This window comes from Falco biarmicus, chromosome W (assembly GCF_023638135.1).
Source record: "Falco biarmicus isolate bFalBia1 chromosome W, bFalBia1.pri, whole genome shotgun sequence".
Taxonomy (NCBI): domain Eukaryota; kingdom Metazoa; phylum Chordata; class Aves; order Falconiformes; family Falconidae; genus Falco; species Falco biarmicus.
Window position 1 is genome coordinate 24,412,073 of NC_079310.1, and position 72,089 is coordinate 24,484,161.

Consider the following 72,089-nt stretch of genomic DNA (forward strand, 5'->3'; position numbering starts at 1 on the left):
AATCAAAATTCATTCTCTTATTTCCTTTATCCTCAGCCATGAGTAAAGGCTTAATTAAGAGAGAGGAACAAAGATATCTAATTTGGAACAGAATATTTGATAGCAGATTTGTAGTTAATATATGGTCTGTTCCAAAGGTATTACTGCAATAGAACAAAGCTATAGGAAAGCAAAAGAAAGATAAATCCTTAAAATACTCATGTATTTCATACAATTTCAATAAAATAATTTCTTAGCCTTTATTACCACAGTAACACAGAAACTAAAACAAGAATGCAAATGGTGTGATAATATATTATGAAAAGATATTGGGAAAAATTACAGAACAAATCTGTATTGACAGAGACACAAATGGGACAACTTAATTTTTTTTTTAAATAATGCAATTGTATCAAATATATAACAATATATGCAGTAATCCCAATTATCCTCCTCTATACATATGCACAGATGAGATGAACAGCCTTTTAAGAAAAGCTCATTCACTAATGCAGGTTGGGGGTTTGGGGTTTTTTAAAAGTTTGCTAGATGCCTCACAGTGTGTATTAATACTTGAACAAGGGACTTTAGCCTACATTAACTTTAAAAAGGCCTACACACAAATATTGAGGTTTTCGTTTTAAGTCAGTATTTCTAACCCTTGCAACTCTGCATCTAAGTGGAATTTGAATAATCAAAGATAGCAAAGAACATCAGAAAAGTAAAGATGTTGAGAAATTGCATGTGCACATTGCCATGGATTATTCCATGTACTGTTAATACTCTATTCTTCTAAACAGTAGGAAAAAAACAATTTTAAGAATGACCTGGGCAATTATGAATACTACGTTAAAACATTTTCAAGTGATATGGAGAAATAGTGTGAAATAGGGACAATGGACATCGATTGTGATTGTATATATCTGCTCAAGGAATGTGGGTATGATGACTAGTCATGGGTGCGGTGTCTGGTCACATAGGCACACAGCTCTGAGGAGACACCTACCCTTCTTCCTCTAACAAAGGGGCTATTTATAAAAAGGATGAGAAAAGGATGAGAGACATTCCAATGCTATCTAGAGGGAGGGAGTGCTAAGTCTCCTTCCTGGAGAAGATCAGATGGTCACAAGGACGTGAATCACCTACAAACCTGCAAGACCACCACATTCCAGGCAAAGGACTGATAAGCTGATTAACACAGGAAGCGAGAGTAAGCTGGTTTAGGTAACGAATATGTATAGGCGTTAATTGAATATTCAATTGTTTTATTGTATAAATGTGAGATGGTTCCTCACTTCGGGCATGCACAATTGTGAGAAACCATGGACTAGGGTATTGTTTATTAAGATTTATGTTAAGCCCAATGTAAAGATTAGGCAACAAAAGATAAGATAACCGCCAGGTGTCCAGGATGCCGCTTGTGAAAGATAAGATCACCGCCAGGTGTCCAGGATGCCGCTTGTGCATATGAATGAAGGGTCAACACCTCCACTACTTCATGAACACGAAAGTAAAAAAAAGGTATAAAAAGGGACTGTTTGAACTGCTCAGGACGGCAGTTGGCGGAGCGCAGACTCCCCTGCCGTCCAGCGCTGTTTTTGCTCATAATCTGCTTGCTATAATTAATAAAAATTTTAATTGGATTATGATCTATTGTGGTCTCAATTTATAACAATTCTGGTGCCGTGACTCGGATAAGGAACGGTGGGCTTTGGTCCTCCGGGGAGGCGCCCCGCGACATTTCGCGGCCCCGCGACCAACAGCTTACTCCAACCTTACCGACGAACCTAAATTCTAGAATAATGAGCAAAGGAGAAACCGGTAAAATCCCATAAAAATTCTGTGCACGGGAGTCCGGACGAAGACGCAGGACGCGTAAGTATATTGCGAATTTGTTCGCGGGTTTGCCGTTCGGGCGGGATTGGGTTTCCTGGGATATAACGAGTGAGAGGTTCGATATACTGAACCAAGCGAGTGTGGACTCTTAAGTACTGCGTTTCCCAACTCCCGTGAGGGACTGGGCCAGGAACAAGGGGAGCGAGTGAGTGTATGTTTGTGGATATTCCAGAAGATGGGGGCGAAGGGCAGCAAGCCTTCGACTCCCATGGGAAGGGTACCCATTGTACCTAAGAATACCCCTCTGGCATATATCTTAGACAATTGGAGATATTTCCCTGGAACCCTAGGGAAAGATAAGCAGAAGATGATAGAATATTGTACTAAGATATGGGGAGGGAAGAAGATTTCTAAAAATGTCTTTTGGCCAGTCTATGGGTCAGAAGAAGATTGGGTAAGACAGCAATTAAACCTCTGGGTTAATAATAAAAAACCCCTTAACCCGGAGGAGAGTCGATATGCGGAAGTGTGGCTAGAAAGACCGGGAGCTAGACTTTACCCACTGAATGAAATAAAAACTAAACAAAAGAAAAAGCAGGAAGAGTTGGATGAAACCCTTCTAACCCCCCCTCCTTACATTCCTCCTCCTGCTCCCGCAGCCCCTCCAGAGGTCCCCAGAGTGCCCACTCCCCCACCAGAGTCGGAACAAGGGTCTCCCCCTCTTCCTAGACGCGTAACTAGAAGTCAAAAAGGGGCAGCTCAGATGTACCCCCTAAGGGAAATACCCATGGGGGGACCTCAACCTGTGATCGGATATATTTCCGTACCCCTAAACTCGGCTGACCTACGAGATTTTAAAAGAACCGAGATGGGAAACTTAATTGAGGACCCACTCGGAGTGGCAGAAAGATTAAATCAATTTTTGGGACCAAACCTTTATACTTGGGATGAGATGCAATCTATCCTTGGTCAATTATTTACTACCGAGGAAAGAGATATGATTAGACGAGCAGGAATGAGACTGTGGGATGCTCAGCATGCCCAGGGACCCCAAGCAGATATTAAATGGCCACTCCAAAGACCTAATTGGGATAATCAGGATCCAGTGCATAGAACTCATATGCAAGACCTGAGAACTATAGTAATTCAGGGGATTAGGGAAGCAGTACCCCGTGGCCAGAATATCAATAAAGCATTTAATGAAATGCAAAAGAAAGATGAAAGCCCTACTGAGTGGCTGGAACGACTGAGGAAAGCCCTTCAGCTGTACTCTGGGGTAAATCCAGACGACCCTTTAGGGTAAGCGCTCCTAAGAACTCAGTTTGTGGCAAATAGGAGAGTCAGGGGCTCTATATCTTAGGGGACCGGAGTCATCATGAGCCCTTGATAAAATTAAAAATAGGTCCCCATAAACAAGAGTTCACCTTTTTAGTAGACACTGGGGCTGAAAAATCAACTATTAAGCAAATACCTGAGGGATGTAAAGTTTCCCCTGAAAATGTACAAGTAATTGGGGCAAAAGGAGAACCCTTTAAAGTAAGCAAAATCAAAAATGTGGTATTCGAAACTGAAAATAAATTTGGAATGGGTGAACTCTTGCTCGTCCCTGAAGCAGAATTTAATCTGTTAGGACGAGATTTAATTGTTGAATTGCAATTAGAAATTAAAATAAAAAATCAAGAGCTAACAGTGATATGGAGAAATAGTGTGAAATGGCGACAATGGACATCGATTGTGATTGTATATGTCTGCTCAAGGAATGTGGGTATGGTGACTGGTCATGGGTGCGATGTCTGGTCACATAGGCACACAGCTCTGAGGAGACAACTACAGTTTTGAGGAGACGCCTGCCCTTCTTCCTCTAACAAAGGGGCTATTTAAAAGAGAATGAGAAAAGGATGAGAGACATTCCAATGCTATCTAGAGGGAGGGAGTGCTAAGTCTCCTTGCTGGAGAAGATCGGATGGTCACAAGGACATGAATCACCTACAAACCTGCAAGACCACCACATTCCAGGCAAAGGACTGATAAGCTAATTAACATACAAAAAAAAGAGGAAGCTAAAAACTTCCTTTAGGTTGTTTTAAGAATTGGGGAATTCCTGGAATGTAACAACTGAAATAGCGCTCTGTGTCTTGTTTGTTCGATTTGTTGTCTTGTTATGTGTTCAAAACTCGGAGTTAGAAATGTATGTTGAAAAATATTATTATTCTGGTAATTCGTGGCAAATAGCGGAAAACTTAACACTCTGCTTAAGACCAGGAAAAATTTGGTTTTGTTTGTTGTTTGTTTTTTGGCAATTGTTCATTGAAATGCATACTTTGTGAACTGTTAGTGTTCCTAAAAGTTGTACATAAGTGCATGGTACCGTATAACATACTGCTTGTGTGACTGAGGGCTGCCCGGAGAGTGTGAATGGTGTGATTGAGATGCGCATTTTGATTTTCCGTGTATAGCTTAATTATTTTGACTGAGTGTGAGTGCTAGAGTGCTTGAGACAGGCGTTTGAGTGCAAAACGAGTAAGAAGCTCTATCCGCATTTCCGACCTTGGGTGACCTTGGGTGGCTAAGGCGGCCGGAGAAAAACAAAGTAATTAAAATTGCAAAATGGGAAACGGAAGGAGTAAGCCCTGTGAAAAATCGCCCTTGGGTTGTATATTAAAACATTGGAGTGATATTTTAGGACATGGTGGTACCGAAAATAGAAGGAAATTGGTTAAATATTGTAATCAGTGGTGGCCTTTGTATAAATTGGGGAGTGATGCGAAATGGCCTCAGGAGGGAGGAACGTTAGATTATAACACTCTCCTGCAATTAATGTTGTGTCTGAGGAGAGAAGGAAAATGGGACGAAGTATCGTATGCAGACATGTTCTTCGTCCTCCAGGACAAACCTGAATGGCAAAAAGGACTGTGGATTAGTACCCCGTCGGGATCCTATGGTACTAGCACTAGAAAGAGTGCGGGATTAACATCACCTGATCTTTGATTGTGGCTCTAGAAAAGGATAGGAAAAAACTGAGACCTAAACTAGAAAGATGTTCTTGTTGAAATTTTTGTGTTAAAAAGCTCAGGTTGTGGTTCCTTCTGTGGAGCAACCAGAGTGAAACACGTTGTAAGATAAAAACTTGTACTAATGTATGTAAAACCTGAGACGGGGGTGGGTGGAGAATCAAAGACCTTGTGAAAGTGTTGAAGTATTGGGGTGAGTTTGTACAAACCCCCGTACCCCCTCGAAGGTGCGACTGAATCATGCTGGGATGCATGGCAGGATGTTTTCTGTTTGCCTGCGAAGGCCTGATATGTAATAACACAGACTTAAAGCAACAAGTAGCAGATTTGCATTCAGGGTAAGAAAGAGTTAAAACAGAAGTGCTGCTGCAGAGGCAGGTTTGTGTAACCTGCAGAGCAGGAAGAGCATCTCCTGCCCCGAACCCTTCTGCTGGTGAGGAGGAGGGGGTTGCTATTGCTGACAATTGAGCAGAAGGACCTGACAATGTCACCCCAATTGCTGCAGCATTTGCAGTACAACAGGACCGGTAACGGCCCCTCTAGGGCAGGGAATGGGTATGAGGTGGAATTTTTAATAGACACAGGAGCCACCTATTCGGTTTTGAACCAGGCTTTAATGCCTTTGGGAAATGATTATGTTTCAGTAAAAGGTGCAACTGGCCAAACTGAAAAGGCTTATTTTTGTAAACCTTTAAAATATAAGTTGGGAAAACAGATGGGGATCCATAAATTCCTATTTATGCCAAATTCCCCAAAGGCCCTTCCTGGTAGGGACTTATTAGAACAATTGGAGGCAACAATCAAATTTAAAAAAGGGGAAGTTACTCTGGAGGCAAATAATCATCAATACATACAGGTTATGAGCCTATCTCTGGCCAATACTCCTATAAAAAGGGAAACTGATACCAGAATTATTGATCAGGTATATCCCGGAGTATGGGCAATTGACATACCGGGACGTGCCAAGAATGCATCACCTGTAATAGTAAAATTGAAGGAAGGACAGAGTGCGGTAAGAATTAAACAATACCCACTGAAAAGGGAAGATAGGGAAGGAATTCGTCCAAACATAGAGCGATTCATAGAACTAAAACTACTAAAATTATGTGAGTCAGAATTTAACACACCTATCCTCCCAGTTAAAAAACCTGATGGGTCTTATAGGATAGTTCAAGATTTAAGGGCCATTAACAAAATAACAGAGGATCTGTATCCTGTAGTAGCTAACCCCTATACCTTACTAACCACCCTGACACCTGACCTAGCTTGGTTCACAGTTTTAGACTTAAAAGATGCCTTCTTTTGCCTCCCTCTCCATGAAGCCAGCCAAAGAATTTTTGCTTTTGAATGGGAAAATCCCAGAAGCGGTCGAAAGACCCAGCTCACATGGACGGTGTTGCCACAGGGGTTTAAAAATAGCCCCACAATTTTTGGAAACCAATTAGCAAAGGATTTGGAGTTATGGGAAACACCGTCAGAAGAAGGGAAAGTGTTACAATATGTAGACGATCTTCTTATTGCAACCAGAACCGAAGAATCTTGTATTATTTGGACTGTGAGTCTGCTGAACTTTCTGGGACTACAAGGATATCGAGTTTCTAAGAAGAAGGCACAGGTGGTGTTACAACAGGTCACATACCTGGGGTACGAGATCAGTGCCGGACAACGGGTCCTGGGGAAGGCCCGAAAAGAAGCCATATGCCAAGCCCCCCGACCACGAACTGTAAAGGAACTGCAGACATTTCTGGGAATGACAGGATGGTGCCGGCTTTGGATATGTAATTATGGCTTGCTTGTTAAACCATTATATTCCCTGATAGCAGCTAATCAGAAGGATCTTCAGTGGGATGCTGAATCAGACAGAGCTTTCCATGAACTGAAGAAAGCCTTGATGTCGGCACCAGCACTAGGCCTTCCTGATGTGAGTAAGCCATTTTTCCTATTTTCCCATGAGAAACAGGGAATGGCATTAGGAATACTGGCACAAGATTTGGGACCATACAGACGGACAGTGGCATACTTCTCTAAACAGCTGGATGCCACTGCAAAAGGATGGCCTGGTTGCCTGAGAGCAGTAGCAGCCGTCATCCTAAACATCCAAGAGGCCCGGAAGTTTACCCTGGGCCAGAAAATGACTGTCTTAGTATCCCACACAGTGTCTGCAGTCCTTGAAAAAAAAGGGGGGCATTGGCTGTCCCCACAGAGATTCCTAAAATACCAGGCCATAATGGTGGAACAAGATGATGTTGAGATCGTGGCTACAAACATCGTCAATCCGGCCTCATTTCTTAATGGGAATATTGGAGAATCAGTCGATCATGACTGTCTAGAAACAATCGAAGCCACTTATTCTAGTCGGACAGATCTCAAGGATGTTCCTATTAATGGAGCTGAACATTGGTTCACGGATGGGAGCAGCTATATGCTGAATGGAAAGCGACATTCCGGATATGCTGTTACAACCTCTGAAGAAGTGATAGAATCGGGGCCGCTACCGGCTGACACTTCGGCACAAAAGGCTGAAATCATAGCCCTTACTCGAGCTCTGGAGAGAGCTCGGGGAAAACCTATAAATATTTGGACTGATTCTAAATATGCCTTTGGAGTGGTACATGCTCATGGAGCAATATGGAAAGAAAGGGGACTGTTAAACTCCCAAGGAAAAATCATCAAACATGCGGAAGAAATTTTGAAACTCCTAAATGCGGTCCAGCTTCCTGAAAGGGTGGCAATTATGCACATTAAGGCACACCAGAAAGTGAGCACGGAATTGGAAAGAGGAAATGAACTGGCGGACAGGGAAGCAAAACAGGCAGCCAGAAAAGCAATCAAGGTGGAGGGTGCGCTAACACCCGATGGACAAATATCTCTAGAAGGTAAACCAGACTATACAAAAGAAGATCGCAAACTGATTTCTGACCTAGAGGGATCATATAATGAGGAAGGGTGGGCTATAATCTCACATGGGAGAATAGTGATTCCTTCCTACATGGTATGGTCAGTAGTCCGGGAAGAGCATAGAAAAAGGCACTGGGGGGCAGAAGCTCTATATAAGGATCTCACTAAAAACATAATAGCACGACATTTGTATACTACTATTAGACAAGTAACCCAACAATGTGATCTTTGTCTCCAGACTAATCCTAAGATTACCAAGGGGCCAAAGTTGGGAAAAATTGGGAGAGGAAATGTTCCTGGGCAACATTGGCAGATCGATTTCTCGGAACTTCCTAGAAAAGGGGGGTATCGATATTTATTGGTACTAACAGATACCTTTTCAGGTTGGCCAGAAGCCTTCCCGTGCAGAACTGCTAAAGCCCGGGAAGTGACCAAAATACTACTCCAAGAGATAATACCTAGGTTTGGAGTCCCAGCAGTAATGTCCTCGGATAGAGGACCACATTTTGTGTCCAGAATAGTGCAACAGATCAGCCACCATCTAGGAATAGATTGGCAATTACATACCCCATACCGACCACAATCGAGTGGCCAGGTGGAAAAGATGAATCGTCTAATCAAACAACAGATTGTCAAGTTAGGTCAAGAAACAAATCTAACTTGGCCCCAGTCTTTGCCATTAGCTCTTACACGAATTCGAACTAGACCGAGAGTAAAAGAGGGGCTTAGCCCATTTGAAATTTTATATGGACGACTCTATGGGGTACAAAAGGGGACGTCTTCACAGATTGGTGAAGAAACAATGACTTCCTATATGGTGGCACTAAACAAACAATTAATAAGAATTGAGAAGCATGTGATGGGAACACGCAGTAGGGGTCTGGATGGACCTGTTCACGATATACAACCAGGAGACTATGTATACGTTAAGTGTTTTGCAGATAAAACCCTGGAACCACAGTGGACCGGACCTTTTCAAGTCCTACTCACCACCTACACTGCAATCAAGGTTGAGGGACAGAATTCTTGGATTCACCATACCCGGATTAAGAAAGCCCCTGCAACTTCTTGGAAAGTAACCCCAGATAAAAAAGAACTGAAACTCAAATTTACTCGGACAAATGGGAACAATGTGGGTGGCAAGTAAGTGAACCTGAGAGGTTGCGGATCCACCATATGGGAAGGGCACCACAACAAACAATATAGAACAAAAGAGTCTGGGACTGAGCCAGTGGCCAGTCTTGCCCAACTTGTTATCAGTAAGCCCCAACTCAAAGATATTTTTGATCAAAACAGATTTTATATGTATATATGAGGAACGTTTAGATTCTTAAAATGATCAATAGTGGGTTTAAACCATTTGTGGTTTTTTGTACCCTCTCTCTTGCCTACAACCAAGAGCCTGATAATTGGCCTTGGAATCATGCCCAGAAAAAACACACTGGAATAATGGGAAAGGTGGACTCAAAGATGAAACTAGCTATGGTGGTTTTTTCTGAAAATGAGGTGTACCAAAGGAATCAATGGGATCGGGAGGATGTACACAAAGTCAACCGATTATGGGGAAAATTAGGAGATAGGATAAAAGTAGGGTGTCAAACATATAATGAAAAGGATAACACCAAGATTTTGGGAGACACCCTGATTAATGTCAGAAAGGTAGATAAGGAATTTACCCTTCTAAATACAACCATGTGCTTTAATTCACGGGAATGTTGGCACAATTTTACCTTAACCGAGCCCATCTTTATAATATGCCTAGGAAAGGAATCCCCAAGAACAGCTCTGACTTATAAGATCAAAATAACAATCATGCTAACCACTGTTCCTACCACCACCACAGTTACAACAACCCCATTAACGCTTGATCTTAAATTAACTAAACCAGATCCAAAAATTTATACAATTGGACCATATGTAATCAGAAATACAGGTCAGCAACAAATGTTGTTTAACCCAGAATGGTCTCTTAAAAGAATAGAGTTACAAATACAAGTCAATGTTTCTGATGTTAAGCCATCCTGTTCCCCCTTCTTACGAACCTCTTATGAGGGATGGACAACTTGGTTAAGAAAAAGGGGAAATATTTATCGAAACAGAATAGTGAGGGATGTAACTGGAATGTTGGGAACAGGACTCGGAGTATTAAATTCCATAGACTCAGAGGTGATAATGAATAAACTAGCCGCCACCACGGCCGATCTATCAAAACTACAACAACCACTAAAATCTTCATTATTGGCATTAGGGGCGCATCAATGGTTGATATCGAAGGTACTCCCCAGGTGGGAACAAATAAACATGGAAGATCATCAACTCATCACTAAGGCATTAGGTTGTTTACAGGATGACGTCGCCCTGGCTCTAAGTTGCATCCAAGCCCAAATGTGGATGCAATCAATAGCTGCATCCATAATAAGAGAAGGAGAGGAAGGCATATTTCCTACGGAAATTCGAAAGATGGTTTGGGACAATGCTACGGAGGTAGAAAGAAAACTCCAGTCATGGTGGAAAATGGTGAACTTTACCTACGACCCCAACACACACACAATCACAGCTTTTGTGTTAACCATACGTAATGCAGTAATAATTACCATACACCCCATTGTAGCCCTTGGAATTAACCATAATGGGGTGCTCCTATACCCTTTTGAACATAGAACATGGGCCAGAAAGACAGGCGACAAGTGGCAAACAGTAGATTTAGAATCTTGCATTATGCGAGAACAGCAGGGCTTCCTCTGTGAAAGCAATACTATAATGGCTCAGGATACTTGTTTAGATACAGATCAGAAAATATGTCATTTCGAGGCCCGACCAAATGCAAACTTGAAAACAGTAATTATATATGCAGGGAAGGGATGTGCGTGTTTGAGAACTAAGTGTAACACAATAACCATGGATGGGGAGGTAAAGGAGACTGCACAGTATTCAAATTATTGTATTTGTAATTTTACTACTATCACAGGATGCGATTTTAGTTACTCAGCCGCAGTAGTGTCTCATCAATTCTTAAAATCCAACTTTACCCTATCACAGATAATAATTCCTACCCCCATAGGACTAAATATAAGCAGTATAAAAGAACTATTAAAACATGCATATTTACAACGTATACTGGAAGAAACCAAAGGAAAGGGACACGAAACTCTTCTTATGATCCATCATGATGTAGAGGGGATCAAGAAAGTTTTAAAAAGGTAGAACAGGATGGAAACCATAATTGGTGGGATACTCTCTTTGGCTGGTCACCTTCTGAACAGGAATTCTTAACACTCTGGTACACCCCATTGTGATCTTATTGATCAGTTTAGGAATTTCCTTAATACTAACCATTGTGTTATATTTGTGGGTTTGGAGAATGTTTAAAAGGGTAACACTTATGTATGATGCTTTATATCATTCGGGAAGGCTGCTTAAGTAAAAGAATTTACTTAGTTTGATAGAAAAGGGGGGATTGATATGGAGAAATAGTGTGAAATGGGGACAATGGACATCGATTGTGATTGTGTCTGCTCAAGGAATGTGGGTATGGTGACTAGTCATGGGTGCGGTGTCTGGTCACATAGGCACACAGCTCTGAGGAGACGCCTACAGTTTTGAGGAGATGCCTGCCCCTCTTCCTCTAACAAAGGGGCTATTTAAAAGAGAATGAGAAAAAGATGAGAGACATTCAAATGCTATCTAGAGGGAGGGAGTGCTAAGTCTCCTTGCTGGAGAAGATTGGATGGTCACAAGAACATGAATCACCTGAAGAAGATCGGATGGTCACAAGAACATGAATCACCTACAAACCTGCAAGACCACCACATTCCAGGCAAAGGACTGATAAGCTGATTAACATACGAAGCGGGGTTTAGGTAACGAATATGTATAGGCGTTAATTGAATATTCATTTGTTCATTGTATAAATGTGAGATGGTTCGTCACTTCGGGCATGCACGCTTGTGGAGGAGCGATCCCCCGTGCATCTGCGCGCAATAAACATACCTACTTTATAACTTTCGAGTTATAGAGTCTAATTCCGCACGTCAAGGCAAAAAATTCTTTGCCTGTTACAGTAAAAAGTAGTTCTACTACTAATGTAGATCTGTGTGACTTGTTATGGTATGCGCAGATGAAACTCTGCATTGACAACAAAGTACAAGGAATAAGGTTGGTCAGGTGCCTCCTACCATAGTCAAGAGCAAGACTGGGGTGGCCTCTGTGTTTGCCACCAAGAAGAATCTTGAGCTCCTCTGTTGGCTGCAACCCAGTAGGCGTTGAGCGGTGGGATCATGTGCCATGCCAGACCTTGATGTGAGTGTTATAAATTGAGACCACAATAGATCATAATCCAATTAAAATTTTTATTAATTATAGCAAGTAGAATATGAGCAAAAACAGCGCTGGACGACAGGGGAGTCTGCGCTCCGCCAACTGCCGTCCTGAGCAGTTCAAACAGTCCCTTTTTATACTTTTTTTCTTTTTCTTTCGTGTTCATGAAGTAGTGGAGGTGTTGGCCCTTCATTCATATGCACAAGCGGCATCCTGGACACCTGGCGGTGATCTTATCTTTCACAAGCGGCATCCTGGACACCTGGCAGTGATCTTATCTTTTGTTGCCTAATCTTTACATTGGGCTTAACATAAATCTTAATAAACAATACCCTAGTCCATAGTTTCTTACAATTCCCCCTTTTTCTTTTTATCCTATTATTGTTTATTAGACGCTGCTTTCATTCTCGGCACTGTGAACAAACCTTTTTCCACAATCCCAACATTTATCATAACACTCACAAGGTAATACCTCACAATTACAATAGGCATAGTTCTCACGTGGCATAACGCATTCACAACAATCTTCATCCTCATTAATAGATACACTCTTATATTTTGCCCTAGACCTCGTAGTTAAAATAAGCAATTTAGCTATGTCAAACCGTTCTCTAATAAAGTGTAGCGTAATATACAAGGCCCAAATATAAGTCCCAGAATCAACATAATAAGTGGTCCTGCTAAAGCAGACAACAAAGTGGTTAGCCAAGGTGAGATATTAAACCAGTTTTCATACCATGACCTGCCCGCCTCACGATCTTTCTTACATTGATCTAACCTTTTCCGGAGTTCAGACATGGTGTCCTGGACTACTCCAGTCCTGGGGAAGTTCGGCCATTGTTGCTTTAGTGTCCCATTGTTCTGGTTCTTTTCTCCACAGTTTGTTCCTCCTCTGCCTTGCCCGTCGACTCGGTTGCTAAGAGCCACGGGGTGTACCATCTTCTCGGCAGCAAGGGAATTCTTCAGGAGAACGGCTGCTTCGGGCTTTCTGCCTGTTTACATAGGCTTCCCACTTTGCAGCTTTAATTGCCACCCACATTGTTCCCATTTGTCCGAGTAAATTTGAGTTTCCGTTCTTTTTTATCTGGGGTTACTTTCCACGAAGTTGCAGGGGCTTTCTTAATCCGGGTATGGTGAATCCAAGAATTCTGTCCCTCAACCTTGATTGCAGTGTAGGTGGTGAGTAGGACTTGAAAAGGTCCGGTCCACTGTGGTTCCAGGGTTTTATCTGCAAAACACTTAACGTATACATAGTCTCCTGGTTGTATATCGTGAACAGGTCCATCCAGACCCCTACTGCGTGTTCCCATCACATGCTTCTCAATTCTTATTAATTGTTTGTTTAGTGCCACCATATAGGAAGTCATTGTTTCTTCACCAATCTGTGAAGACATCCCCCTTTGTACCCCATAGGGTCGTCCATATAAAATTTCAAATGGGCTAAGCCCCTCTTTTGCTCTGGTCTAGTTCGAATTCGTGTAAGAGCTAATGGCAAAGACTGGGGCCAAGTTAGATTTGTTTCTTGGCCTAACTTGACAATCTGTTGTTTGATTAGATGATTCATCTTTTCCACCTGGCCACTCGATTGTGGTCGGTATGGGGTATGTAATTGCCAATCTATTCCTAGATGGTGGCTGATCTGTTGCACTATTCTGGACACAAAATGTGGTCCTCTATCCAAGGACATTACTGCTGGGACTCCAAACCTAGGTATTATCTCTTGGAGTAGTATTTTGGTCACTTCCCGGGCTTTAGCAGTTCTGCACGGGAAGGCTTCTGGCTAACCTGAAAAGGTATCTGCTAGTACCAACAAATATCGATACCCCCCTTTTCAAGGAAGTTCCGAGAAATCGATCTGCCAATGTTGCCCTAGAACATTTCCTCTGCTAATGTTCCCTAGTTTTATTTTATTTGCTGTATTGGGATTATTGCGTAAACACATTTCACATTGCTGAGTCACCTGTTTTATTACAGTATACAAGTTTCGCCCTTTCAATTTCTGATTTAGACTTTTATATAAAGTATCAGCTCCCCAATGCGTCTTATTAATAATAGGGCTGTGGTCCATATTAAATTGGATGGTACCACTATACAACCATCCCTTAAATAAGTCCATTTACTTAATTTTATTTTATAATTCATGTCCTGAATTACCTTTAAGTTTTCTTTAGAATAGTTTGGCTCTTGATCTGTACTTACAGTTTGGATTTTATCGTCTGGTATTAAGGATAATTCCTCCTTTCCTACCTCCTCTGTTACTCGTCTGGCCTCATGGTCGGCCAGGTGGTTTCCAATTTCCAAATCAGTGCCTCTATGGGCCACCTTATGTTCTTCCTTCCTGGATGACCCTCTTATAACAGAGGGGGCCGTTCCTCACGTCAAGGTCTGGCATGGCATATGTCCCCACCGCTCAACGCCTACTGGGTTGCAGCCAGCAGCGGAGCTCAAGATTCTTCTTGGTGGCAAACAGCGAGGCCAACCCAGTCTTGCCCTTGACTACGGTAGGAGGCACCTGACCAACCTTATTCCTTGTACTTCATTGTCAATGCAGTTTCATCTGCACATCCCATAACAAGTCACTGTCATGGCAAAACACACAGATTTACATTAGTAGAACTACTACAGAGTGTATTTTATTTCACTTCACTTTTTCTGCCAATATCCCCACAGCCTTGCTGACCAAGGGATATTGTTTTTATCTGAACTGGGCAAGCCTCCCCCTTATCATTTTTACTGTAACAGGTAAAGCATTTTTCACCTTTCCTGGAATTTATTTTCAGATACACCTGGTTAAAAATTTCTTTTACTTCAGGGAGGTCCTCTTTTCCTCTTTTCTGTTGAATTAAAGATAAGCTCAATATTTCAATTACTTGATCGTATTTAACTTTTAATTTCATTTCCCCTTCTTTAAACGTCTAGATGTTCTAATAAATCTCATGCCAAGAAAGATTTTAGTGAATTTGGCATTCTTATTTGTTTTTTTTGTTTTTGTTTTTTTTTTTTACTTTGTACTTTAAAGGTTTCAGGATGTTTTCCTGGTGGCCAGCAGCTCCCACAACTGTAACAAATTTATTTATTTATTTATTTATTACTGAAGTTTAACAAGTAAGTTGGTTTTGTATTCACTGAAATTCCACCTCATACCCATTCCCTGCCCTAAAGGGGCCGTTACCGGTCCTGTTGTACTGCAAATGCTGCAGCAATTGGGGTGACATTCAGGTCCTTCTGCTCAATCATCAGCAACAGCAACCCCCTCCTCCTCACCAGCAGAAGGGTTCGGGGCAGGAGATGCTCTTCCTGCTCTGCAGGTTACACAAACCTGCCTCTGCAGCAGCACTTCTGTTTTAACTCTTTCTTACCCTGAATGCAAATCTGCTACTTGTTGCTTTAAGTCTGTGTTATTACATATCAGGCCTTCGCAGGCAAACAGAAAACATCCTGCCATGCATCCCAGCATGATTCAGTCGCACCTTCGAGGGGGTACGGGGGTTTGTACAAACTCACCCCAACACTTACACACACACACACGCGCCTCAGGTTTTACATACATCAGTACAAGTTTTTATATCTTACAACGTGTTTCACTCTGGTTGCTCCACAGAAGGAACCGCAACCTGAGCTTTTTAACACAAAAATTTCAACAAGAATATCTTTCTAGTTTAGGTCTCAGTTTTTCCTATCCTTTTCTAGAGCCGCAATCAAAGATCAGGTGATGTTAATCCCACACTCTTTCTAGTGCTAGTACCATAGGATCCCGAGGGGGTACTAATCTACAGTCCTTTTGCCACTCAGGTTTGTCCTGGAGGACAAAGAACATGTCTGCATATGATACTTCATCCCATTTTCCCTCTGTCCTCAGAAACAACATTAATTGCAGGAGAGTGTTATAATCTAACGTTCCTCCCTCCTGAGGCCATTTCGCATCACTCTCCAATTTATACAAAGGCCACCACTGATTACAATATTTAACCAATTTCCTTCTATTTTCGGTACCACCATGTCCTAAAATATCACTCCAATGTTTTAATATACAACCCAAGGGCGATTTTTCACAGGGCTTACTCCTTCCATTTCCCATTTTGCAATTCTAATTACTTTGGTTTTTGGGTTTTTTTTGTTTTTTTTGTTTTTTTTTTTTTTTTTTTCCAGCCGCCTTAGCCACCCAAGGTCAGAAACGCGGATAGAGCTTCTTACTCGTTTTGCACTCAAACGCGTGTCTCAAGCACTCTTGCACTCACACTCAGTCAAAATAATTAAGCTATACACGGAAAATCAAAATGCGCATCTCAATCACACCATTCACACTCTCCGGGCAGCCCGCAGTCACACAAGCAGTATGTTATACGGTACCGTGCACTTATGTACAAACTCTTAGGAGCACTAACAGTTCACAAAGTATGCATTTCAATGAACAATTGTCAAAAACCAAACAACAAAAAAACCCCCAATTTTTCCTGGTCTTAAGCAGAGTGTTAAGTTTTCCGCTATTTGCCACGAATTACCAGAATGTTAATATTTTTCAACATACATTTCATAACTCCGAGTTTTGAACATATAACAAGACAACACATAGAACAAACAAGACACAGAGCGCTATTTCAGTTGTTACATTCCAGGAATTCCCCAATTCTTAAAACAACCTAAAGGAAGTTTTTAGCTTCCTCTTTTTTTTGTATGTTAATTAGCTTATCAGTCCTTTGCCTGGAATGTGGTGGTCTTGCAGGTTTGTAGGTGATTCATGTCCTTGTGACCATCCGATCTTCTCCAGCAAGGAGACTTAGCACTCCCTCCCTCTAGATAGCATTGGAATATCTCTCATCCTTTTCTCATTCTCTTTTAAATAGCCCCTTTGTTAGAGGAAGAAGGGCAGGCGTCTCCTCAAAACTGTAGTTGTCTCCTCAGAGCTGTGTGCCTATGTGACCAGACATCGCACCCATGACCAGTCACCATACCCACATTCCTTGAGCAGACATATACAATCACAATCGATGTCCATTGTCGCCATTTCACACTATTTCTCCATATCACTGTTAGCTCTTGATTTTTTACTTTAATTTCTAATTGCAATTCAACAATTAAATCTCGTCCTAACAGATTAAATTCTGCTTCAGGGACGAGCAAGAGTTCACCCATTCCAAATTTATTTTCAGTTTCGAATACCACATTTTTGATTTTGCTTACTTTAAAGGGTTCTCCTTTTGCCCCAATTACTTGTACTTTTTCAGGGGAAACTTTACATCCCTCAGGTATATGCTTAATAGTCGATTTCTCAGCCCCAGTGTCTACTAAAAAGGTGAACTCTTGTTTATGGGGACCTATTTTTAATTTTATCAAGGGCTCATGATGACTCCGGTCCCCTAAGATATAGAGCCCCTGACTCTCCTATTTGCCACAAACTGAGTTTTGAGGAGTGCTTACCCTAAAGGGTCGTCTGGATTTACCCCAGAGTACAGCTGAAGGGCTTTCCTCAGTCGTTCCAGCCACTCAGTAGGGCTTTCATCTTTCTTTTGCATTTCATTAAATGCTTTATTGATATTCTGGCCTAATCCCCTGAATTACTATAGTTCTCAGGTCCTGCATATGAGTTCTATGCACTGGATCCTGATTATCCCAATTAGGTCTTTGGAGTGGCCATTTAATATCTGCTTGGGGTTCCTAGGCATGCTGAGCATCCCACAGTCTCATTCCTGCTCGTCATCATATCTCTTTCCTCGGTAGTAAATAATTGACCAAGGATAGATTACATCTCATCCCAAGTATAAAGGTTTGGTCCAAAAAAATTGATTTAATCTTTCTGCCACTCCGAGTGGGTCCTCAATTAAGTTTCCCATCTCGGTTCTTTTAAAATCTCGTAGGTCAGCCGAGTTTAGGGGTACGGAAATATATCCGATCACAGGTTGAGGTCCCCCCATGGGTATTTCCCTTAGGGGGTACATCTGAGCTGCCCCTTTCTGACTTCTAGTTATGCGTCTAGGAAGAGGGGGAGACCCTTGTTCCGACTCTGGTGGGGGAGTGGGCGCTCTGGGGACCTCTGCGGGAGCAGGAGGAGGAATGTAAGGAGGGGGGGTTAGAAGGGTTTCGTCCAACTCTTCCTGCTTTTTCTTTTGTTTAGTTTTTATTTCATTCAGTGGGTAAAGTCTAGCTCCCGGTCTTTCTAGCCACACTTCCGCATATCGACTCTCCTCCGGGTTAAGGGGTTTTTTTATTATTAACCCAGAGGTTTAATTGCTGTCTTACCCAATCTTCTTCTGACCCATAGACTGGCCAAAAGACATTTTTAGAAATTTTCTTCCCTCCCCATATCTTAGTACAATATTCTATCATCTTCTGCTTATCTTTCCCTAGAGTTCCAGGGAAATATCTCCAATTGTCTAAGATATATGCCAGAGGGGTATTCTTAGGTACAATGGGTACCCTTCCCATGGGAGTCGAAGGCTTGCTGCCCTTCGCCCCCATCTTCTGGAATATCCACAAACATACACTCACTCGTTATATTCCAGGAAACCCAATCCCGCCCGAACGGCAAACCCGTGAACAAATTCGCAATATACTTACGCGTCCTGCGTCTTCGTCCGGACTCCCGTGCACAGAATTTTTATGGGATTTTACCGGTTTCTCCTTTGCTCATTATTCTAGAATTTAGGTTCGTCGGTAAGGTTGGAGTAAGCTGTTGGTCGCGGGGCCGCGAAAAGTCGCGGGGCGCCTCCCCGGAGGACCAAAGCCCACCGTTCCTTATCTGAGTCACGGCACCAGAATTGTTATAAATTGAGACCACAATAGATCATAATCCAATTAAAATTTTTATTAATTATAGCAAGTAGAATATGAGCAAAAACAGCGCTGGACGACAGGGGAGTCTGCGCTCCGCCAACTGCCGTCCTGAGCAGTTCAAACAGTCCCTTTTTATACTTTTTTTCTTTTTCTTTCGTGTTCATGAAGTAGTGGAGGTGTTGGCCCTTCATTCATATGCACAAGCGGCATCCTGGACACCTGGCGGTGATCTTATCTTTCACAAGCGGCATCCTGGACACCTGGCGGTGATCTTATCTTTTGTTGCCTAATCTTTACATTGGGCTTAACATAAATCTTAATAAACAATACCCTAGTCCATAGTTTCTTACATGAGGAATGGCCCCCTCTTTTATAAGAGGGTCATCCAGGAAGGAAGAACACAATAAGACCCATTTGGGGCACTGACTTGTAGTATAAATATTTAGACTGACAAAATTGTAGGGAGAACATGAATCAAACTGGGACAACTGGAAAAGGAAATTGTTGCCCTGGACAGTGACAAACTGATTTCTCAGAACTCCCAAGAAAAGGGGGGGTTTCAATACATGCTTGTCATGACAGATGCCTTTTCAGGGTGGCCTGAAGCACTCCCTTGCCAAACCAATAAAGCTAATGAAGTAACCAAAGTACTATTATAAGAAATAGTACCGAGATTTGGGGTTCCAGCAGTAATCTCTTCAGACAGGGGCTCACATTTTTGTGCACAAGTCATACAAGCAATAAGTAAAGCATTAAGAATCAATTGTCAGCTGCATACACCCTACAGATTCCAAGCAAGTGGTGAAGTAGAGAAAAATGAGCCATCTTATTAAACAAAAATTTGCCAAAATATGCCAAGAAACAAATTTATATTGGTATCAAGCTTTACCTATTGCTCTAATCAGACTGAGGGTTAAACCAAGATCAAAAGAGAAGCTGATCCCATTTGAAATCTTGTATGGCAGACCCTATGTGATACAAGTTATAAATAGCGAAGCTCTAGATCAAATAGGTAACCAGTATGTATATGATTATGTTGTAACTGTAGGGAAACAAATAAAAATGCTACAGTAGTAGTAGAACAGCAGCCTAAGCAACCTGACTATAAACTACATCTGTTTAGTCCTGGTGATTTGGTATATGTTAAGAATTTTTCAGGAATCCCTCTGCAAGAAAAGTGAGATGGATCCTTCCAGGTGTTACTAACTACGTTTAAAGCAGTACGGATAAAAGAGATATCCACTTGGATTCGCTACTCCCAAGTCAAGAAAACTCCTGAGAAAACTCTGAGAAACCATGGACTTCCGAATGAGGAGGAGCACCTGCTCTCAAGCCTTCCCAATGCTGATTCTTGGACTTTTGATAAGTATAACTTCATCTCAAGCTCCCATTTTAGAATGGCCATGGTCTGATGCACAAATTATCAAATCACTTCCATGGGTTGGCACACCGCTCTCAATGAACCTAGAGCCTAACCCAGGTCTAGCCATTAAAGTTTTATCTAACAACAAATCATATACACAAAAAGACTGGAATAAGACTCAGAATTCATTAAAGGTGTTAATATAATAGGACAAGAGACAAAACAAGTCAAGCTAATAATGTCATATGGAAGATATAGACAATAATGTTTGGCTAAAAAAAGGAAGGACCAGTGTCTTGACTGTGGGATAGTGTTAAAAAGGATAAAAGAAACAAAGCCCAGTGGGAGATTAAACTATTGTTAGATCAATCAGTTTCAATTGTGTGTTTATGGGCTAGCAAAGACAGAGGTGCTTCTGAAATGTTTATCATTAAGCTTGAAGAAAGTCCTACTACTAAGCCACCTATTAAAGATCACCAGGCTTGGTGGTGTTATAAATTGAGACCACAATAGATCATAATCCAATTAAAATTTTTATTAATTACAGCAAGTAGAATACGAGCAAAGACAGCGCTGGACGGCAGGGGAGTCTGCACTTCGCCAACTGCCGTACTGAGCAGTTCAAACAGTCCCTTTTTATACTTTACAAGCGGCATCCTGGACACCTGGTGGTTACCTTATCTTTCACAAGCGGCATCCTGGACACCTGGCAGTGATCTTATCTTTTGTTGCCTAATCTTTACATTGGGCTTAACATAAATCTTAATAAACAATACCCTAGTCCATAGTTTCTTACAATCCCCCCTTTTTCTTTTTATCCTATTATTGTTTATTAGACGCTGCTTTCATTCTCAGCACTGCGAACAAACCTTTTTCCACAATCCCAACATTTATCATAACACTCACAAGGTAATACCTCACAATTACAATAGGCATAGTTTTCACGTGGCATAACGCATTCGCAACAATCTTCATCCTCATTAATAGATACACTCTTATATTTTGCCCTAGATAGACCTCGTAGTTAAAATAAGCAATTTAGCTATGTCAAACCGTTCTCTAATAAAGTGTAAAATATAGCGTAATATACAAGGCCCAAATATAAGTCCCAGAATCAACATGATAAGTGGTCCTGCTAAAGCAGACAACAAAGTGGCTAGCCAAGGTGAGATATTAAACCAGTTTTCATACCATGACCTGCCCGCCTCACGATCTTTCTTACATTGATCTAACCTTTTCCGGAGTTCAGACATGGTGTCCTGGACTACTCCCGTATGGTCAGCAAAAGAACAACATTCTTCATTGAGAGCTACACATAACCCTCCTTCCTTTAAGAACAATAGATCTAATCCTCTTCTATTTTGCAGCACTACTTCTGATAGAGACTTTACTGAAGTGGCTAAATTTTGGATAGATTGTTCTATTTTTGCTAAATCCTCATCTACAGCCATCTGCAAACTTTGTAATTCCTGACCTTTTACTAGGGAGGCTATGCCTGTACCTGCTCCAACTCCGCCCGCTATCAGCAGTGTAGCTAGGGTTACCACTGTAATTGGCTCTCGTTTTTGTCTATTCAGGTCTCCTTCAAGGTGGCGTAACACCTCCTCAGAGGTGTGATAGATCAGACGAGGAACAATAATCACCTGTACACAAAACTGAGATTGATTAAACACGTTTAGGGATAGGCAAGGCGTTACTCCGAAGTCTGAACAAACCCATTTAGCTCCTGGTGTCGGGATAGCCCATTTGTCATTTTGATTCTTATGTTTCTTTATGTTAGCTTTAGTGATTGTTTGATTACACAAGGGCTGATATTTTTCGGGCACTGTATCTATACATTTTCCTTGACCTGTTACCAATTGAATAGTAATTCCTTGCGTATGGTTCTTCTGGTCATCCCATGGGCATTCTTGTGGGTTTGAACCACTAGACCATTGAATCCTATCTGGTATTCCGATTGCCTCAAAATATGGTGGTCTAACATTGTAACATAACCAGCATTCCTTAGTTAAATTTGGTTTGCTTTCATTAAGGGTACGATAAGAGGCTTGCATTAAATCCCATAAGGGGTCTTTAGACTCTGACACTCCTGAATCCCTAACTAAAGAGGACTCAGTCACCGTGTCATTAGTTGTTCTATCTGTTACTGATAGGGAGTTTGGACGAGTGGTTGTAACACTTGTGGGGACAATCTTTTTCTTAGGGAAAGTGGGTGAATTCAATACTTTATTCGGCCCAACAGGGAGTGAATCATATGGTATTTTAATTTTTCTTATTAGAAAGTGCCCTCCCCAATCTTTAGGAATTCCTGCATAGACACGTATTCCCCATGTTCGTCTTACTAACCACTCGTCTTCTAGGGGATGCAATACTTGAAATTTGATGTGGGTACAGACTTTCTCGTTACGTGGAGCTACATAATCCACGTCGCGCAGACCTGTAAGATCTACACCCGTTTGTTCAGGTACACATCCGTTAGGAGTCTAGGTTGCTTTTATATATTTATCAGGAGCCTTTACTGTCCAGCCCTAGGCTATTGTCTCACATCCCCAATAACCACAATAATAGTGTCCGGGATAATTACAGTAAGGCTGTCCAGAGGCCGGGCATAAATAAAATGGAGGTCCTTTTTCACAAGGTATTGGTACTAAATCACAAAGTTTCACTACAAATTCAGGTGGCCCTGGGTTGCTAAAAGTGGCTATTGTTTTCGTTCCTTCCCAAGATATTAGTTCCCACTTAAATGGTTCATGTGGGTTTCCCCCTTTTGCTTGGGTTATTATCAATAGCACAATTAACGGTATACCAGGAAAAAAGGGTGTTTGTTAATTTTGCCAATTTAAGTATATTCTTACCAGTCCTGGGGAAGTTCGGCCATGGCTGCTTTTGCATCCCATTTTTCTGGCTCTTTTCTCCACGGTTTGTTTCTCCTCTGCCTCGCCCGTCGACTCGGTTGCTTCGAGCCACGGGGTGTACCATCTTCTCGGCAGCAAGGGAATTCTTCAGGAGAATAGCTGTTTCGGGCTTTCTGCCTGTTTACATAGGCTTCCCACTTCGCAGCTTTAATTAATGGGGCCAAGCAAGACACGGTTAGTACTTCCCTCCTGCACTTTATAACTAAAATTTCAGCTACAAAGGGGACTGGTTCGTTGGAGTGGTAACAATAACATTGAGGGTTTATTCCTTTAGCAAAAATTTCCCACCACTCTTGGGATTCCCAAATAATTTCTTGTTTAGACTCTAATTGTTTTAGTCTCCACTCAGTGAGAGTTCTTTGGATTTTTCCAACACTGTGTGCAAACTCCTGTCGGAGGGTATCCGAATTCACAGTGTGTCCACCATTTATCCTGGCATACCTTACATTTAAAACAAGCAAATGGATAACAATTGCAGTTCAAATTATTACACCTAATTCGTATATCCAAAATGCATATATCATTCACATCAGCATATTTTCTATATTCAATATTGTGTGGCTGCATGAGCTTAGCAATTACACTTCTTACTCTTCCATATATAATAGATAAAAAAAGAAATAATTATAGCAAATATAAACGACAATACACACTTTATACCAAAAGGTAATGCGGCAAAATAATCAAATAAAGTCTCTTTCATTCAGGGTTATCTTGGTGCCTTACCCTCACAGGTATGTGGGGTTCGGAAATTTGGATTTTAATTGGTGGGATTTCCAGTCTACTAATTGTGTCCGGAGAGTACCAGACATCGGGGTTAATTTGTTTTTGATCATCCACGGTCAAAGGATAAGCAGACACTGTTAGCTCTTGATTTTTTACTTTAATTTCTAATTGCAATTCAACAATTAAATCTCGTCCTAACAGATTAAATTCTGCTTCAGGGACGAGCAAGAGTTCACCCATTCCAAATTTATTTTCAGTTTCGAATACCACATTTTTGATTTTGCTTACTTTAAAGGGTTCTCCTTTTGCCCCAATTACTTGTCTTTTTTTTTTTTTTTTTTTTTTTTCAGGGGAAGCTTTACATCCCTCAGGTATTTGCCTAATAGTCGATTTCTCAGCTCCAGTGTCTACTAAAAGGGTGAACCCTTGTTTATGGGGACCTATTTTTAATTTTATCAAGGGCTCATGATGACTCCGGTCCCCTAAGATATAGAGCCCCTGACTCTCCTATTCCGTTTTCAATATTTCCTCATCCCTGATCCTTTCTCTGCAATTCTGTTTTATATGTCCCCTTTTTCCACAGTAAAAACATCTCTGTTCCTTCTTTACTACTACGTTCCCTTGTTTCGTTCCAGCAGATCTGTGTTCACCAGTTTGCCCTTTGCGATCCTCTCTGACCGCTGCTACCATCATTTTTACTTGTCGCTTGCTGCTCTCTTCTTCCGGCCTTACGTAGACTTTCTGAGCTTCCCTCAATAATTCATCCAACCCTCTATTCTGCCAGTCTTCTAACTTTTCAGTCTTCTTTCTGATATCTTAGCATTATCTTCTGATTATTATTATTATTATTATTATTATTATGATATCTTAGTCATTAGCATTACTATTGATAGTTGTCATGAAATAGCGAATGGTAATAATTTTTGTGTATGTAATTTTACTAGAATTGTAGGCTGTGACTTTGATTATGTTGTTCCTGTAACTACTAGACAGGTAATTGAAGCTGATTATACCCTGTATCACAATGTACCTAAATTACAGATAGGATTTTCAGTCTCTTTAAAGCAATGCTCAGACACCCCGACACAGAAAAACTGGTCCAAGAAGTAAACAGAACGGCCCAACACATGCTTTGGCAGGTAAAACATGACTCTGAAAATATAAAATCTATCTTAGCTAATGCAGAACAAGTAGGAGAACATTATTGGTGGGACATCTTTGCAGGACATTCCCCTAAAGCAACACAAGTTTTCCACTATTTAATACATCCCATACTAATCATGTTGGGGAGGAACGATCCTATTATCCCTCTTGAACGTCTGTCTGTGGTATAAACTAAATGCCATAGTTAAAAGAACGCAAATAATATGGACAATGATACATGTCTACCAAAGCCCTTTGTCTTTGGAACTTGATGAAAGAATTCATAAATCTTAAGAAAAGGGGGGAATGAAACAGAAAAAGTTCTTAAAAAAAAAAGATTAGTCAAGATGAGTTTGGCACAATGCTCTGGGTGATGCTCTGTTTGTGCTGAGAAAGGAATGTACTCTGAATAATTAGAAAAGATAAGGTGGCCACCTGAAGGAGATAAGGAGACCATGAGTCAGGAAATCCTTGAACAAAGAAAATTGAAAGGTCTACTCCACCTAGATCCCACCTATTGTGAATGGAATGATTGGGTGTCAAAATCAAATGAGTATCTATGTAAAGATGTTGTGTAACCTCTCATGAAAACTGTATAAAATATCTAACTTTTCACTGAAAACTTGGGAGCTAGTTTTTCTGGTGCTAACCGGCTAGCTCCCAAACGTTGCACGAAATAAATAACTTTGCTGCTTAAAGACAAAATTTGTCTCTGAGCAGTTACTCTGCCGTTTTGGCATCAAAAGCATCCCATGCTCAGGCTGAAGTCTGAACACCTAATTTGATGAAGTTTTAAGAAACCCTGCATACACATGTTCCCAGACAGCTCTTTGAGTTGTTGATAATTATAGGCAATATTAATCTGTTACTTCACAGTTCGGGTAGTGCTAATGTAGTTGAAAAATTTCAGCTTTTCAGGCATAAAATTAAATTTCAACTTTAACTACCTATATGGATATGAAATGGATAGCTTTTCTCCTATTCATTTGCTCTTGAACCTCCCTTCTGGCATGACCAATAAAGATGCTCATCATGATCTCCCATGTAGTGTGATTATCTAATTCCCACAGAATGGACAGAAACCAGAAATTTATTTCATACACTGCATGTCTACTTTAATATAATGATGATGATGTGATCATAATCAGCTTGAAGTTGTTTTTTTTTAAATGTTATATTGAATACCAAATATAAATTATATAGAAAAAGTATGCAAAATTATCAGAGTGCCTCTTACCTTGGTAAATAAAGGATTCACAATAGTTCAGTTAGTAAACTTATTTTAATATTAAAAGACATTCTGATATTTTATCTTTTTTTTAAAAAAAGGATATGTTCTCATCTTTAAAAAAGCAGCAGCTTGTATTCTTGCACTCAAGAATTTATTCTAATAAATATAAAAAGGATGTCTGAAAGGAAAACACATCCCTAAATCACTTATACAATAGCAGAGTTTTCATAAACTTGATCCAATGCATTACTAAATACTTTCTCACTATTTTTCATCTGATCCTGCGACCTTTTTTATAAAAATTGTAGAGTTGTATTTGGAAAGCAGTTATTTAGCTACTAGTTTGTTCCATTTGAAGTATTTATTCTGAAAGATATCTTCTCTTGCTCATGCAAAATGTCTCAAACAATAATTAAGTTTCTGAGCACTCAGGAATTCCTCTGAACAGCAGTTTCACAGACACAGAGACTCAAAAGGATCATTATGATCATGTAGTCATATTTGTATCCAACAGGCCTTAGGATTTCATTTAATTCTCTACTAACGCCCAGCAATTTTTGACCAAGCAAAGAAGGTTTCAGAAAGAACTCTAAAAAGCTGCCCTCTTCTCAGCTCCAGACGTCTTTAATTAATACCACATAACCATTCATAAGTATACAAATATTTATGAAAAACATTTACTAAAAGGTGAATACAGATTTTTTTTTTATCTGAAAGCATTTGAAAGTTTCTCTAATCTAATATTTATACAGACTATGCTCTAACTTCACAGTCACTATGTTTAGTTATGCAAACGCTTTTTCTTCTCTTTGAATGACATTTCCTTTTGTCCTGGCTAGGAAGACAATGAGGACATTCACTTTTCAAAGCACAGTGAAAATAAATGCTTCTTTCATACCTCTCTCTCAACCCCAGAAAAAGTACTTTAACATCTACTACAGAAATTTCCTTGTTAAGGAATAGGGGGAAATTATTTCCCAGGTTTTCCTGTATAACCTTCCTCTACTGAGGTTCACTCTAGTGGGATAAGCAAAAAAGGTGAATGAGAAAGGTGGCGGGGGAAAGGTCCAAATGCCACTGGGTTTGTATATGATTGGTCTTAGAGTCTGAAAATAAGACCAGGAAGGAGAGGGGCAGTAAGTAATTATTATGCTCAAACCAGCTCATCACATGGCCTCACAAACAGTCGGACTGTCACACCTGAAAGATTGGATAGGCAAAGAGGTCAGCATGCAAGTCAATATTACTGACAAAAGAAACAAAGTACACCCATCTCTGCATATATAAAACAACTATTTGCAGATACAAACAGTGCATTAAAAATCAAGTTACTGTCATTGAAAAGCTATACACAGCAACACCCTTAAAAGTCTACTCCAAACCATGCAACTTTTTTGGCAGACTTGTACCTTGCACCATTGCAAGCACTACTCAAGAGATGTACTTCTCTAGGGACAGTTTGATGTCATGAAACTGGTGCATGTGGACAGTACTTTCAACTCCTGTGTCTTAGCAACTCTATACCTGTTCTTCAGCTCCCTGTACATTGTGCAGTAAGTACACATTCGCAGGTGTGCTAAAGCATTTTTGTATCTTTAGGAGGGTCATTCCAATTCAAAATTTCTAGGGGAGCTCTTTCAACTCAGTTCCTTGCAGACTTATTTATTTGTCAAGAGCAGGACTAGAAATTTACTGTTCAGAGACTTATATTTCTTTGTTAAATTGGACACAAATTGGTACAGCATAGGTTTTTGTAAGCTGTATTATTCACCTAAAAATTATTAGCAATTCCAATTCATCTTTCGATCTAATGAAAATATATTGGGGATTTTATCTGTCATGGATTTGTTTATTTTAAAACAGTAATTGAGACAGAAATCCATGCAAAGAAAAGAGTACATTTACTATTTGGCTTCTTCACGTCACCTTTTTATAAAGGGATTAAAAAAACCTAGAGCCATTCTAGATAGATTTATTTATAAATCCCTAAAAATACTCTACAATTCCTTTTCAGATCATCTTAATTTCTTTTTTGCTCACCATTATTTCCTCCATGCCAGTGACTCAAAGAGAATAGACAGATTCAGCTTCTTCCAAGTTTCTTCCAAGCAGTTTATCATTTCAATTTCTTTATAAGGTCACTTGTATTCTGCAGCAATAAATATTTACTACCTAACTTGCTATTAGTATGATCATTCTAACTATGTAACCATTAAAGCAAATTGCTTAATATTTACATTGAACACAGACTTGCAATTGTATGAAATTGTTTCACTCTTCACATCCAGCTAGGATGTGGATCTACTTACAATATAAAAAAAAATTAAAAAAACTAAATAAAAATAATCTGTATTTACATTATTTTATTTTAAGATATTTTTATGTCTAAATCATCTCCCTAACAGCTCTGAAGAAATTCTTTAATCAGAAAGGGATTTCCTATGACATATATAAGTAAGAGTTATTTCTGCATTGTTCTAAACATGGCAAAACTAATATTTCCTAATAATCATTTTAATAATGTCCTTCTCTCCTGCAAATGTGTTCATAACTGAAGTCTGACAAATAACTTCTGTTCCCGCAAAGACCACAGTTGCGAAGGAAGCAGCCAATACTCAAAATAGCAGAGTCCAGTTCCAAAACAGTCTTCAAATATCAGGGGATACTCCTTGGATGAGAAGTATTTGAGGTGAGGAGATTGCAAATATTAAGGTCATTAAGGTCACTATGATCTCAAAACAGGATAGGAATCCATATTTTGGCTATTTGCTGCAGTAATTTGAAGATAAATCATTTCAGAAACAGTTTCTTGAGGAGCCAAAAGATCTGCCCCAAATTTAACTTTGCTATAGATGTCCCTGTCAAAGCACACAGATTTGCAACAGCTGGTCTTTAAGAATTCAGACTGGTTAACTAATTTGAGAGGCTTGACCAGGGTGACAATGGAACAATCTGCAAAGAGCATTTCCATTTTCACTCTGCTTCAGGCTGGTTTTGTAGTACCTGGTGCTGGAGGCATTATCTGTACAAAGCTGTTAGCTGAGATAGTGCACACTTTCTGGAGCTAAGCCTCTTCACATCACTGTTCGACACAGGTTTTCAGATTGTTAGTAATGACATTTACACTAATACACACTGATAAGTTAAAAGGGTTTGTAAAAAGAATCTATTTTCCTCTAAATTAGCAGAAACTATAAAAAAAAAAAGCATGAACTATGACAAAATAGTATGAAGACACTGATCCCCCTAACACAAAATACAAAGAAGTAATTAAGTCCTGGAATTAAGCCTGTCATATATGTAGCCAACTCAGACCATAAAGCATCAGCAGGTTCAGAAAGTGCAGTTTCTATAGCACTCCAGCTCTCCTGCATGAGTAAGGGCCTCTGCAGATGCTGACAAACCTGCACATTCTCCTGTGATGGTTATTTAGCTTTAAGACACTTAAGGCATCAAGACAACATTGTTTATCTACAGAATTATTTCCAGACATAAAAAAAAAAAACAATCAGAGAAGAATCCAGCAGGGTAATATTAGCCCTCACATCACTCAGATGGCTCTTTTCATAAGGAGAGATACCTTCTACTTTTCTGCTAGCAGAAAACCACAATTCAAAACCCAGATGCCTTTAAAATACTCTCAAATAGATAAATACATCACAATCTATGTAAACATGGGAACAACCTTTCACATTTGCTTTTGAAAATATTTTTTGTAATTCAAAGATATTTTTAATCTTGCTCTATTAAAGAAAAAATGGAAGTGGGATAGACTTTCCTCTGGAGTTTTACACACCACAACTTTCAAGATATTGTATGCAAGAAGGAAAAAAAAAGCACTTGTGATCAGCTCACTACATAAACTTTTTACCTTTTTTTTCCCCCGACAATATTTAAAAAGATAATATAATCTTAAAATAGACTGAGAAGACTTTTGATTCACTGTCTACTAGTAAGACTATATTAAAAAGTTCTAACATTTTTTAAAAAGGGAAGTTAGAATATATCTTGAATGATTTCCCTTGGTACTAGTGTTCAACAGTTTATATATAAGAAAGAAACATTAATTGCCTGCACTTTTAGATAACTAAAAGAAAACCCACCAAAAGGTTATACTCTATGAAAGCCTTCACATATATGATCTTAGAACAGAATAGTTCAGTTGGAAGGGACCTACAATGATCATCTAGTCCAACTGCAATCTTGAAAACAGCCTTAAATATAAAAACAAAACAAAGAAACTGCCCAAAACCAACAACCCACCACCCAAATTTGTAGCTGCTTTATCACTGAACTGGCAAAGCTCCATGGTTCGATTGGGTTTCTACTTTGGCCAGTCCTACATGGCTTCCAGAAGTTCTCTATAGATTCAGATGAGTGTTTGCTCAGCATAGCCTGTTCCTCAAGTACAGTGGCTATGGACAACTTCCAACCCATCTTACCTGCAACTCCTAAACATTGCTCTAACTAGGAAGGAAAAGCAACTCTCAGTTTGCATACTGGTTCAAATCACAGGAATCCACTGCAATACCCAGCTTCCGATATTATTACACAAAGCAGCATAGATTCCAAAATAAAAACCAACAAAATGGTAAACATAGTCATGCTGCTGTTCCCTTGCAAAGCAATTTACAGTGCTCTTATCACCATAAATCTCCTGTAATATTTTAAGCCTGTAACACAAATCTGACTAATCAAAACCACTTGTTATAATCAAAAGAACCTTTGTGATGGAAAACCAGCAGCACACTCCATCAGTAAGATGCTTATTAAAAAAAAAAGATATAATTAGGTACACTGTTCTAGAATCCCACCCCATATTTTGGGAACAGTGGTGAAACTGATATGTCACTACTAAACCATCTTCCCATCTGCCAAGTAACTAAATTTATTTTTCACTTGTAACTATATTTACTAATTCAGGAGGTTTCCAAAACAGCAGTAAGAACTGACATATGATTAATTCTTCATTATTGTAATTTTAATCTAAAATAAGGTTATTTTGCAACATACATATTGACTCAAATATGATTGTCTGAGTTTACAGTCTGGTTAATATATATAGTCTTTATTTCAACATGGCTCAGTTGAAATAATTTACTAGCTATTTGAAAATACTTAAATATGTGCTACTGTCACAAGAACATCAAAACAACTTACAAATATTTTTGACATGGGAAGGTGGAATAAATACCATTCAAGTTGACATAACAGAAACAAGAGGCCCAATATTTAAAATGATATCTTGATTTATAGTTTTTAGAATGAAGTGTCAAATGTACTTTCTTGGTTTTATTTTAAAATTAAAAAAAATAGGAAACAGATAACCAGCAACTGAGCAAAGGAAAAAAGGATTACATTTACTGATTAGTATTTCAACTTTGCTGTAATTTTTCCTAATCACTTCAATAATATTAAGTATTTTCTCCAATCATGCCTGCAAAATTAATTAGGTTCAATTACATTTCATATATTAAACAAAATAATTAGATATTCTTAAAAACAGTAATCATTTTGAATTGAACTATTCATTACATTGTTTAATAGTTACAGCATGCAGCTTCTACAGTATTGTTTCTACCTAAGCAATGCATGAAGAAAACACATTAAAAATAAAATAAAATTCTGAAAAAATGAAGCAACTGCACTCCCCAACAATAAATATAACTAACATCTGCTGCAGAAACTGCTTGGCACTTGTACAGTTTTGTGAAGGATTTTTATTGCAGATAAATATTTTTCTACAATTCTTATTATGCACCATAGACATTTTCTTTAATTATACCCCAAGGGGTCCTGTCATATCCATTCAAGAAAGGCAACTTGTCTAAAAGAATGCATACATACTTCTAAATTTCAAGTGTGATTCATTTGTCTTATGACACATAAAAAAGGCAATACCTATATTTAATGGACTTAATTATGCAAAAATATCTAATAAAACTCAATGTTCAACACATTATTTTTTTTAAAGCTTTAAAAATGCTCTTTTTGAACTAAGAAATGGTTCTATGATGATTCAGCATTTTATTTTCTTTCATTTCACATTTCAATAATGAGGACAAAACCACAGCAAAGCCTTTAGGAAAGCAAGAAACTTCTATTTCAACATCAGCAAAATTGACCAAGTAGGGCTCCCGCTTTGCATTCACAGCAAATACAGGACATAATTTTTTTCAGGGACAAAATATCAGTAACAACTTTGTGGCATTCTCCTTCATTTCTTTTTTGTATTCTTAAGTAAAGAATTTCAAAGGCACACACTGAGCTCTTGATACAAGTTTTTTTTCTGAAAATATGCATAAGCTGTGCAGGTTTAACAAAATTCTTGTATTCAGTATTTCATACAAACTCAGAGTAGCAAGACTTGTTTGCTATGAAAATACACTGAAATATTTATTTTTTTTAATGAAGAGCATGCAGTAGAAACAAATTTAAATGCTATTGTAAGCACATAAAGATCTATTCCTCTACTGAGGTATCAAGCAATCAGTAATGATGCAGAGGGGTAAGGAGAAAATGAGGGCACTGTCAATAAAAGAGAGGAAATGTTAACTCTAAATACACAAAAGATTCAGTACAGGCCCAAAAGCCTACCCACATGGGCTCAACTGCAAAATGGAGAGTTAAGTCTATAACTTGCTGTAAAGCAAACTAACTGGCATATGTCACATGGCATAAAGACATTGTTCCTCTCCTGTATTCACTATTCTTATGAAACCAGAGAAGGAACATTTCTGAAATGAGATTTATAATCAAAATCTTCAATTAACTTTAAACCCAAATTTGAGGTTTTAAAAAGGAAACAAGTAGTAAAATAATAAAGGTTTAAAAATACTTAAATTGTGTGAAAAAAGCATTTCCATTGATGGAAATTGTAATCTGCATTGCTTTATGAAAAAAGTAAAATCAAAACACCTTGGGTATATTTGGATGAATAAAATGAAACCAGCTGTGTCTCAGGACAGTGTCATTTTTCTTAAGTGGAAGGCTTAGGAATACATGCTTTTATTTTACACTGCACAATAAACTAGAAGAATATATATATATATATATATAAAAGAAATATATATAAACTGATATATAAAAATCTTATATTACATTTCATTTAAATACATTACTTCTTCCTAAATCTGTTTTTAGGTGAACAAGACCTAGAACTAGTAGATTCTATCCCTGCATCATTTCAGTTTACTTTATGTAACTTGATATACTAAATCCAAATTCGTTATTTTGGGGTTTTTTTATTTTATTTTGGGTTTTTTTGTGTTTTGGGGTGGTTTTCTTTTTCTTTCCTAAGCATGGATTCTTGGAGGAAAGGACCAACAATTTATTAAAACATTTTACAGTATAGCTGACATGATTCTCACTCTCTTCCTCTGATATTAAAAATATCAGTATACCCCAGTCACATTTACATTTCTCCTTCTTAAAACATAAGCTTAACATTTCATCCTCTATTTCTTTGTGCTGACTAAAGAGGTATAAATAGGAATAAAACAATACAGAACGTACAAAAAACTATACTGTACAAATAGCAGTTATCCTACAGATGAATAAGTTTTGCACTGAATTGGCATTCTTCAGAAAGATCATCTTTTCGACAAAAGCACATCTAAGAAAGCAACAATTTTAAATACAAAGCAGCAACACAGTAAAGTGCTGAAATAGTTCTGACTCTGCTGTAGTAAAACACACCACTCACGGAACAAACAGATTTCACATACACTCTTTAATGGGAAGTGTCCTTTAAATGACATTTATGAACAGAATGACACAATCAAAGTTTAATTTCTTCCTAGAACTTCAGAAGAGTAAGTGGAACCTCTCATGAAGAATCAGTAACTTTCAGCATTTCCTCAAAGGTATGTGGCATGATAGGAATGTAGGTAAGAAAAATTTTTCAGAAACTTAAGAGCAAAAGGTGCACTGAATAGAACAATTATATAATTTACTATGTGATAACTACAAATTAGATAAAGACATTACTGCTTAAAATAAAATCAGAACAGGTTAAGGATTTCAGAACAGAAATTGCAACTCTGCCCTCACATCAGTACGTAACAGTTAAGAAAAAAGCTTTTACATAAAAGACTAACCATGGCTGCAATCTATTGGTTTAAGCAGTTGCAAAGAATGGAATAATGGGAGAGCACAATATTAAAACTAATAGCAAGTAAAAACCCAAGCAAAAGAAAAAATCACTGTCCCAGCAACTTTTGATAAGAGTAGTTTAAAAACATCTTTTCTTCCTTAAGCAAAATATGGTGAAAGCAGGAGAACTGTGTTTGTATCCAAGTATTACTTGTCTGTTCTCCAGAACAACTAAGCCCGTACAGAGTGCATTGGACCAAGTTCTTAGGGGCTGGGACTGTTCTTGGTCTGCATACTTACAGCAAAGAGTAACTGAGGTCAATCCTTAACTAGGATGTCAGGATGATATGTAATACTGGGTTAGTGGTGTGCAGATAGTAAATGCAAACAGGCAAGATGCCGCCACGTTAACATACCTCTTGTATGGAGCGAACTGCTGGCTTGTCTTGATGATTGGCCAGTATTAAAAATGGCAAAGTACATAACTGTGGGTGCTGGAGAGCAGAATGCAGTTCATTCCTAGCAGTTTCTAGATCATCTTCAGAGGAGGCACTAATACAAATATTACCCCTTGGGATCCTTGGTAGTAACGACTCAAATATTTCCTGATATTTTCAGTCCCTATCAAGACAATAATAAGAACTAATTAAAACAAGTATAGTTAAAGAGATTTAACACTTGTATCTGAAAATAACCCTTCTACTTAGAACAATCAAAGCAATGGACTAAATTTTCTCTCCTAAATATACATCATTGAAAGAATAAAAAAGAAAAAAGCAACCATAAATCCAACACACACACACAAACGTCAAACTAACATTGTTTAAATAAGGAAGGAATTTGACTCAATGCAGTTCATCCCTAAAAGTTTCTGCTCCATTAATGAGTACTGGCAGAATTACTATGCTTCCAGCGCCACCTAGCCTAACCCTATACCTTTTCACTGAAATATCTTGGTAGTAATATATAAACCTTTGCCCATTCTTTTTCCTTAGCCCTGCAGCTTCTTGCCATAACCTGTAGCTTCTGTCATGGCAGCTGCTAATTTCTGCGAATGAAAAGGTTTTCCAGTTCATCTCCAAACTATCAGGCAAACACTTTATAACTGGAAAAAAGGTGTCAGGAAAGCCTATTAAATTTGTGATTAGACACTTAATGAGGAGAATGGTCATACAATAGTGAGTTGAACAGTGACAACGTGAAAAGGCATTTGTTTCAACTACTTTCGCTCTGTCAACCACACTAAGGATTCTGGAAGAACCCAACAGTAGACACATGACTGACTATACAGGCTTATGTACCACAGTAATTTTTAGGACACAGTTCAGCGGCACTCAGCCATCTCAACAGAAGCCAAATGATAAGGTTATCTATAAAAAGCTTTTGTCTCCCCTGGAGAGCAGCATATGTTTGTAACATTGAAGTAGGAAAAAAAATATGTATTTGACAGCTGTCAAACTATCTAAACTATGATTTGGATATGGGTTATTCTTTGTATGCCTGAATCTGGCACTATACTCATGGGGACTAACACTAAAAAATGAACAGCAGCAGCAATACTTTAGTAGAAAGCCTGATGCCTGCAAGACAGTGATTTGCAGAAATATGCTGAAATTATCCTTTACAGACACTATTCTTACTTTGAGATAGAGTAGTGAACTTTAATGTAGACACAGACATGAAGTGCTGATAATAATAAATTTCAATTTTTTAGTGAAACAAAACTAGACAAAAGTTCTGACCAAAATGTAGGCACAAAATGAGAATTTAATGTAACATAATCACTATAACACTGATATACTTAAATTATTCACTTAATTTGTACACTGTGCAACAGAAAAGACAGCCACTAAACAAAGGTGAAGAAATTAATACCTAAGAAGGATTGTACACCATACACTTTAGGCATCCAACTCAGAGTATTCAAATCTCACTGCGCAGTTATTCCCTTCTCTGTACCTACCTTAAGCACTCAGTTTCTATATTCTGCATGTAGCACAATTTAGGTGGCTAATGAATGTTGTGAACACACATGTTTTCCTATAGAGGATATTGAAATCAGACCTAAACAGTGTTTTCCTGCAAAAGATCTAAAGAAATGGTTAAAGGTAAACGGTCATGGGATTTAGTCAAGACCTTGCTTAATTTCTCTATTAATTTAACCAGACTCATAAAGTAACAACACACAAATAGGACAGGTGTTTAATTTCTTTTATTAGCTTCTGAAGATAAACATTACTTATACAGAAGAGGAATTGCATTGAAAGCTATTTCTATGTTTCTGTACCACCATAATATCTATCAATTGTACTTGTAAATAATTTCATAGCATGTTAGATGTCCCAGTCTTTCCAAACAGCTGTCTATGTCAGAACCAAGCAGAGCAAGTTGCCAGACGGACACTATTTACATAGCCACACACAGTAGTGCCGCAGACTTCTGAAGTATCACATTACTTTAAAAACTGGTAGAGAATAATTTTCAATGAACTGAAAGGCCAACACCATGATCAGTTCTTTGAAGGTCATTTTTTTCTTTCCCTTAGCAATATAACTTCTGTCTTATCTACTCTAAGCTTCAGCCAGCTGCTTTTCAGCCACATTTTGCTGCTAGACCCCGAGTCTTATCTCTGTAACTGTAATATTTCTAAGGAGAAAAATTGTGTGGTGAACTGCAGAACATTTGACCTATTGTATCGAGGCACACGGAAGAAAGCAGCACATGGATCCCTACATGACACACTGGAGCCAGAAAAGGAGTATGCTGATTTGTTGACCTTATGGTCCTGTATTTTTGGTTCAGATTCTTTAGCTGGTGAACTTTCTTTCTCCACATCAACTGTCCCAAAAGAAACACCACCAAAGCATAGAAGTCCTTTTCTCTCCAGCCCTGGCCAGTCACCATGGCATAGTTCTAAGAACCACCTAATAATGCCCAACAAAACTTGGTATTTCATTCAAGATTTTCCATTAGAAGTGACCTGCTCTGAACTTGTTTACACTTCAATTCTGAAGAAATCACAGGCTGAGGTTTAAGAATAAAAAAAATTGTACTAAGCAGACAGCAGCTTGAGAAAGTCTGTACATCAGGGTGCCATTTTAACTAATTTTTCTGGCAAATGCACTTAAAAATAATTCTTGGCATCAATAAGCTATCAGCAACTGGAAATCACAATTTCTACAAGACAAATAAGCTTATATTATTTTGCCTTAACTCTTCATATCCAGGGAGCACAACCTGTTCTTAGCTTCTTTCTCCAGAGCATTAGGTAGTATGTTGCGATGCTATCCTGTACAGGAAATGCTGGCCTGTGAATAATGATACAGCCATCACACTTCACGATATAACAAATTTAGTCTTACAGAGCAAGCAGTTGTTTTTAAAGGCATAGTTTAGCGCAGACTATCCTATGAATTAATCTTTTCCTCAATTTCAAAGGTTTCTAAGACAGGGAAATTCAAAGTCTGAGTTCTCTAACAATCCAAAGAGTAATTTGAATCCATTAAATAACCTCAGGCTCTCAGAGACTACTGAAATGAAACCAGAAACTTAACTGGTACCCAAAATGTCTTATCAAACAATAGTAACACATGAGATAAGCATTTACGTTTATCAGCCTAATACCATATGTTGCTCTAACAGCTTGACAGGCACATGGCTGTTTGTTCAATCACTTCATGCCTAAAAAAAGTTTAAAAAAGAAAAAAGAAAACACTCGGGTGAAAAATCTCCAAAGAATCAGAAAAACATAACAATTCACATTAGACCTAAGGAACATTATGTGAGAGGTTCACTAAAATGTGACATTCAGTGTAGTATTTTGCTCAGACAGGCAAGAGCCATTACTCGTGCCCAGGCATATGATTTTTTTCCCTCAGCAAGGAACCAACAGGAGCCAAAAGTCTTGTGATGTGACTAAAACATCCCGTTTACAAATAAATTGGGGAAAAAAGCCCCAAACAAACAAACAAACAACCCACCACAACACAATCATGCTACTTATTAGAAAAGATAGTATTCAGTCATCAAGCATAGGTTTGAATGACTTTATAAAAAGAAAAAAATAACCTCTCTTCTTATAGAAAAACTGTGAGGTGCTGTAATTAAAAAACCCAGTCATTCAGCATTACTACAGGGCTGGTTTATTCAACTAACTGTTCAAAATTTTAAAAAATTTTCATTTGTAAGTTTTAAAATATCAAATAAATAAATTCTTTTTTATTATCATCCATGAGTATAGTGTTTCCATATTAACAGTTTATTATTTTTATCAGTGCCAATAAGTACCCTCTCGAATGTCCCTTGGAAGCTGGGGGGAAGAATTTGAGTTGTGTGCAGTTTAATACACATCCAAAACAGGTTGCACAATGATGCAGTCCTGTAAATATTCTGCAAAATGCAGAGCTGCAAATATTCCTTTTAACTATGAATGCTTCCATTTACATCTTTACTCACAGCAGTCCGACGCTACTTTCAATTCCCTCCTTTTCAGTACTGTCAGGAGAACAGAACATAGCATTACAGAAAAAAATTCACTGAAAGTAATTTAAAGGTGTCAAATTTGTTAGTTGTCAAACTTGCAGCAAGTCTCCATTGAAAGCACAACAAATGTCACACAGCCCTTGCTTTAAGATAGTCTATCCTGTGCATGAAAGCTCTTATTCGCCTCAAAACAGGAGGAATACATCACAGCTCTGGAGATGTTATATTCTCAGTCTAGGGAAGAACTTTTTTTTCCTTCCCACCAAAAACAGATAACCTGGGGCCATGAAAGAATGCAGGCTACAACCATTTTTTCTACCACTTCAAATATAACATCCACTTACCTCAAATAATGACACCTACCTATTTTGAAGGTTATATAGCTGATAAAAAATTACATAGTTAATTCCTCTACTAATATTAAACAGACAGTTTATAACTAGCAAAAAGATTAAAAGATGACAAGGAATATGTCAACTGCACCACAAAAGTCTTCTTGCCTGAAACATTGTCCCATTGGTGGGGGAGTAAGAAGGAAGGGAAAAAAACCCAATGACTCTTGTATGTTCTTGCAAAATTTTTAAATATACCTTACCTCCTCCCCGAAAAACCTTATGAAAAGGCTTTTGAATAACTGTTTCTAAATCTATGTAGGATTTATAACTTCAGTTTCCATCACTTTCTCACAAGGAAAACTGCCATGTTTTCTTAGGTAATCGGGAAGATGCTTGAAATCTTAGAAATCTTAACACATTTTTAAGAGATCTGGCTGCTTCTGATCTATCTGAAGCATACTTTTTGTTTAGATCTCCCAGTAATCCCCTTGAAGAAAAAGTGTGTAGATTTTTGATTTTTTACATGAGCTATTTTTCAACTTGTTTTCTCCTTTTTTTTTTACATATAAAGTTATAAATCCTTTCTAAGGTACCCACTTTGTATGTACATGCAGTTTACTTACATTGACAGACACATCCACACACAGATACAGAAGTTTCTTGTGGATGTAATGTCAGTCACCCTTCAATAGCTATTTTGTATTGCTACTGCTTATTGCTAAGCAGCAATACAGATGCTAAGCCAAAACCTTCCTCAAAGTTCAAAAGTTCAAGGACTTTTGCTTCCTAGGGTTTAAGACCGAGAGATCACAGCCTGCTTTCTCCAGCTTTTCAGGCACTGTACTACTGCAATCATACACAAAGCATGATAGCAGGGAACTGGCAAGTTTTTTCCCTCAAGGAGGAACATTTTGAGACTGCTAGATCAGCTATATTCACTGCAGGAATTCAACAACACTGAACAGTGTAAAAGAAACAACTCCAAAAGTGCTGAGGAATAAATATTCTCCCTTTATCTTCAAAAAAAACAGAAATATGCATAATTTATTGTGCATGTTTCTACTTAAGTTATTTCTGTCATCTCTTGTCTGCCTTCCAGGCTTCCCCAGTGAGATTAATCTGGAAGTCAAGCCTTTATTATTTTCCCTATTAGGTAACTTAGGTGCTGTCTCCAACTTTGAATCTCCACCTACTCAGATACTTAAAACTGTTAGAACATTTAGGTTGCAAGCACTTGGAAGTTTTAAAAACACCATATTTACACTTGCCTGCAAAAAGTTAGTTTTATCTACTTTGCATGTATACTACACTACCATCTTAAAATAAAACATACAATTTGAAACAAAAATCTCCTGTTTAGTCAGGACCATGAAGTTAATTAAAAGTTCATAAGAGTTCATTAAAAAACTTACAGATTATTTTAAATGGAAGATAAGAAAATATGTGCCCTGCAATATGCTCTAAGATTTATTTAAGTCTGAAGCTTTAATAGTTTGCAGTAGGTGGCACACCACACTAAACTGGACTTTATATATGACAGCCATTCTCAAAACCCCTAAACTTTTGTTTTATTATTTGTTTTTTGTTTAATTTTTAAAGGCACAAACACACAGTAAGTCCTCTAGGGCAAGCAAAGCAAACAGTTGCAACAAGAAAATCACCTACCAGTTTCCTTTCTATTACCCCATCTCTGCCCTCCCTCTACCTCTGCTGAAGGACTCAACAACAGCCAGGATCTCAGAAGCAGTGGCACGACTCCCCAGGCTGACAACTGCTGTCAGCACCCAGTAAGGCTCAAATGTACCCTACTCTGAGATGTAGTCACACCTTTACTAAACAATGCAGGTAATCTCAAATAAAGCTCAAAACACTTTATGCATCTATCTCTATGGCACTTAAGACTAGTAGAGATGCCACAGCTGTGTTAGTTCTGTCTGTCTAGCCTTTCTGCTGACTGGCTCAAAAAGTTTGAACCTGCTTTAGCCTTTGAAAGGATCAAAGCCATTTCTGCCTAGAATAAAAAATAAAACTTTTTTTTTCTTTTTTTTTTTTTTGGGGGGGGGAGGGGGCAAAAAACCTTTCGGTATCTTTTCTGATGCTAAACTAGGCTGCTATACTCTACTCTGATTAGGCCTGAAGAAAATGGAATTGTAAGTGCAACAGAAGAGAGAATTGTTAGCAAACCAAAGTTTCTACTTTTCTCTCCACACATCTCCACAAGCAAGGTCTGTGTGAGATACTGTACCAGCAGCACACATTGGTTATCGCAAAAAGAAATGTCAGATGCTTGTAATGGGTGACTCCCTGTTAAGGGGCACTGAGGTGCCTATCTGCTGGCCTGACAGGGACTTATGTGAGGTATGCTGCTTTCTGGGAGCTAAGAACCAAGATATTGCTGAGGGTACAACTTGTCAAGAGCACAGACTACTATACTCTGGTACTCTCACATGGACACGAACAACAATGCAAGCCAGAACCTGGGCAGAATCAAGGAAGACTATAAAGCCCTGGGGGTGCAAGTGAAGAATTTTGGTGTCCAAGTAATTTTTTCTTCCATTTTACCAGTAGAGGAAGGGCTGCAGCCAGAAGTAGATGTATAATGCAAATCAGCTTCTGGCTTCATGGCTGGTGCCATTGTGAGGGGTTTGGCTTCTACAACAACGGGACATTCTTTGACTATAGCCTGTTAGAGAGGGATGGGATCCACCTGTATAGAAGAGGCAAGGGAATCCTTGGCAGCAGGCTGGCCAGCTTGGTGAGGTGGGCTTTAAACTGAAGGACTCGGGGGGAGGGGGTCCAACGTGGCAATGCTCACGCCATTGCATCCAGCTGGGGAATAAGCCAGGCCAACCACAGCAGCGACATATGTTCCTTAGCTGCCTTCCAAGATGAGTACCAGAAGGCCACCCACCTCAAGAGTGTGTGTGGCTATAGTGGATCCTCTTGCACCCCTCCTGGGAAACCTGCATGCTTGATTACCTCTGTGAAATGCCTGTACACCAGCACACAAAGCACAGGGAATAAACAAGAAAAATTAGAGATCAGTGTGCGGTCGCAGGGCCATGATCTCATTGCAATTACAAAGGCATGGTGGGATAGCTCGCATGACCCAAATGCTGTCATAGATGGTAATGTACTTTTTAGGAAAGACAGGCCAGCAAGGAGAGGATGTGGAGTTGCTTTTTATGTGAGGGAGCAACTGGAATGTATCAAGCTCTCCCTAGGAATGGATGCAGAATGAGTTGAGAGCTTATGGGTAAAGATGAAGGGGCAGGCCAACATGGGGGACGCTATTGTGGGTGTTTGCTACAGGCCATCTGATCAGGAAGAGGAAGTTAATGAGGCCTACAATTTCAGGTAGCCTCACAATCACAGGCTCTGGTTCTCATGGGAGACTTCAACCTTCCTGATATCTGCTGGAAAGAGAACACAGCTAGGAACACACAGCACAGGAAGTTCCTGCAGAGTGTTGATGATAAAATTTTGATGCAGGTGGTGGAGGAACCAACAACCAACGAGGCGAGGTGTGCTGCTGAACCTTGTACTCAAAAAAAAAAAAAAAGGATGGTTGGGGATGTGAAGGTTGGGGGCAGCCTTGGCTGTAGTAGAACATGAGATGGTGGAGTTCAGGATCCTGCATGGAGGAAACAGGGCAACAAGTAGGATTGCAACCCTGCTTATTAAAAGGTGTTTGGTCAGTAAGAGGAGACTAATGTCATCTCGCTGGACTAATTTTTTAGGGTGTTTGTTTAGGAATCAAGACACTGGAACAGTGTTTCAAAATTGACTGATAAACAAAAGTCAATCTAAGAGTAGACTAATGTACTGATACTGCCAATCACGGGAGTAAAAGTTTAAGTATTACTTACCCATCCGAAGAACATGATAAATTTTCATATATTCTTGTTGACTTCCTTAAAGACATGAATAGTTTTTGCAGCTTGGTGTCTGGAAATTCATTTTAAAAAAACACAAAAGGTTTGCTGCCATGTAAGTTGTTTTTACATAAACTTGCCAGGTATTATATGAAAAGATTAAGATCTTTTGTGACAGCAATACTGCTGCTCAGTTCAGGAAGGTTGCTCACAGAAGAAGAGGGTATAGAGCCAAATGCAGGCTTTTGAAGATTTTCCTTACAATTCATAATTGCCTTTTAAGAAAGTATTTCTTGTAAGACAGTCATTTTAACTTTTTATATAAGTATTAAAATGCAACATAGAAATGTTTGCTGTTTATCTATATGTCATGATATATAACCTGCAGCAAAACTTTACACCTTACCAACTCTGGACTTTGGGAGAGCTAACTTTGGCTTCTTCAAGGACCTACTTGGAGGAATCCCATGGGTAAGGGCTCCAAAAAGTAGGGGGGTCCAACAGAGCTGGCTACTATTCAAGCATCACTTCTTCCAAGCTCAAGATCAGTGCACCCCCGTGAGTAAGAAATCAAGCAAAGGAGGCAGGAGTCCTGCATGGATGAGCAAGAAGCTTCTGGCAAACCTCAAACAGAAGAAGGAAGTTTACAGGATGTGGAAAAAAGGACAGGCCACTGGGGAGGAATATAGGGATGTTGTCAGAACATGCAGAGAGACGACAAGGAAGGATAAGGTCCATTTGGAATTAAATCTGACCAGGGACATCAAGGACAACAAGAAGGGCTTCTTCAAGTACATTATCAGGAAAGGGATGACTAGGGAAAATGTGGGCCCACTGCTGAATGAGGTGGGTGACTTGGTGACAAAGGACACAGAGAAGGCAGAGTTACTGAATGCTGCCTTTGCTTCAGTCTCACTGCCAAGGCTGGCCCTCAGGTTTCCCAGACCCTGGAGGCAAGAGAGAGTCTGGAGAAAGGAAGACTTTTCCTTAGTCAAGGAGAATCGGGTTAGAGATCATTTAGGCAAACTTGACACCCACAAATCCATGGGCCCCGATGGGATGCACCCCCAGGTGCTGAGGGAGCTGGCAGGTGTTATTGCCAAGCCACCCTCCATCATCTTTGAAAGGTCATGGAGGACAGGAGAGGTGCCTGAGGACTGGAGGAAAGCCAATGTCACTTCAGTCTTCAAAAAGGGCAAGAAGGAGGACCCAGGAAAATACAGGCTGGTCAGCCTCTCCTCCATCCCTGGAAAGGTGATGGAACAGCTCATCCTGGAGGTCATCTCTAAGGATGGGGAGGAAAAGAAGGTTATTGGGAGCAGTCAACATGGATTCACCGTAGGAAATCATGCCTGACCAACTTGATATCCTTCTACAATGGAATGACTTGCTGGGCAGATGAGGGGAGAGGGGTGGATGTTGTCTGCCTTGACCTCAGCAAGGCTTTTGGCGCTGTCTCCCATAACATCCTCATAGGTAAGCTCAGGAAGTGTGGGTTAGAGGAGTGGACAGTGAGGTGGATTGAGAAGTGGCTGAATGGCAGAGCTCAGAGGGTTGTGATCAGCAGCACAGAGTCTAGCTGGAGGCCTGTAGCTAGCGGTGCTCCCCAGGGGTGAGTACTGGGCTCAGTCCTGTTCAACTTATTCATCAGTGACCTGGATGAAGGCACAGAGCGTACCCTCAGCAAGTTTGCTGAGGATACTAAACTGGGAGGAGTGGCTGACACACCAGAAGGCTGCGCTGCCATTCAGCGAGACTTGGACAGGCTAGAGAGCTGGGCAGAGAGGAACCGAATGAAGTTCAACAAAGGCAAGTGTAGGGTCCTGCACCTCAGGAAGAACAACCCCACGCACCAGTACAGGCTGGGGCTGACCTGCTGGAAGGCAGCTCTGCGATGAAGGACCCGGGAGTCCTGGTGGACAGCAAGTTGCCCATGGGCCAGCAGTGTGCCCTTGTGGCCAAGGCAGCCAATGGGATCCTGGGGTGCATTAGGAGGACTGTGGCCAGCAGGTCAAGGGAGGTGATCCTCCCCCTCTGCTCTGCCCTGGTGAGGCTGCATCTGGAGTTCTGTGCCCAGTTCTGGGCTCTCCTGTTCAAAAGAGTCAGGGAACTACTGGAGAGGATCCAGCGGAAGGCTACCAAGATGATTAGGGGACTGGAGCATCTCCTCTCCAGGCATTTAAAAAGTCTTTTGCCTGTTAGTCACCTTTCACTTACATGTAGCTTAGAAGGAATTTTTATTGACTGAAGAACTGTCTGTTTTGAAATTAGGAACATTGAATTTTTTGTTTTATTACAATTAGTTTGTTGACTTTTACTTGAGTTAGGAAGATGGCTGATGAAGTCCAAACAGGGTAAAAGTTTAAAGGGTCTGCTCTTGTGAGTAATAAGGGGCAGGATTTGGCTGATTGTTTTTGTGCATGTAGAAGGCAGTAGATCATCAAGTCTCTGACCCCTATGCAGGGGTATGGATGCTCGAGAAGTGAGCTGTGTTTGAAGGGTAGGTCAGCAAAGCAGCATCTCCATTTCTGATAGAGCCTTACTGTGAGATAATTTAAAAATCCAGTATGTCTGGCAGTGGGGCACATGGAGCCTCTGTGTTAGTTTGGTTCAGTCATGGCCTGGTATTTGAATCCTCTCCTGTGTACTACTGATCAGGATGTGCATGGGTCTGAAACTCCATAAGGCATTTGAAGATGAGTTAAGAAGCTAAGTATCGCTCATTAAAAATGTTGTTTAGAATCTGCAGCTGTAACCAACATCCTGCTGGGGAGGAGACCTGATAGCTGAGGACAGTGCCCTAAAACAGTTGTAGAAGACAGTTCAGGCAGAGAGGGGTTGGAGGGAGAAAACAAAGATGTAATGAAAGAGGAGGAACTTGAGTAATGTCCTAGGTAGAACCATGGCTGAGAGGAGACTAGAAATCTGTCTTCTTGGATGTAAAATATTTTGCAAAACTGTCTGTCACGGTCCACTCAGTGGACTCGTGATGGTTCGATAACTATGATCTCGAAGCACAAAAATCAAGGCGACCACGCCAAGGGGTTATGCTTCAATCAAACAGCACAATTTTATTGTTTGCCCGTAAAGCGACATGCAATAGGTAGAAAGACAGAAAGTGAATAAAAGGTAAAGTAAAAAGAAAAGGAAAGAGTATTATAGCTACCACCACGGGTCCAAGGCATCCCTATGGTCCCAGGTCCAGGCAGTGTCCCGCTGGTCCTTCCGATGGTTGTGATTCTTGGTGGGGAAGATCTCCAAAGTTCAGTTGCTAAGAAGGCATCTTTTTATGCCAAGCAACACACCTTGCTCCTCCTCTGGTCCATGGACTGCCACCAGTCTCCGCCCTCTCGAGCCAGGTTATCTTGCCCCAGAGGTGGGTAGCTTCAGACCAGGAGGCGTGTTCTTGTATTGTTTTCTGGTTCGTTGTTATGACCACGGTTGTGATCCATCTTCTGGACAGCTGTTATGCGGCCTTATTCAATCCCAGGTGGCAGGGAACGGCATAGTACTCCTTGTACTGTGCAGTTCTCTTTCCCAGGGTCTTGGTGTCCATGAGGACCACATTCCATCTCCAGGTCTCTGTTGGCAATGTTGAGACAATATTGTTCTCTTTAGACCGACTCTTACACCACCCCGTGGCTCAACATTGTTATCAGGACCACGTGGCAGCGCTATAATCCTCTAAGAGGGGTAAAAGAGGACAGGGAAAGAAAAAGGGGAAAGGAAAATGACAGACAGGAAAAGAAGGGGAAAATAATCATCTTTATCTCAAACAATTTACAATAATCAAATGGTATTCATAAAAATGACTAAACATAAATCTGTTTAGGTCTTATACAATTTTCCTTGTGTCAGTAGATTTAGGGATGTCCACATTGGAGGGGATATTCAACAAGTTATGTGTATTGATTACAGATGTCAGATATGTCAATTGCTTTACCATTCTCCAATTTAAGACATACAATATCATTGACAAAACAAGACCGATCAAGACCAATATCAAAAGGACAACAATAGGGTGATACAACTTGTTCAAGATGCCAGTAGCAGTCGGTGACCATCCGAAAAGTGTGTCCCACCATCCATGTTCTGCATCTTTTCCCACTCTTCTCAAGACACGGTGTATTTCTTCCACATTGTGGTGGACAGTTATCAGGGTTTTCTGTCCGTTTTCTCTAACCTTTTCCAGAATCTTGATCAAGTCTTGACACTGCAACAGTTGTTTTACCAAGGTGAGATTATTCCAATGGGTACAGGCTGCAATTCGTGAATCAGTGTATAATTAGATTTCAAGAGCTGGTGAGATGTGACTGGGGCTAAATAGGAGAAGTCACATCCAGTGATGTTAATAAAATTGCAAACGCAAAAATTTGAATGATTCTTAGTATCTACAATCACCGTATCTACAGACACAGAATTACAAGCAGTTCTCAAACATGCACAACCTTTGCCAATATATACAAGCACTGTTTCAGGGTTATCGTCAGGATGAATCTCAAAATGACAGATATTCTGTGTAGTGTCTAAACAAATGTCCTGAGCTCTGATTGTGTTGCCTTCACAGACAAATCCTTGTTGTTCCCGCACAATACAAGATTCCAAATCTACAGTTTGCCATTTCTCATCCACCTTTTGGGCCCATACTCTATGCTCGAAAGGATAGAGTATGGTTCCATTGTGGTTCAATCCTAAGGCAATAATGGGGTAGATTACATTTATTGATGCATGGGATATCGTCAATACAAAAGCGGTGGAAATGTTTGTGGTGGGGTTATAAGTAAAGTTTACCAAATTCCACCAGGATTGGAGTTTCCTCTCAAAGTCGGTGGCACTGTCCCAGACTACTTTCCGAATTTCAGTGGGAAAAGTGCCTCCTTCACCTTCTCTAATAATCGAGTCAGCCACTGATTGTATCCATAATTGGACCTGGATACATCTAAGAGCCAAAGAAAGGTTATTTTGGATTATACCAAGTGCATCTACAATCAATTTATGATCTTCCACATTCACCTTTTCCCATTTTGGTAGCACATCTGCTAACTGCCACTGGTTAGTTCCCAGAGCCAATAGGGAAGATTGCAAAGGCCGTTGCAATCATGCCAGATCATTAGCTGTAGTTGCCAATTTGTTCATTAATGTCTCTGAGTCAATGCCATTCAGAACCCTCAGTCCTGTTCCCAAAACACCAGTTAGGTCTCTCCGAGTCCATTTCCCAGAAGGTGTCCGTTTCCGCAGCCAGGTTATCCATCCCTCGTAAGAGGGTTTTAGGAAAGGAGAGCAGGCTGGCTGAATATCTGAAACATAGCTGTTTGTTGGCACAATAAGGGATTCAGTAATTAATCTGCATCGTATGGAGATGTTGTCACCCTGAGCCACCATAAAAGGGGGTAAAACTTCATTTTTGTCATTCAGCGTGAGGGTCATTTCCATGCCATGGTGTGTGACTATTGCAACAAGCATCACTGGAGTTTTAGTTACAGCATTTATTTTGAATTTGAAGGTCAGACTCAATAGATCTGATTGGTTTGCTGGATTGCTTCGCCAATTACACACCACATAGACAGGCCTCGTCAAGGTGAAGTTATACCAACAGTCAGTCTTGTCATTTTTACAAGATTTAGAGATCTCAACGTTGTTGGTACTTGGGTCCAGGGTGGTATAATTGCCGACGTGCTTTTGGCGACAGCACATAATAAGGTATTCTTGCTTATCACATTCCCACTCAGCAGTATGACAAAATTTTGCTGAAATACTGGGGTGAATTCTGGTTGTTAAATTTGGATCCAAAAGATTCCCAGAGATGGTAATTAAAGAGGCCTTTTCATAGAGAAGTCCTTCCACTTTTCTACATCCTACCATAATCTTTTCTCCAATTATTCCAGTCAAGGTTCTGATCCAGTCTTTCCAATCCCACTCCCATTCAAGTGGGGAATAGGCCTTATCATCATGCAATAGTACAGTGGCCAAATTTGGAAAGTGATTCTTGGGATACTGCCCAGTAAAACCAGTATACCCAACAATAGCTTTAGACCAAGGCCATTCAGCACCCTTTTGGTTATGCGTAAGTGGGAAAATACAAAAAAGTAGTAGCAGTCCAGTTTTACTATTGGTCATTTATTTATAGTTCATGTTCTCAGTGTCCATCAGAGTTCTCCTGTAAAAATAAAACAACAGAGCTTGCTTCCCTGAAGCAAAAAGAGTTAAAATGATGGGATTATCCAGCGGGTATTTATTTTATGTTCCTTTCCCAGGGCATCAGAGGCCACCCAAGTGTTGGAAGAAGGGTTCGCCGGAGTCAAGAAGACGTTCAATATGAGTTATGCATCTTGCTCAACTTTATTAGTTTCTAACACTACTTATATAGAACTGATACACATGCATATTCGTAAAGCAGAAATATAATTGGTTAGTAGTCTATAAACGCGCGGTTCTCACCCCCCTAATTATCATGACTAAAATAAGCATTTTATCCATGTAGCTAATTGTGTTGCTGTGCTTCAGCCTTGCAGTTTGTTACTCCCTGTTTTCCCATACCGGTCCCTTTCTTTCTTGGCCTTGCACCTGCTTTCCCAGCAGCTGTAGCTTGTTACAGCCACGGCCTGTTGGCACAACATAATTACTTGGTCCCAGGATTCAAGAATAGCTCAAGGCTACCTTTCTTGTTAACTTCAGCACAGCAACTTCAGTACAATTCTGATTACAGGCCTATTCTAATACCAGGCCTGGATTGTGCAGATCTTCAGAGATTCTAAGGCCATGCTTCTGCAGCCATTCTTCTACTATTCCCCCTTTTTCTTTTGCACAAGCCAGGCCTGATTGGTTATGTTAAAAACTACTCTCTTTAAACAAGAAAAAACACAGCTAAAAACTAAAAGCATTACAATAATGTTTATAAAAAAGCATATTCCTTCCATCAATAACATCTTTAACCAACCTGTTATGCCCAATCCTCTCAACCATTCATCAAAGGGATTATCATCAACAAGAATATGCTTCATGTTTCCCTGCAGTTGTGACAACTTCTTGTGGATAGATATGGAATGATCGGAAAAGTTCACACAACACATCCCTTCAAAATCCTCACAACCGTGTCCATGTGCTAATAACAAAAAAATCTACTGCATCTCTATTTTGTAATGTAGCATGCCTAACACTATCTACGTCAAGCGATAACAAACTTAAAATCTGCGATGTAAGATTAAATTGCTTCTCTCCCCAACACGCTAACCTTCGTATATTCTTAGCATTTAATGCAGTCATTGCTCCTGGCATAAATATGGAGTCTAAGACATTTGCTGTTACAGACTGCAGATCGACTCTGTCATTACATGTTTCATCAAAGGTGCGCAGTGCCCTCCGTGATCTATGAAATTGTGGATTCATTTTCAATAAGTCTTTCATACGTGGAGCAAAGAAAGTTAAACGCCCTAAATAACATGGTCCACCAACAGGATGCAAAGGAATCCCTGGCCATGCTCTATCTCCACATATCAAAAAGACTCCCAGTGGCAACTGATAGCCCCCTGATACATTTACATGTAAGCCTCCAGCTTTCAGTTCACTCCAATTAGGTGAACCGGTTAAATTTTGAAACTTTGTATCAAACTCACATTCACCTTGTTATGCTAGCCACAATCGCCACGGGTCACCAAACCAAATTACTCCAGTGCCATTTACAGGTTGAAGTGGTGGTACCGTGTCCTCGCATTCTGGCATTCCCGTTGCAGTCATGTTAAAGTATTTAACGGGCGTAATGCTACCTAATAGGTCTAACTCCTGCAATGGCAAATGATATGGTGGATTCAAATTCTCAATAACCGTTTTCTGCCACGCTGCATTACGCATAGAAGGCCAAACAAATTGCCCATTTGGACTCATACATGTACCATTCTGATTGAAAGTCAGATCCACTGTTTTAACATTCCAAAAAACCATCAAAATCTGTTTCATTCTCCTGCAAGGCAATACCAATTAAACAAGTTCTAAAGGGGTTGTCTGCTTGCTGCAAACTTAAACAAAAGTCTGTTACCCCCGTGATATTTGCCCATGTCACCCATATGTTTGTTCTAGGCAAGATGTCAAAAATACTTTGGCCAATGGGTAAAAAATTCATCAAGACCGTAAACCAAGTCCACCACTCAAACATGTTTAGTCCTACAATTTCCACCTTTTTTTTTTTTTTTCATTCCACCCCACAAATCTGTGCTTTCACAGATTCTGATGATGTGTACTGTCTCCAGTCAGCATGGTATTACACTAGTCATATGTTTTCTCTTGCTTCATGCCCAGTTACTAATCAAACACATATACCCTTTACACCATTTACATTTAAGCTTTGGCTTACAGAACCGCTTTACCCCAAATAGCATACATTGGCATAATACCCACGGGTTACATCCCTTGCAACACAGATAGTTTATTCCGTCTGCTCACTCTGAGTCTTCTCTTCTGTCTTCTGATCTTGACATACAGGTCGCACAAACTTGCTAGGGACCCATATAGGTCCTTTATCTGTGGAGATACAAAAATAACCTCTACCGTTAAATAACACGGGATTACGTCCTTCCCATACACCTGAAGCCATATTTTTATACAGAACATTCAAACCAGGAACTGTAGTTGTTTGGTTCCCTCGCGCTGTTTGGTGATGTATAACAACAGGTGGTCCCTCTCTACCCTCCGTAAGGGAGAGATAGTTTAAGGTAAACAACACCTTAGTCAACCGTTTAGTTACGTCTATGTCCTGCGATACTTTCTGTCTCTGAAGATAATCCTTCAGGGTACGGTTTGCCCTTTCAACAACTGCTTTCAGTTCTAAGGTTTGAAGGTTGTCCCATGGTTCACCGGTGATAACGTGTTTCTGCCACTGATTATCGGATTGCCAAACATTCTTCTACACCCAAGCACATGCATTCAGTGGGGCTTTCAGTACCAGTGGTACGCTTCCCACAGTAGGAAGTGCCACCAGAACGGGTTGTCCTGAGAAGTGAGCTGGGTTCTTTAAATCATTTGGTCCCTTTAATGAGGGAATCAAGGAAGGAGCCGTTGGGCAAAAAGCGGTTATTTTGGGGCATCCGTTTACCCCCCATCTATCATTTACACCTTTAACAGCTTCCCACAAGCGGATATCCCAATTTTCCTCATGAAGTTTCAAAAGTCATTTTAAAAGACCATTGGTCCTTTCTACAATTCCATTAGCTTGCAGATAATACGGGGTATGGAACACCCATTTAATCCCTTCGCTTCATGCCCAATCCTGTACAATTCTGGCAGTAAAGTGAGAACTGTTATCAGATTGTATTTCTTGTGGCTTTGGAAAAGTTCCAAACCATTCATGCAGCGCTTTCACAGTGTTCTCACCCGTAGCCCTGTTAAAGGCTTCTACTTGGACTAGCCCTGATGTTATTTCCACTCCCACCAGCACAAAATGTTTTCCTCCCGATCTCTTAAAGGGGCCAATATAATCTACCTGCCAGGCATCCCACAAGCCTTTACCCTCCCTCAAATGCAGAGGGTTATCCTCTAAAGGGTGCCTTTCAAGTCGTCTTCGACATTGTTCGCAGGCTTTTACACATTTTACACATTTCTCTGGTGACAGGCCAGCCTCGGGCAAGGGCTTCACGGTACAGATCTTTAGCTCCTGTGTGTTTGCGTTTTACATGCAACCATTCTAAAAGGCATTCCCAGTCTTCTGAAATCTGGTCCTTCTGTACAGGAGCTAGCCTTGCTAACTCATCAGCCCGGTTATTCCAATCTCCCGCTGACCCCCCATCTATCTGATGAGAAACTACCCAACCTACAGCAAAGTTCCCTCGGCTAGTGATACTTAAGATGTCTTGCCATTTTTCCTTTTGCCACACTAGAATCTTATTAACCTGCCATTCATTTTGCTCCCAGAAAGGAAGCCATTCGGTACATCCCTTAAACACAGCATAAGAATCAGTATAAATGTAAACAGGAGAAGTAGTTTGTGCTTCATGTTGAAAAACGCTCCATACTGCAATTAATTCACCAACTTGTGCACTACTCTCTCCCTCTTATAATTTGCTCATCGGAAGAGGTATGGAGTGCTACTGCTTGGTATTTCCACACTTTTCCTTCTCATTTGGCAGAAGCATCAGTAAACCAAGCACTAACTGACTGTTCACAGGGAAAAGGAGGGGCCACCTGGATGACTGAGGCAGGTTTATCTTGGCCCTCGTCCAGGCTCTCTACTTCTTGTATAGCTAGGTTTTTTAAAGCTCCTTCAGATACAGAGAAAGTGTTACAATAGTGTTCAATCTGAGCATACCACTTTCGTACTGAGGCTTTCTGGGCCACCCCATCAGGGGGAGGAGTCCCAGTAGTGACTGTTTTTATAACTTTAAATGAGCCTCTCAATATAATGGGTTGTTGTCGTACGATTTTTTCTACTTCTATGAGAGCCAAGCTAACCACAAACAAACCTTTCTCCCAAACAGTGTATCTTTTCTCAGCATCCCTAAAGCCACGGGAGTAAAATCCCACGGGCCGGGTTGGACCCTCAGGGCCCCGCTGCCATATGTGAACTGACAGTCCTGATAAAGCAAACCCCCACTCCACCTGGAAGGGGTCTGTAGGGTGGATAGGGCCAAGAGCTTGGTGTGCTGTTGCTTCAAAAATTAACAATTGCATAGCCTCTTCCTGAGAAGCAGTCCATTCCCATTTGACCCCTTTTCTTAGCAAATCATAGAGGTCTGGCAATAATAGAAAAGTCCGGGATATGTTTTCTCCAGAACACCAATAATCCTAAGACATGTTGCAGATCCTTATTCGACTCAGGCATTTTGATCTGTTCTAAAGAAGCAAGGGTATCTGGTGGGATGCATGTCATTCCCCCTTTCCACCAGATTCCTAAGAATTTCACTTCTTGCGAGGGCTTTTGGACCTTTTCTGAAGGGATCTGCAAACCCAAATTTTCCAAATGTGAAATTATGTTCTGTTGAGTTGTTCCCACATCCTCTATTTCACCTCCCCCTGTTAGGGATATGTGCCACACGTACTCTGTTTCGGACTCTTTAGGAAGACGTCCATACTCTCTTTTCAGTTTGGTTAGCTCAGTGGCAGTATATGGTATCTCTTTGGTTGTAATGTGAGGATCATAATCATCCTCATTCAGATAAGTATATTCTGCTTTAATTAAGGGTCTCACTTGAGGGTTTTCCACAAAATGTTTTCTCGCCTCCTCCAACTCCTTCTGAGGGTATATTGGGTTAATACCCTTTTCCTCTACTTCCAGATCCATTTCTCTCAGGACTTCAGTGTTTTTAGAGCATGCTGCCTTCAGGGTGGTTTTTAACAAGTAGTTTTCTTCCCTTTCTTTCTCTAATTGTTGTTCTAAGTCATAATTCATTTTTTGCAGAACTTTCACCAAATTTCCAAGGGATTCTATAATTTTGTTTTCATTGCTACATTTTCTAAGGCGATCTTCAATTGCTACGACCAGGCTGGCTCCTAAAATGGCACAGACTATAGATTTGCACTTACCTGATCTAACTTTAGCTTCAGTCTGTAAAGATGTTACTCGGTCCACTACATTCTGCAAGTTTGCCCAATTATCTCAAGCCCAATCTTCTCCAGGTACAGAGGGTCGAGCCCCATACTTTGTCAGAAATGTGTAAAACATGTCCCGATCTTTCATTAACAAAGGATTTTGTTTATCAGCTTTTTCGGCCATTCTTACTACGAAGGGACCAAACCCACTTTGGGGAGGCTAGACTTAGTTACAAACACACAGCCACTGTTGTGTCGCCCTTCTCTTCCCCAAATGGTTGAAGGGACCAAAAATCTGCTTCGGAAAGGCAGCTTATAGTTACTACAAGGTTGCCCCTTCACTTTCTCGAGCAGAGCAGACAAATTCTCATTAACACGAGGGCAACCCCCCTTTTTAGCACTTTCCCCCTTTTGCACTTCGAGTTCTTTTAGTTTGATCCCAACAGACAGAGCCCTCAATCGGAGTTTGGAGTGCTAAGTCCTAGGCATGTGTGGTATGCGGGAAATTCGAGTTGCCCCCCTCGCTTTCTCGACACATCTCACCCAGCTGGGTGTAGGGCCAGGTGCGGATAGAACGAAATGTCCTTCCCCTGTTACAAACCACACACAACCTGCACCCCTCTGTCTCTCAGGATCCTGTCCGTGATGCCAGTTTAATGTCACGGTCCACTCAGTGGACTCGTGATGGTTCGATAACTATGATCTCGAAGCACAAAAATCAAGGCGACCACGCCAAGGGGTTATGCTTCAATCAAACAGCACAATTTTATTGTTTGCCCATAAAGTGGCGTGCGATAGGTAGAAAGACAGAAAGTGAATAAAAATTAAAGTAAAAAGAAAAGGAAAGAGTATTATAGCCACCACCACGGATCCAAGGTGTCCCTATGGTCCCAGGTCCAGGCAGTGTCCCGCTGGTCCTTCCGATGGTTGTGATTCTTGGTGGGGAAGATCTCCAAAGTTCAGTTGCTAAGAAGGCATCTTTTTATGCCAAGCAACACACCTTGCTCCTCCTCTGGTCCATGGACTGCCACCAGTCTCCGCCCTCTCGAGCCAGGTTATCTTGCCCCAGAGGTGGGTAGCTTCAGACCAGGAGGCGTGTTCTTGTATTGTTTTCTGGTTCGTTGTTATGACCACGGTTGTGATCCATCTTCTGGACAGCTGTTATGCGGCCTTATTCAATCCCAGGTGGCAGGGAACGGCATAGTACTCCTCGTACTGTGCAGTTCTCCTTCCCAGGGTGTAGTTGTTCCTTTCAGTCCCAGGTTGCAGGGAGCGGCATAGTACTCCTCGTACCGTGCAGTTCTCTTTCCCAGGGTCTTGGTGTCTTGGTGTCCATGAGGACCACATTCCATCTCCAGGTCTCTGTTGGCAATGTTGAGACAATATTGTTCTCATTAGAGCGACTCTTATACTGTCCTTCTCAGGAATGTTCAGATTCATAATTATGTTTCTGTTCTTTCCATTCCGTTTTGTTCTCAGATACACAAAAAATGAATTAAAGAGAGACCTGTTATAAATTGTTGTTATGCAAATCATTTAAGCAATAAACTAATATACCAGTTTTCTAGTCCTGGGGACTTTACAGTTATTTCAACTTCTGTATTCTGTAAAGTACAATTTTAAGTATTCTGAGACCTGCAATGAGTATCTGAAAATGCTTGAGAATACCATGTGTATTGTCTGGGTATTATGATCAAGCAATGAAGGAAGAGTTGATTTACCCTGCTCAGAATTATCAGTCAGGGACTCACTATGCTAGAGTCAATTGACTAAAATATGTCGAATGCTGGAAAAACATGCCAAAGCTGTCTGTGAAAATTGTTAGGTTGTTTTAGTGCAACTGAAAATTAATTTTGATTTTTTAATTGATTTGATTTAAACTTTGAATTTATATCCAAATACAATTTTTAGAGTACTTATATAACCTTTGAGTTTGTAACCTGTTTGACAGCAATAGCTGCAAATTGAAAGAAATATGATGTTGCTTTGACACTTGAGTGTTGTGTCATTCAAAACTTTTTTTGACCCTTTGAAAAATATTTTGATATGTTTGATATCAGTCTGGATTCTCTTTTATTGTGATAATTAGAAATAAATATAGCACTGTCAAGTTCTGAAATGGCATTCCTGAGTTACCCAAGCCATAGATAATATATAGTATCTCCTAATTAGTTATCTGTTAGGAATTTTTCTGCATACTTCTTTCATTTCAGTACAGTCAGTTTCACTGTCATCTTATTAAGGGTGTCTGATCCAGAAACAGTTGAATCTTTCTCAGACTTTAATGGTTTTTGAGATCTATGGTGACTTAATATTCTCTGTTTGTGTGATCATTTTCCCCCTATAATTCAGTGAGGAGATATAAACACTTTTTAAAAAAAAAAATAACCTCACAAAAAGCTTGCAGTGGGATGTCAAGATAATATACTACTTTGATTATTTTAAATTAATCACATTTTAGGTTGAGGCCTTACTTGTTCATTCAGATATGGTGTTAAATAATCCAGAAACGGTATTTTATAAAATATTTTTTAGATATGTGAAATGTCCATATGTTCATACTGAAGTGGTCATTTTGCTAATATATCCATTGAAGACCATAATTTTCAATATCCTGCATAACTAAAATTCTCTGTTACTGTTTAGATTATTTCAATTGTTTCCATTTCTTTGCTTTATTGTATGTTCTTAAAGGAGTTTTAATTAATCTTTTCTATGCAAAAAAATATTGTCCCTATTTAGAAGTGTTTCAGAATTAATAAGTCAGAATGTAGGTGCTAATATTCAGAATGTAAGTGTTAATATACAGAATGTAAGTGCTACTAGGTAACGATTCTTTAATGTTGTATTAATAGGCAAAAAGTAGTCTCAGCTAGTTTGTGTAGTGGAGATGTTTGCAAGCTTTGATAAAATTCTGCATTTTTCCAGAGATGAAAAAGAAAAAAGCTTTAAATCTGATTCTGAGTTCTCTTTTTTTGGACCTTAGTTGTTGCTTCATCAGTTACTTTGTTCTTAATTTAGACTGATGAGGCTCTTCAGGAGTCAAGTTTATGGGAGTTTTGTGACAATTGGTATAAAGTATTACTGCTTGAAAAGTGTGGCAATTCTGTACCTATTAAAGGAATTTGCAGCTTGAGTTCCACAAAAGACTCAGCAAGAAACCCATGTAGTTCTATAGAAATGCAGGAAAACTACCAGAAATCCTGCAAAACACCACAGGATGCCACAAATTTAGCATTTTTCAGCTGACTGCACTCTGGACAACTGCCCTCCCTCTACAATAGCGATAGATCTGAGTGGGGCCATCAGTCTCACAAATTCTTATCAAACTTGTCACTGTTGTATCTTCAGACTTTGCTTAGATGGCTGCTTTGTACAGTGCTCAGAAACAGAGAAATGTTTTCTTATCTGCAGCTATTGTTGCTGGGACAGATATGAACAGTTATCACCATGATGTTTATAATTGTTTTACTTGAAAGCAAATTCTTTCTGGTGATAAGAGGAAAGTTGAAATCTATTCTTATTGAGCAAATTTCTACTTCGTGGCTATTGAAAATAGTTGTCTTTCAAAAAGAGTTTGGGTTTGTTACCTTATTAAAAACCTCTCTGATTTTGAGTTGGGTTTCTGTATATCTACCCTTTTAGAAGAATGCTTGCTGTTCCTACAGAGGAAGAGTTATAGATATCACCATCGTAGTCTTCCTGTTCATGAGCTTTGAGGTGCTGAAGGTAATTTCCAAAATAAAACTTTGTTTATTTCTTAATTTTCTGTGCCAGGTGTGGATCAATACCAGAAATCTTCCAACAACCCCATGCTATTTCTCCTTTAAATTGTGTGCTGCAAGCAGGTACTGAGTCCTGCAAGGTTTTGCTGTACAGTGTACTATATTTTAGGGCCATATCAGCTTTTTTGTATTTCATAGCACTAGGGAAACATTATTTACACATAGTATCTAAAGTTTTGTCTTGGAAGGGCCAAGCCACATGTCTCTTATAGTCTGAGGCTAGCAGGCTATTGTTAGAAAAGACAAGGGGTTTTTTTTTGTCATGCAGTAATAATTTCTTGCTTTTCTTTGCAGACCCGAGTATTTAATCTTAAATTTAACAGGCAAACAAGGGAGGAAAGATGAAGAGGAGAAAAGCAAATGAGTCCTAGAAAATTCCTTTTCTTTTTTTCTCTGTGAAACTAGTTCTGCAGTGAAAGAATATTTACAGACAAGGTGTGCCAGCTAATGTCAACAAGCACTGAGTAAGAAGAATGCTTAAAAGCAGAAAATGAGAGCTGTGATTGCCTGTTTGCTTGCCAAAAAGAATTTAAATTGTCAATGTTTGGGACTTCTTGTCAGAGGATCAGAGCCTCACCTGTTTTGTGCTTGTGGTTTAACCCTAGCTGGCAACCAAGTATCATTCAGCTGCTTGCTCCCCCCTTTCCCCCCGCCACACCTCGAGGGATGAGGAGGAGAATTGGGGAAAAGGTAAAATTCGTGGGTTGAGATAAGAACAATTTAACAATTAAAATAGAATAAAATAAAAATAATAACAATTGTAATAACAATTGCAATGAAAAGGAGGGAGAAGGGGCGAGGAATAAAATCTAAAGGGAAAGAGAGGAAAAAACCCAAGTGATGATTGGCAGGCCCCAGCCGACTCCCCCAGTTTATATACTCAGCATGATGTCCCATGATATGGAATATCCCTTTGGCCAGTTTGTGTCACATGTCCTGTCTGTGTCCCCTCCCAATTTCCCATGCCCCTCCAGCCCTCTGGCTGGCAGGGCCCAAGAAACTGTAAAGTCCTTGATTTAATATAAACATCACCCAGCAACAACTAACAACATCAGTGTCCTATCAACATTGTTCTTGCACCAAATCCAAAACACAGCACTGCACCAGCTACTAAGAAGAAAATTAACTGTCCCAGCTGAAACCAGGACAGTGGTGCTCTGCAAATCTGCTTCAGTGACCATCGCCCCTCATAAATGTGTATCTGAGAGCAATTAAAATTTTACCATAGAATACTAAAAAAAATTAGGGGGGTGTGTGTCATGTTGTTACTGAATTTTTAAAAGATAAAAACAAAGGCCACCATAGAAGCAAATTAAAGCTCCTGAGAGCTGACATGGCTTTAACAGAGCTGCTCTGTTATAGAAAGCTAGTTTCTTTTTGTCAATTATTTTGGTCTCTGAAAAGGAATTTATGATCAAAGTTTTCTTTGAGCACAATGCAATGGCACAGTTAAGCACTGATTAGATTTTGGCAAACTTAGTCATGGATTTGGATATTATTTTTTTTTATGTGGCACTCCTCCTGCAGTGAGAAAAGCATTTTACTGCTTAAAACAGAACTTTACCTGGGATGGATTTTTAATGCTACTTTTAATTTTAGCTTCTTCTTAAAAAAAAAAAAAAAAGTGGAAGAGCCTGTTCAAGGTGGCTTTCTTGAATTGTATTAGATCTGTGTTTCTTGTTTTTATATCTGCTCCTACTATTTCATGATAAACACCAATTTAGAGTATTTTTTGTGGGTAACATCTCACAAAGTAAATGAAAGAAAACTGTATATTTAAAATAGTTTAGCTCTATGATGCTTCTATGCATAAAGTTTCCAACTTGATGACTCCAGCAAAATTATTGAATGTCTACTGTCCAATTTTTTAATTGCTTTCATCAGAAAGAAGTTATATTTTTGAAAATTAATATACCATAATAGAGTTCTTTTTCATTATGCAAGCTAATTGCCAGTTGCTTCATTTGACAACACATAGTTTGCTTTAATCCAAGGGGGGCTTTTGAGGGAGAGAAATTAAGGTTAGAAATAACTGTTACTTGCAGTGGAAGAAGTCATAGCAATTATTGATATGGTAGGAAATACAGGTTCATTTCCTGTCTTTGCTGTGGACTTCCTGCACACGTCTACAGTTCACTTTGTGGAAGTAGGTTATTTCTGCACTCTACCTTATGTCCATATAGAGAAGTCTTATAAATGCTCTAGGATTATAATGACAATGTGTAGCTTTGAACAACTTGGATACCCAAGTACAGGTGAAAGAAATGTGACACAAACATGCTGTGATAGAAAAACAACGCTCCAAAGACTGTGATTGTGAAATGAATTATGTAAAATGATAAAAAATCATTTAAAACAAAGGTCAAGAAAAATCTCTGTGTATATAGTCCCCTTAACATACAGTCATGCTGGTATACATTGGAATTTTAGAAGTAGCTTTAGTAGCTTTTTGATCGTGGTGTGATCAAAGCAACATGAGCAATCAGCAAATTTAAGTTTCCTGTCTTGAATGCCCATGGGAAATAGGAGTATTAGCCTAGTCCTATATATGATGTTTGTAAGAAGAATGCATTAGAAGCTAAATAATGGATTTATAAGACTGCCTTTGGAGTGTGTTGAAAGAAAGAAATCATAAAAGTGGTCCCTCTCTTCTGGTAGTCTAATGTTATAGACATTGCAGCATATGTAGACACTGATGTAAAGTTGATTGAGACTGAATGTGTTTATGCAATAAAAAAAAGCCACTGTTAGAATAAAAACTATTGTGAATCTACTGAAAGCATTTAAAAATGAAATACAGTACAGCTGAAGTTATCAATTTCCCTGTCTATTCGTTTTAGCTGACACATAGGTAATTCATGTCAAGTGACCAATTAGAGTATACACCATATTGTCAATTTGTATTATACCCAATCTGTGTCACTGTGCAGCTTGTTGTTTACCCATTTTAATGCTGTTTAAGAATTTTGTCCTTGTGAGCAACCCTTTGCACTTATCCTTAAAAGATTTCTTTCAATTCAATTTAATTAATAATTGCAAAATATTAATTGCATTAATATGCGTGCCTGTCAGGAGAATTTCTCAAGTCCTTTTTTTTGGTGGAAAATGCTTGTACCAAGTTTTACATGTTTACTTTGGGTACTCATGAAGAGTGAAAACTTTAGGAGTACTGACTGGAGACGAGAAGTAGATTATCTAAGGTGAGAAATGGATATAGTGATTCACTAAGTGAACCAACAGGAAGATACAAATGAATAAACAAAAAGGCATGTTAAGTGAATCTCTCAAGGACACACCTGAATTCCTGCTGCCTAGTGTGTTTCTCCTGAGACTGGTATGAAATCTGTTGTCCCAACAGCCCCAGCAGTGTGATACTTTTTCCTCTACCAGAGAAGAGATTGCCCATCAGGAAGAGAAATAATTCTACTGTTGCTTTGCTGGCTTCTTCCAGCTTTTCTTTTTCATGTTTGGCTAGGTTAAAGCTCACTCTTAGCTGCAGATGTAGTGTTCAGTAAGACGGTGAATCAATTCCTTATTTTAAAATGTAACGTGTGTTGTGGCTGGTTATTTACCTGTGTGTGTGTGTGTGAAATAAAATGTGTTGTGAGTGCTGTCTACTTTTATAGAAGGCATGCCAAGGTTTAAGGTTCTGAAATGTATTCCAAAATTGTTTAAATTTTGTATGGCAAATATTAAAGTAACTTCAGTTAAGTACTCGAAATAAATACTATTACTCTATCTCAAGCAATTTGCATTTCTTTTGAATATAATTAATGATCTATTACAACTGTAATTCAAAACCTTTATATAGTTCATGTATTAATATACTAATAAGGGTATGAAAATTAGTTATTCTCGCATACAAAACATACAAAAGTTAACTTTTTACAATGAAATCAATCATTTGAATATTAGAGTTAAATTTACTTATGCAGGCTTAATGTTGTCTCTGTACATCTAGCTAGTGTAAACGAGACAGAATGAGGTTTTGTTCACTTCAGAAATACAAATCGTAAGTGGAGTGTAGTTGAGTCTAATATGATTGTTCAGCTAAATCTGAATGGAATTTTATATAGCAAAGAAACAGCACCATCAGCCAAAGGGGTTTTCACCTTCTCTTAAGCAATGGTCAGTCTTGGAACTCTCAAAAAATGTTTTTGTAGCTTTTTTTAGATGAGAAATGATAAGCAATGTTAATACTGCCTTCCTTCTTTCCTTTCCCTTCTTTGTTTAGTATGAATTGAATGATTTTAATGCCTAAGAGAGCAAGTACACTTTTTGCCATAAAATCTGATTTTGATTTTTATATTTTTTAATACTTCTAGATTTATAAAGGCCTTGTTGGTCATATTCACTGTTGTTTTGAGAAAAATAGTTCTGGCTTTTTAATCACCTATTTTTTTTTTATATACCTGTTGGTGTCCATGGCAAATATTAATCCCTATCTATTGGAGGTTTTCTGTTTTGTTTACTTGTATTAGATTTAAATTAAGAATAAGCATGACTTCTCAACCTTCAGTTTTATCTTGCCTTTCAGGATGGTGTAAGCTCTATCTACCACTAATCTGTTATTTTGTTTTGCCCAAGAAAGTTAGATATGCGGGGGCATATTTTCTCATTGAGCTATCACTACAAATAAACATTACAAATGAGTTTGTAATTGCAACTTTTCTGAAAATTTTATCTTGTTTAATTTTCTTTGAACTTACCAAATTATTTTAACCATTTTCAGCTAAGTTTTGAGGCTGGCTATTCAGAACTCCTTGATAATATGCCTCATCTGTATACTTATTTTTTTAGTATAAACTAATGAAGAATAGAGTTGACTTGAAAATTTGGCTACTCCTATATGCATGACGAATTCAAAATTATCCCTGTTTATACAGCCTTTGTCAATTTAAGTAATGTGTTTTGTCACCTGCTTTGCAGTCTCATAAAGCACTGGAATATTTATGAAGAAATAGAAAATATGACTTTGAATCCTTGACATATTTTAAATAAATGCACATATTGATAGTGACAGATTGCTTAACTTGGTGTTAAAAGACTTAGCTGTGTGTCTTGCCAAAAGTAATCCAGATGTGCATAATTTATCTGCCTGCCATATGTGCACCAACATGTCTTTTTATAATCAACTGTCTGTTGAGTATTGTTAAACAGTTAAATGTTCTTTATCAGCTATCTTTTTGAATAATGCAAATAAATCCTTTAATGAGTTAAGGAGCAGCAAGACCATAAAAACAGCTTTCTTAAGCTGAAGAAAGCAACTTCAGATTTTTGATTGCCCAAAAGGCATACATGATCAGAAAGAATTCATTGTTAAAAGAAGCTTATGTAAAGACCATTTTAGGTGGTGTTATGCAACAAAGGATGGCGAATATTTTACATAATCTCATTGTGATGGGACAGATCTTTGTTGTGACAGTGTAAAGGAAGTTGCTACAGAATAATAACAATATGGATTATTTATTTTTTTTTAAGAGGTCCTTGTTGAAAGAAGAAAATTATCTTAATTTGGTAAGCAGTAACCAAACATGTCCTGGCATTATGTTCATAAAGAGTTGTAGGAGGACACTTGTGTCATTTGGAATATTTCATCATATCATCAGAAGAAACAACTGCCATTTTATGGCATGTTTTGCAATGGGTGTTTGTTCTTCAGCTGTCCTCAGAGAGTTATTGATTGATTAGTAGTATTAGATGACATGCATGGAAAATTTTCTATGCAAAAAAGTTTTCTGTCCAAGGAGTTCACTATCCCAAAATTTTGTTTACAAAGGAAGCACTGATCCATAGAAATATTCCTCCTTTGCTTCCTATATGCTTGTCCTTTCACCCCATTGACATAATGTTATCAGAATATTAACATGGATAATCTGACTTTCATCAGTCTCTGAGTCAGATTCCAGGGTTCACCTTGGAGGTATATAGGAAGGTGTGTGGTGGTCCTGTAGAGCAAAATGCACATAGTGTCTCATGGTTCTGAGTTTCACCTTCGGAGAAGGGTGTCTGGTTCTTTCTGATGTTCCTGTGCATACAGGTAAGTATTTAGCCTGTCTTTGTAGTAATCTGCTTTGGTTTTTGAACTCCCCCCTCCCCAGCAGTTGCATAACTTGTGGCATGCTTAGCAGCTGCTCTTCATCAACCTGGAAGGTCTCAGTCCTGATCTTTCTAACTGCTGATCTTCATCATTAAGATGAGAACAGGTGTACGTAAGCTGTTGAGAGTAACAACTCTATGACGCTTATTTACATAAGGTCATCCAGATTTGAGCAATCCATCTTTGTTTATACAAAGGAAGTAGAAGAATGCCTACACAACATGCTGAAATTAGGTTACCATGCTAGACACAGTAATGCGGCAAACAGTTCTTGCTACCATCCTGTTAGAATCCATCATTGCTGAAATGGTAGAAAGATGCTGCATGCTCCTAGTTTGTAGACTTTGATTTTTAAAACAACTTCAGAAGATTTTGAACTATTCACCAACACTCAACTCACTTTCCTGAAAAAAAAATCCCAACTTTCCTGCTTACTGACAGCATTCGCATGAGGGTACTCTGCCATACCATATCCACACAGCTTATAACTTTGGTAAATACAGCAATATAACATCTCAAAACACTGAATTAGTATTTCCAAACCATTTAGATTACATGAGTTGGACAGAGAGATAAATTGAAATCTTAATTTTTAAATAACATACATGGCTTTTATGAAAAAACTTTTTGCTCTGATTACTTATATCCTGAATTTGCTGTCATTGTTTGCCAAAGAATTGCGCTCCAGAAACTTTGTTTTTAATTTTCTTTCTTAGACTGTTTCTGTCTCAATTTTGGGAGCCAGAAACTCTTAAAAAAAATCAAACAGAAAAAAACCACCAAAGCCCAAACAAACAACAAAAAACAAAACAAACCACCAAAACCTACAATGTTCAATAGACGTTACTATGTTATTACATTACATGACCATCTGAAAATTAAGGATTTTAGCATTTTGAAACTCTGTTACTAAGCGTTTAATCTGCATCAGTGACATCTTGGCTACTTCTAACATGATAGTTAAGTCATTCCAGATGTTTTCTGGTAGATGAAAAGGGGGATTGGGGAGGAGAGGAAAGATCCTCCCTGAGAATTAACCTGGACATGTGCATGTATGCTTACATACATCCTCCAGACAGTGCTGCAGTGAATGTCAATTAAAAAATTGTCTATCTGTGCACTGTACTTTTACTGCCCAGCAGCATTTATTTATTTTAGTTTGTGTTCGGTTACATTTACCAAAAGACTAATTAATGTAATAGAAAAGTGTTTTGGGCCAAAGAGCAGCTATTATGACAACTGAGTTCTCTCATTACATTTCCATCTATCTCTCTCTCTAAAGTAGAAAAGACCTTGGACTGACTAGTTTGAAAGGTTAGTTGAAAAGATTAAAGTTGACTTGTAAATGGAAATAGGCAACTTTGCACTTTTGAATTCTAAACACATCTGGTCTAGTGTTCTTGTTGAGTGGTAGGTTTGCCAAGACTTGTTGCAGACTTTGTAGAGCAGTAATAATAAACCTGTTCAGAGTATTTAAAAGAACTTGGCACGCCATATGACAGGTTCTCAAGGAATTCTGTCAGGAGCCAAGTAGACCCCTTTTATACTGTTGGCTTACATTAAAACTGGAGATGGCTGCATTTTTTCCTTTTCTCTCCCCCCCCCCCCGAAGTACAAAAGGCAGATGAATTTATTAAAATGCTTCTTTAGTGTATGTTACTGAGCTGTGAAAGAGACCAATAGATAAACATTATTGTAAGTCTGCAGATGCACTCTCATTTATGCCTGTAGGCAAGATAAATTTATCTACTTATGTTAGAGGAGCCTTTAATCAGATAAACTGTTATTGCAAGTAGTTTAGATCATGAGGTGAGTAGTTTTTTAAAAGGCCTTTACAATATGTGTAGATTTTCTGGTCCTGTTCTTCATCATGAGAAACATAAAACACAATCAGGTATAAAGAACATAAGCAGTATCTTTTTCTCTCTTATCTTCAGTACAGCGTATGTAACTGCAGACATATACAGTATCTCTAGATGAATATACAGCCAATAAAATATTGCTCATTAGATTATAGAGAAAAGAACAGATCCAGATGTTTGGATAATAACATCCTTCTAGAGAAGTAAAGAAGTGGCAGAAGGATTGAAATATATACAAATAATATTGCATGAAAAATCTGGCCTCATATACCTAGAGGTAAAGGAGATAGGTATTATAACAAGCCTAAGCTTGTTAGGTCTAGCATAAATTTTTATGCCCTGAAATGATCTGTGCTTTCATAAAGAATGAGTTGTCTCATTGTGATGTACATGGGCCTCTAGCCCAGAATCTTCTGTGCAAGGGTGGGATTTGAGATTTCATTTTTCTGAAGAAAAGGACTTGACCAGGTTTAGAGGCAATTAATAAGATATGTTATGTTTTTTAAATCCATAACAAGCTGAGGGGTGAAAAAGCTTTATTTTTATGGATTTAGACTTTTTTCAAAAATAAAATGTTCCCCCTTCTTAAGATGCTCTTTATCCTCTCAGCCTCAGCCTTTTTTCTTTTGAACAAATTAGAGCTAAACATTTTTATTTCTCTCAATTAGGATATCTTTAATCTTGCTTCCTAGGATGGAAATCTCTGAGCTGTCTGCTTGTTTTGAGCTTAGTTCTAAGATATAGAGAGACAGAGATGTAGGCATGGTCTGTGTTACTGTCAGTTCGATATTAGTGAGAAAAAATGCTTGATCTAGCCTTGGAACAAGACTTGATTAATAAGGAAAAAATGGAAATGTTTGTATATGAATGCAATATTTCCCAAGTGTCCTGGACTAATAAACATACAATCATTATCAGGTCAAAAGAGAAAACTGCTTTTAAAGAGGTAATTTCATCAGTCATCCAAGCTGGGACAGAGATTGCCATTGCCTGCAGATGAGGAGGAATGCACTTGATCAGCCTTGCAGGCTCCACATAGTCATCCGCCCCTGTCATAGTTGTGAAGCTGGTGGGCTTGGTAAGGTGTATGTGTAATTCATCTTACTCCTTTCAGAAGCCATTCACATGCAGTTATTGTAACTGGAGGCATCTCACCCCATGTAGCCCTTCACTTGCTTTGGCTAGATCCCCCTGATCCCTTACTCAATCTGTATCATGATCAATATTGCTTAATTTATATATTATATATATATACGTTTACATATGCTAATTAAATATTCGTATTTAACATAATTATTCAGATATGCATGTACTTTAATATCAGATAGCAGAAAAATAATTTTAAGTTTACTTTATTGGTTAAAACAACATACAAGTGATTTTCACATCTATGGCATATTGAGTAAGAGTTCTATAAACTCTGTGTCATTGGTTAAAGGAGTGGTTTTGTGACATGTCAGTTTTTCTGGTGTTATAAAATTGCAGTGTGTCCCGCTTATAAGAGATCTTGAGATTGTGTTTAAAATGCAGAATGTAAGTTAGCTTCATTTCAATATGGTGTAAAACTAAAAAGTGCTTTTTACACTCAAAATTCCCATGCAATAACCAGTTTTCAGTCTTCCACCAAGGTATCAGTAGCTCAATATGTCAAATAAGAAATACATATTTTCTCTGAGGAGATGCATAAAATCAGCCAAAGATTAAAAAGTACCTCTACGCAGTATTTTCCAAGCAGCTGCAGTCAGACTGACTGTACTCAAACCAGAAGTCACACAGTTGTGTTAGTGCAGCACTGAGCTCAGGATGCCCTGGCACTTGACACACCACTGCAGGTACTCTCCTCTAGGTCTGAAGTCATGACTCAGCTCTACATCAAAGGAAGTTCAGGTCTGCCTTCAAGACAGATTTGGATATATCTATGTAATGGTCATTGTGACATACTAGTACAAAATACATAATAACAAATAATTTGGGATTATACTTCTGTGCATACTCTTATAGAGCAGAATTAAGATCACATTAATTCAGGCATGTCCTGGCTCAACTGAAAGATGGAGCCACTGTATTCATTAACATCTTTAGTTTCATACATACTATATAGAAACTTTTTCTCCTACTGGTCGCTGATCCTGTAATTAATAGAGAGCAGAAGATTACACTGTATTCAAAGAAATAAACGTTCTGTGAAGAACAGAACTGGCAGATGAATGGCAATGCTGCTTCAGCTTCACAGTGCAGTCACAAAGTGAACCTCTTCTGGAGTCTGAATGCAGGGCTTAGTACTGCACCTGCTATAGTGGTTCAGCCTAGCTTCAAGATGAAGATGCATTTTACAGAGAGACTGTGGGGTAATTGCAGTGTGAAAACATTAATTATTTTATTATTTACTTCTCCTAAATGCCTTCTGGAGTTAAAAAAGTAATTGTGCAGGAAGCTTTATCCTTAATTTTGGAATGTTAAAAGAACACTGGTAAGTTTGGGGACTTTTTTATTACTGTTTTTCTTGGTGCTTTTTGGAAGTTGTCATTATGGTTAGAAAAAAACCAGTAATTCTTATATAAAGAGTTTCAAAGTTACTTGGCTTGTGCTGGGTTTACCAGCTATTGTGGTTTAACCCTAGCTAGCAACTAAGCACCACACAGCCACTTGCTCACTCCCCACCCTGGTGGGATGGGGGAGAGAATCAGAATGGAATGGCACCCCTGTTTTATGCTTAAGACACAGTTTAAATACAGAAATTAGCTTTTGTAATATAAAGAAAAAATTAAGTCTTAGAATAGCACATTTATATTAAAATAGCATCTTTTGAACACAGAAATTAATCTTCTGTAAAAGCCCTTATCTTCCCTCCACTCTGGAATTTTAGATGAATCTTTTTTTCAAATTGCAATTGTAACATCATATAAAACTACAGCTTTTATAAAGAGGGAAATTGTAGGGTGTGCATTTTGAAGTCTTTCAAAATTAGAAAAGGGAGAAGAACATTACTTTATGACAAGGGATATGCTGAATATCATAGAATATATGTCTAAATGTTTTTTTTCTCTGAATTAAGAAGTTAATCCATGTACTTTAGTTTTGGAATATATTTGGTGGTTGTCTTAGTATATACTCAGATTTCCATCAATCAAAATGGTTAGAAAAAAACCACAGTTGGAACCATCTTTCGTGTAGAGGCTTAATTTTTCTTCTCAGTTGTAGGGACTATTAAGAGTGTTGTGATTTAACCCCAGCCAGCAACCAAGCACCACGCAGCCGCTTGTTCACTCCCCCTCACCCAGAGGGATGGGGAGGAGAATCAGAAAGGAATGTAAAACTCAAGGGTTGAGATAAGATCAATTTAATAGGTAAAGCAAAAGCTGCTCACACAAGCAAAGCAAAGCAAGGAATTCATTCACCACTTCCCATGGGCAGGCAGGTGTTCAGCCATCCCCAGGAAAGCAGGGCTCCATCACACATAATGGTTACTCAGGAAGACAAATACCATAAAGCCATATTTCCCCCCCCTTCCTTCTTCTTCCCCCAGTTTATATACTCAGCATGACGTCATATGGTATGGAATACCTCCTTGGCTAGCTTGGGTCATCTGTCCTGGCTGTGTCCCCTCCCAGTTTCCAGACTTTGGCCTGTTTAGGAGCCTGCTTGGCAGAGTCCCTTGGGAGGCAGTCCTGAAGGGCCAGGGGGTCCAGGAAGGCTGGGCATTCTTCAAGAAGGTAGTCTTAAAGACACAGGAGCAGGCCATCCTCATGTGCCAAAAGGTGAGCTGGAGGGGCACAAGACTGGCCTGGCTGAACAGAGAGCTTTGGCTGGAACTCAGGGAAAAAAGAGAATTTACCACCTTTGGAAGAAGGGGCAGGCAACTCTGGAGGACTATGAGGATGTTGTTAGATTATTCAGGGAGAAAATTAGAAAGGCGAAAGCCCAGCTAGAACTCAGACTGCCCACTGCCATAAAAGATAACAGAAAATGTTTTTACAAATACATTAGAAACAAAAGGAGGGCCAAGGATCCTTTATTGGATGCAGTGGGGAACATTGCCAAAAAGGCTGAGGAAATGGCTGAGGTACTTAATGCTTTCTTTGCCTCAGTCTTTAATAGCAAGACCAGTTACCCTCAGGGTACTCGGCCCCCTGAGCTGGAAGATGGGGATGAGGAGCAGAATGAAGTCCCCACAGTCCAGGAGGAAATGGTTAGTGACCTGCTGCTCCACTTGGACATGCACAATCTATGGGGCTGGATGGGATCCACCTGAGGGTACTGAGGAAGCTGGCAGAAGAGCTCACCAAGCCACTCTCCATCATATATCAGCAGTCCTGGCTAACCAGGAAGATACCAGAAGACTGAAAAGGAAAAGACAACAGAAAAAAAAAAGCAGCTTTGAATAAGAACATGATGATTTAAATAAATTACAGGACAAATTGAACTAGAACATTCCATGTTCAGGGCTGAATCCTTCAAAGAATGAAACATTTCAGTTTAAAAATCCATACAGCTATTCTCGCAGAGTAAAACAGCTCTTATATGAAACCTAGTGGAGGTTTTAGATTTAAATGTCCCAAGTCGGGGAGTATATTTGCTACTTTATGGTGATCACAATTAAGGAGAATAATTGATTATATGACACATTGCACAGTGTTTATAAGGTGTCTGCAAAACACAGTCAAATAACAATATTTCTGGCCTGTACTGGTTGGCAAGAGAACTTTCAGTGTGTCTAAAGGTGTGTCTTCACAGCATGTGTGTTGTTTTCAGGTGCTGTTAAAATACAAGTTCCTGAATAGTACTGAAAGATCTGTCACAGTTGATTATTTCACTATTTTTCATTACTAAATTAGAAGATTTCAAGTTTTTCTATTGCATTGTAATTTGTTTCTTTTATGTATGCAGAACCAAATGTGTGACAGCCTGGCTGGGTACTAGTGTTACAGCTTTGCCCAGCCCCACACATTGCACAATGGGAGCAAGGCCTTTCTGAATATGCTGATAAACAGTAGCTTTTAAAGAAGTATAACCATGATGACATTTAGGTTTTTAGCATTTCCACAGAAATATCCAGCAGCAGTATTCTGGGACTGTGTTTGGAGTTTGCAGGGGAAACTGCCACTCTTCCATGTTCAATCATCCTTCCAGGAAAATCTACTTGGAAGGACATGGAGCCTGCCTCCCTTTTTTTTCCTTCTGTATTTGTGAACGGTATGCAAGATGACAGATAGCATCTTTACTGCCAAAGTAGTGTCTATTTTAAGATAAATGCAAATTGATAAGAAGGAGCAAAGTTGTGGAAAACTGGAGATAACGGATCTTATATTTTTATGCCTTTGGTCTGGGAGTAGTATTTTGGCTGCAGGATGCTTGCATGAGAAGACTGTAGTGTCAAGATGGGCAGATAATGACAGTACAATGCTGTAGTTATCCAGGTAAAATGGGTTTACAAGAGATTTGTGCATTCTATGCACAGGCTACTGTTACAATGGGGCATAATCGCTTGTGAATATACATCCCTCTTACCTGTGGTTAGTGAATGATGAATGATGTGCCACTTATCTATAGGATAATGTACTTATGTTTATCTAAAAGTTGGGAAATGTCCAAGGACCCTTATTGCTAACATGACGGATGTACTAATTGCTAAGTCCTTGGATTTGTCATCTTTAAAAAGGCTATCTGGTCCTAAGTTCCTGTTGTTTATACAACGTGGCAAAGACAAGGACTTAAATCATGGTCACTAGTTTAGCGAGATATGTAAATGAGTTCCCGGAGTTGTAATGAATACGTAAATGATTTCCTGGAAAGTTAATGAATAGGCATTGTTACAGATCTGCTAATAAGTTAGAATTAATTGACTTTATTTT